The sequence below is a fragment of the Gastrolobium bilobum genome, unplaced genomic scaffold (assembly GCF_033153095.1).
Source record: "Gastrolobium bilobum isolate Gb01-03AN ecotype WA unplaced genomic scaffold, APGP_CSIRO_Gbil_v1 utg15403, whole genome shotgun sequence".
Classification (NCBI taxonomy): Eukaryota; Viridiplantae; Streptophyta; class Magnoliopsida; order Fabales; family Fabaceae; genus Gastrolobium; species Gastrolobium bilobum.
Genome location: NW_026898870.1, coordinates 122,589 through 183,883, shown reverse-complemented (window position 1 = coordinate 183,883; position 61,295 = coordinate 122,589). Strand labels below are relative to the sequence as shown.

Below are 61,295 nucleotides of genomic sequence, written 5' to 3'. Positions count from 1 at the left end.
AAAGCGATAGACAAACTTTTTTTACAGAAACTACAAAAAGTTAAACCCTAAAATAAATACTATTGTAAAGCGATCATTTAGCTGGCTAAAAACTTAACATGGAAGTCTTCGAGTCTTGCTTTACAACTAAACCAATGCTTTCCCGTAAGGTTACACCAAAATCCTATCTGTATATACTAAGATATGTCAATTGCAAACTCCCGTCTATTAAAGTTGTGGAGGAAAAAAAAAAAAAAAACACGGCATTCTTTTTCTTTATATAATAGTAGCCTTTACCCTTCAAGTACATGCATGTTTTGCCTTTTCTCCTTTTATCAGCACCATGTAAGAAATCTTTTATATATGTGTAATAAGTATACATTATTTAATAATTAAATAAAGGGTTAAATGATATACTTTTGAAAAGGAACTATTGTTTTTTAAAGGAGGAATTAATTTTGAATTATAAATATACAAGAAAATAAACTTCACCTTTGTTTTTTCATCAATCATGAAACGTTGGAGATTTTTCCGGTATTAAATTTTTCTACGGTCGGAGATAACTTTATTTCCTTCGATTCAAAATGAGATCGTTTTAAGATTTGAAAAAAAAAATGTAAAGTATTTTAGTAAAAGGGAGATGTTTCCCTTTTGTTACCGCAAAGAAAAACATCCGTCCAGCTGACACATTAAAAGTTACGCTTTATTTTATTTTGTTCTTTGATTTTTTATATTGGTGGAGCCCATCAATTCATGTGTCCGGAGGAAACTTAGACTTTTTCCTGTAATATAACGAACTTATTACCCTTAGTAAAATTCATATAAAAGAGGAATGTGAAATTTTTAGAATACATTGCATTTTTGTCCTCAACCGCAAAATGATATTATTTAGAGTTATTGGAAATAATTTTATCTTCTTTAAAGTTGTAGAAAATAATTTTATCCCTTGTAAATTGCAGAAAAAACATTTTATCCTTTTTTTTTTGGAAAAAATATTTCCGCAGTTAAAGCAGATAAGTTATCTGCATTATTTCCAAAATGACGTCGTTTTGGTATTGAAATATCAAAAAATTAATAAATTAAAATTACAAAAACACCATAATTTCCGTCTCAAAACGACGTCGTATTGACTTACTGCAAAAAAAAGCGAACCTTTTTTTTTTATAGAGAATTGAGCATAATAAATATAAAAGGGTGTTCTGGACCGACTTTATAAGCTCTAAACTCTAGCCTGAGCATTACAATCCGTTATAAATATCGACCTGCTTGTGTACCCTCAAAGTGAGATAAATATTCTATCATTACACTAGATCCATATCCTATGTACACATACAAATCAGGGCGTGTTATCTTATATAATGGGGTTTACAAGGGCAAAAACGATTAGGTTCAAGTATAACTCACACCAGGAGGTGTCCACCCCTATAAATACCTCTGTTCTATTAAAGAGACACATTTTCACAAATCACTTATAGCCCTTTTAGAGTCATTCTTCCCTCACGCACGCACCCGCACGCCTCCCTCTAATTTCTAGTGTTTGCCTGAGACCTACACATTGTGATATCCCTGTCCCAATTTGTCCTTACTGACTTACTCGAATAATTGTCGGTCAACGGTCAACAAGAAAAATATTGATATATAGTTTGAGAATAGGAAAAAATGATAAATTGATTTAAAATTGAGGATAAAAGGGTCAATTAACCCACCATTGCTTATTATCAATCTTAATTCCCTACATGAATAGATTAGTGAAGTGAGTATAAGAGGCTTATCAATTTTACAAGGCTCGTTTTTTTAAATTAATTAATCATTCATTATTAAATTAATGATAAGGAGTTTAAACAAAATAAAGAGTAGTAGTAGATAACTAATTTGATTGGAGTAAAAGAATGGTAATTAAAAAAATTAAAAAATTAAATAAGAGTGACAATATAAAAAAATAGTAAGAAATTTTGATGTAACATCATAAAGAAAAATGTAGAGAGAAAAATAATCTCATACAGACTCATTAATTTTTAGTTTTTTTTTAAAGAAATAATGAGACCGTAAAAAACATATACGTGTTTTCAGGAAACAAACCTTTTATCCTAGAGAAAAATAAGCCCCGAGAAAAATAGTTTAGAGAGAGAGAGAGAGAAAGAGTAAATGTTACAACGTGACAGACTACCTGATTGTTGATTAGACGGATATATTCCCGAAATTCTTTTATCAGTTTAAGGGGGCGTTTGGTACCGGAGAAATTTTTATTTGTCCGGGAATATCAATTTTTAAAAATATGATTTTTACATTCAGTTTACCATAATATCCAGAAATTTAAAATTTAGAAAAATTCAATTTCCCGGGAATCCGACCAAATGCCGTGTACCAAACGCCCAACCTGTCAAACCGTGGCTTGTTTTCTGAAACAAATTTCATGTACTGCCCCTGCTTTATCAGTTTATGAGGATCATAGGACAAGCGGGAAAAGAAAAGAAAAGAAAAAGAACTCGTTCAAAAAGGCATCGAGCACTGACTGGCAAAAGAAGAAAAAAGCAGAAGCCGCATCAAATGCTATTGATAGGTGTCCACTACAAAAACTTATTTCTTATTAAATTTAAAAAAACAAAACAAAAATTGAATGACTCGTATTCAAATACGTATTTCATGTTTTTCTCTCTCTCTTTTTACAAGATCCCTTCTTTTCATGAAAGCCTTAACTTTTTTCTTTCCTTTCCCTTTTAAATAATAAATTATTTATTAATGTCTTAAATCCTTTGATTCTCTGCTTTTAAAGCATTCCCATTAGTTTCAGAGTACCCTTCCTCCCTCTTCTCTTTCTCCAGAACAGACTCTGCTTCTTCGGTCTCTGAAGTTCAAATGGCCGCAACAGAATTAAAAGCGGAAGCTAAAGAAGTGGAAGAACATTTAGAACCTCTCATATGCAAGGTAAAGCATTGTTCCACCGTTTACACTCATTTATTTGTTTTAACAACTCTTGAGTACCCTCCAACAGGTTCTGAACTTCTCACGCTTATGTCTCCCAGACCATTCCGTTGAAAGTCTCCATTCACTGCGAGGGCTGCAAAAGGAAAGTAAAGAAAATTCTACAGAGCATAGACGGTAAAAATCTTCAAAATCAAATCCCCTTTTTTTTGTATTCAGTTTCATATGTATTTAAAATCCTCATTATTTTCTTATACCATACACGTTACAATTATTCTTATAAAATTTTATGAACTATTCAATAGGTTTTATATTTGTTTTCATTTGCATAAAACTCACGAGTATCATAGTTCTCCAGATCAGCTCAAACCAATTTCATGAAGGGTTCTTGATCTTGTGATTAACACTGTAATTAAACTCCTCTTAATCCAGGTGTTTATAACATAAACATTGATTTGAAGCAACAAAAAGTAGTGGTAACGGGGAACGTTGACGGCAATACTTTGATTAAGAAATTAACTAAGTCAGGGAAGCATGCAGAGTTATGGCCTGAAAAAGCAGATTCGAAAAAGAAAAAGCAGGTAAAATCAGAGAACAACGAGAAACAGAACGACCCAGCTGAGAGCAAGGAAGAAACAAACCAAAGCGGTGAAAACGATAAAGAAACTGTTAAAGTTGTCGGTCAAGATACATCCAAAAACGTCGAAGGTGGCAATAACGCCGTTAAAAACAGCGACGGATGTGGCGAGATTAACGTTAACAAAACCGGTGAAGGATGTTCAACGGGTAAAACCGGTACGGTACACTTTCAAGAACCAAATCAAGAGGTGAGGCAAACCGTAATGTTACCTGCCGGTAACCAGCCACCGGTGACGGAGAAAAAAGTCAGCATCGCAGTGCAAGTTCCTAACGAAAATGAAGCATTAGGGAATGAGAAAGGCGGCGGCGGCGGCGACGGCGGAGGAGGAGGTGGTGTTAGTGGAGGAAAAAAGAAGAAAAAGAAGAAAGGGAATAACAATAATAACGGCAACGAGGGTGCTACCGTTACTATTGCACACTCTGGTGCCCCTGGTCCCTCTGGTTCGGCTAACCAGGCACAAGGTCAAGGTCAAGGTCAAGGTCATGGTCTAGGACATCCAGGTTCAGTTCCAATTTCAAACCCAGCCAATGAGAGTCCTCCACGTCATCACATGTACCCACCGCATTACTATCCACCTCACCCTCCTCCTGTTTATAACGTGAGCTATCACACGGCATATCCAAGCAACTACGGTGCAGCGTATTATGCCTCACCACAACCGTATTCATACGCCCATGTGGTGCGTCCAGGTACCGAAGTAGAGCCTCCACCGTATATGTACGAATCGGAATCGTATACATCGCAGCCCTCTGACTCATTCGTGTTCTTTAGCGATGAAAATCCTAATGCATGCTCGGTCATGTGAATGTAAGACATGTTGCGCGCAATCATTCCATTCTAGTGCTTTTTTATACAATTTGTATGAGCATGGCCTGCATGGGGTAATTTTGTAATACTAGTAGACATAGGAGAATCATTAAAGGCTTAGGTTTTATAAAAAAAAAAAAAAAAAAAAAAGGTTGTGTAGAATAATAAATGGTGTCTGGTTTTTTTTTGTTCAGTGGTTGTTTTTCTTCTTATTGCTTTGTATCATAGTAGGATAATATGCTAGATTAGAAAATTATTGGGCTTCAGATGCTACCCCACATTCTCCATATCACTTTGCGGTTGTGGCTTTAACAAATATGGAGGGGCCATATGCATATGCTTCTTAGGCGTGAAGCAGTAGAAGTTTATTGGTTATAGGGGTCTGACGTGTGCCAAATGGAACAAATACTGAGATACGTGTTAAAAAATAAAAGGTTCAAAAAGGTGAAATGATAAGATTCAACCATATACACAGAAAAAATATATATTTAATTTAATTTTTAAACGTTTAAGTACGGCATAAAAAATAAGAGACATCATAGAATTATTAATTTTTGTTAAATTGGTAATAAAAATTTTAATCATTCCTTTCTGAGGTTTAATCATTCCTCCTCGTTGGTTGTATGGAGTTGGATGGCCATTAAAATCAACCTCCATAATAAGCTAAGTGTGCATTTGGATGAGTCTTTTTTCTTAGAGAAGTTTTTTTTTTTTTTTTTTAAAGTTACTTTAAAGAATTTATGTGTTTGGATAGCAATTTTTTTTTAAAAAGCAGAATTTAAAAAAAAAAAAGCTAAAATAATGTTTTGTTTTAGAAATCAAGATTCCTTACTAATAAAAAAAATGAAAGTTAAAAGTTTAATATTTTTTTAAAAATTTAATTTTACCCTAATCGCACTCCAACCACTTTACTCCATTGCCACCACATATCCAATAATTTTATATGTAAAAAGTACTTATTAATTTTAATATTTAAATAACTTTTTTATTTAAAAATACTTTTTATGTGATTCATCTAAACATAAAATAATTTTAACTTTTAAAAAAATTTATTCTAAAAAAAACGAGTCATAAAAAGTCTTTTTTTTTTAAATGAGGCCTAAATGTTTTGTTAGGAGAAATTCACATTTTTTTTTTTGTAAATAAAAAGGGACTAAGCCTCGGAAACAGAAAGAAATTACAAATCAGAAATTAACAAGCTAGACATATTTCTAGCATCAGCAACTATTAGTTTCATCAACTGAGGAAGAAGATCTTTAAAAATCTTGAAATGGAGATTATTAGTCTGCCCAGCTTTAGCTATCCAATGAGCACATTTGTTGTTTTCTCTCTTGGTATGAACAAGATGAATAGTCCAATCTGCTTTTAACCATAATCTCAATCTGCTAGTGACTTAAGAGTCCCTAGGATCTTCATGCTGCTCCTTTAATATCTGGATGACTTGGCGAGAATCACATTCTAGCTCTATTCTTTTTAATCATGTACCCCAAAGCAGTTCCAAACCTTTCAGTAATCCCATAATTCTGCATCAAGAGGATTACAGGAACCTAAATTACAATAGAAGCTTCCCAAAAAGGATCCATTGTGATCTCTTAATATACCACCACAACTAGCTTTTTTCATGCCACTAGAAGAAGCTCCATCACAATTCAACTTAATCCACCCTTGCTTGGGGGCTGTCCAAACGTTATCGTTGGAATCACCACGGCGCTGATAAATCCGGGCTTGCAGAATCTGTTGGACAAACATCCAAATTGAAGCCTGCGATTGCTCATCATGACAGAAATGATCTTCATGGATCTCCACATTTCTCCACTTCCACAAAAACCAACAAGTAGTAAAGAAAATATCCCTCCAGTCCTTCACTTTATTGGAGGACCACATGTTATCGATATTTAAAGTCAATCAATCTTGCAAATTCGAATTCATAAAGGAATTAGGTATCGAACCTGTAAACCAAGATTGCCAAATTTTCCTAGCATGTCTACAATCACGAAGAACATGAATAATAGTTTCCTCATGATTTGGACAACTGGGACAGACATTTGACGCTCCACTTACTGGTTCTGCTGCGCACTGAAAGTTTAGCAAGCAAAGTCATCCACATAAACACTTTCACCCGTTCTGGTCCATTCCATGACCAAACTTTTTTCCATAAGCTAGTGTGAACATCTGCTGGGAAGTTCATAAGATTACAGTAAGCGACCTTAACCAAAGAAGTTGAGTGATGATTATTGATCCAAACTAATCTATCATCCCCATTCCTTGGAATAAGCCTGAGATGATTTGTTACTGCATCAGCCAAATCTGACTCTAGAAATTGATGAACAGCTTCAAGACGGAAACCATCATCCACCATGTAATCTGCAATTGAATTCTGACTCTCCTCCCACGGCACCTGATTGCTCGACAACTGCTGCAAATTTTCCTCCCATCCCAACCAGTTATCAGTCCAAAGCTTTACTTCAGAACCATCTGCTATTTTGTTAGAATTGAATATCCAGACAGATGCAAGAGACAACCAGACTTGTGTATCTACAAAAAAAAATTTCTTTTCTATTCTTGCTTTCTTGCTCTTTCTCTTTTTCTCTTGATCTCTTGATCTACATTTCATACAAACTATCAAAGGCTATTTATAAGCTATAAAACTGACCAACATAACTCCACACATAACACCCTAATTACTTTATAACTGACATAACTGACTCATTAATATTCTAACTGACACAAGAAACTAAATAACCAAAACTGCTAAAAACGGACATTTAAAATTTATCCCAACAAAACTCCCCCATAAATTTTAAATTCTTCTTTCTGTCTTCGCGTTGCTTCTGCTTTTCTTCAACTTTCTGATCGCGCCTGTTTTCTTCAATCTTGATCACTGACAAAAAACATCTAACACCTTCCAACTTAATTACCTCAAAAAAAATATCTCCCCTGCAATTATTTTTCTGAACATATTTTATTTTATCCGGTGGCTTCTTCAATTTGATATTTTCAGTTTCATTAGCAGGACTTTCCTTGTTTCCGTTCGCTGTATCTTCTTCACCTGCAAGTTTCTCGTCACCCAAATTCTTCTCAGTTTCATTCGCCACTTCATCAGTTGTGATCACAATTTTATTTGCTCGTCCAATCCGAATTTCTGCATCATTGGTATTGTCAACAAAACCTATTTTTCTCTTCAAGACCACATCCTTTTCTTCAAATGCACCTTCCATTTTTTCGCTCTCAGTTTCTTCATTGCCGGGTTCTTCTTCATCGAGAACAGCTTCCACGCGCCTCATCAATGGAATCTCACACAACTGTCCTCCAAGGAAATGGTCTCTTTTCGGTGGTGTCGACATCTTCCACTTCCACCACGAATTCAATGCAGTCTCCGACTTCTGACTTCCAACCCGAACCGCGCCTATGTCGATCTCCGACATCAACCTCATCACGCTGAGGTCGAGCTCTTCTCCAAAACATGAACTCGGTGATTTAGCCAAGATCTCACCCAACCCGGTTATCAACACGGAACTCGGATTCACGGTCTCCTCCATGCCGGTCTCCATCAAGCACCTCGGCTTCTCAATCTCCTTTCCGATTTTTGACTCTGTCTCTAGACACTCAGGTTCCACGAAGTCTTCTACCTCGACAATGGACTCGTCATTCCCGTCCTTCTCTTCTTCGATCTCGGCTCCTTCGTTCTCCTCATCTTCTATCTCAGCTCCTTCGTTCTCCTCCTCTTCTATCTCGGCTCCTTCGGCCGTAGTCATCTCCATCGTCTTCTTCTCCGAGTCGTCTCTTACGCGTTCTGACACGTCAATCTCCTCCGCGGATGCGTTGCCGTTGGCAACCTCAGATTCCGCCATCTCAGTCTCTTCTTCATCCGCATCATTTTCCTCATCTTCATCATCATCATTGAAGATTTCATCTTCTTCATTAATCAGATCAAAACGTCCAGGCAAGTATTTTGTTACGAAGGCCATGAAAATCCTTCCACATATTATTAAAGTCGCGGCAGTTCCATGTACGGAACCATTTGATTGCGCTTCCTCTGAGTCTTCTCATGGCTACCTGCCATTTGTTCTCCGTCCAGATTTTTTCTTTCCGAAAATGTTCCTTCAAACATAGAAGCCAATCTAATGCTTCATTCTTATCTCCATGGAAGAGTGGCACTTTCATCTCGTTCTTTTCCTCCATAGCCCAAGCTCTGATACCAATTTGTTAGAATTGAATATCCAGACAGATGCAAGAGACAACCAGACTTGTGTATCTACAAAAAAAAAATTTCTTTTCTATTCTTGCTTTCTTGTTTCTTGCTCTTTCTCTTTTTCTCTTGATCTACATTTCATACAAACTATCAAAGGCTATTTATAAGCTATAAAACTGACCAACATAACTCCACACATAACACCCTCATTACTTTATAACTGACATAACTGACTCATTAATATTCTAACTGACACAAGAAACTAAATAACCAAAACTGCTAAAAAACAGACATTTAAAATTTATCCCAACATATTTCCCATCTAAGACCAGCAAGGAAATTACTCCAACATTTAGCAAGATCTCGTCGAAGTTTAGAGTCATATGATTTTGCCTTTATACCTCTCCTTTAAGTCTTCACCTCTAGCATACTTGGCTACTAAAATGAAAACTGTCTTGGTTTGTTGTATCTCAAAGGCTCAAGTCTCTGATTCAAAATATCGTTAAAAATAACCATTACCTTATTGGAAAGGTTTCGTTTTGAAATGAATTAGTAGTTGTTTTGCATGATGAATTTTTCCTTCCTTTGCTTCTGATCTGCCAGTTAGCAGTTTTCAGCTGCCCCTGAGCGAAGACTTTCTTGGTGTGTGAACACACATCTACATATTCTTTTAAAAGTTATTTTTGTATAATTGCTTCATTAACTTTCTATGTTCTCGTCTTGTTAAGAGGCAGCTAGACTCCACAGTTCACGTTGAAATTAAAAGCAACTCTTTCTTTAAAGGAAAAAAAAACTTGTTTTCATTGGGAGAGAATATCTTTAGTACTATGATCGCTGTATCTTTCACTCATATTATGACATTGTCTTATTTTATATTAAATTATTCTCTCTTCTAATTTTAAAATAAAATATTTATGAGAAAAATATTTCTGCAATTACTGCGGATAAGTTATCTGTATTTATTTTTAAAATGACATTGTTTTGATATTGAAAAATTAAAAAATTATAATTATAAAAACTATAATAATTCTGAAATAAATCAAAATTATAAAAACACCATGATTTTAACCCAAAAAGATGTCGTATTGAGTTTACTCTGCAGAAAAAACGAACTCATTATTTATTATTAATTTAACAAAAATAAAATATGTATCACTATGAAAAAGATGTACCAAATTTATAATGCATCTATAGCACCAAAGAAACTTCCGTGTTGGGGAGTTGCACTTTGCATTGGATTTCGTTTAGCTAGGCAGATGACATTTTTCTCTTTTTCTTGTCGGTTTGTTCAGGAAAGTTAAATTAAAAAATTGTAACAATGATGACATTGATCCAAAAGAGAAGGAGCTGTACTTCAATTTTTTATGCGTATTTTTCAATTGAGATTTGAGGTGTTATACATGTACAGTAACGTGGAATAATCTAGAAAATCGTATGGAATAACAGAAGAATAGTAACGTGGAAGCTTAATATAACATTTAATTTAATGGTAGTAGCTAGTACTCAATAAGGCTCCCATTTATATTTATCCTGGCCTACTTGTACATTCTCTGTTGTCATTATCAATTTATTTTCCTTAGAGGAACCTGATTCCTTTTATCCATGATCCAATCCACCTTCTTATATAAGCCTCACAGTTCCGTTCACCAGTGGAAACCTTATCAGAAGATAAATGGTTGATTTCAAGTATAAATGTCAGCTTACGCAAGGCGTTAAAAACTTAAAATGGGTTTTGGTCCGTAGAGAGGCCTCTTAAGTTTGTAACTTGGAGGGACTATGCTACTATTTCACAATAGTTTTTTTTTTTTGAAAAGCAAACAGGAAACATAAAAACAAAAAAAGAAACTAGGAACACCTCCTAGACCAAACTACTCCTACATAGTCCCTTTCAAGTTTGTCACGACAACCAGAAGGAGGCGAGTCAAACTCTTGTAAAGACCAATCAAAGGAGTAGGCAAAAGAGGCCATCCAATCGGCAACCCCATTCCCTTCCCTATGAATATGGGAAATTCTAACCCTCCAATTCCAATCCAGCATATTCCTTATGCGCAAGACCAAGTTAGAGGCTGGATGATGAGAGCTGCACCCTTCTCTTATGAAAAACTGGGCTACTAAGGAATCACCTTCAAGCCAGACAAAACGAAAACCTTTCCTCCATGCAATCTCAAGCCCAAGGAGACAACCCCAAAGTTCTGCTAACAAAACATTACCACAGCCAAGATTTTTACAAAAGCCAACAAGCCACCTTCCATTAGCATTCCTAAATACACCCCCACAAGCAGAAGCTTCTCCATTATTCATACTTGACCCATCCACATTGAGCTTAACCCAAGGGTCCGAAGGAAAAACCCAAGAAACTAATTTCTCTTTATTCGAGTTAGTCTCAAGACCAGCAACCCGAAGCGTGTTTTCTGACCAAGAAAAATCTTCACCATAGACCATAGCAGCTCTAAAAGTGCCATAAGCAGGAACAGAAGATCCCTGAAAAATTTTCTTATTCCTAGCTTGCCAAATGAAACAGGAAATGATACCAAACAAAAGAGGCCATGATGGCAAATTGGACCAATTACGATCCTCAGAGATATTGGACAACACCCATTGCTGAAGATTAAGAGAGAAAAAATCCTCCCAAGCCTCTCGTTTAACTGCAATCTCCCACACTTTTTTTGCTGCAATACAATCTCTAACCGCATGTAAGGAAGTTTCCGTAAAACAATTGCACAGATGACATATATCTGAACCCGCCATGTGCCGTTTGCAACGCCTTTCATTTGTCAAAATTTTATCTCCTAACAACAGCCAAAGGAACGTACGAATCCGTTCAGGTCCATGCCACTGCCAAACGTGATTCCAAGGTAAATTGGTAGATTCCTCGTTACCCCTGGATATAGCCATATAAGCGGACTTCAGCGAAAAACTCCCATCAGATGTCCTTGTCCACAAAATTCGGTCATGACCATTAACATCCGAAGGAGGAAGGATGTTATTAATACGAGCATTGACGTGATCGGGAAGACTATGCTGGAAAGCCCCCCACATCCAACTTCCGGAGGATGAGACAAGATCAGAGACCATTAGCTGATGATTTATCTGAGAGGGATCAGAAATAGCAGCATAGGATGAGAGTGCACCACAACCCGGAACCCACGGGTCATCCCAAAAATGAGTAGAATTTCCATTACCTAGCAAAATTCTGGAATGCTGTAATATCACAGGCCAAGACGAAACAATTGCTTTCCAAAGAGAGGAGCTATTCCGAGTAGCAGAAATATTAGGAACCAAATCAGACTGAACTTTATACTTGCTCTTTAAAACTCTAGCCCAAAGCGCGTTTGGATTAGAAAGGATCCTATAACCAATTTTCATAATAAAAGCCCTGTTAACTTCCTTCATTTTCCTCAGACCCAGCCCTCCATGATCTTTATCCATGCACAACTGATCCCACGCAACCAGATGAGGACGAGTAGATGCTCTATTAGAACCCCACAAAAACCTCCTAATATGTTTCTCAATATCATTGCAGATTCCGAGAGGAACAACAGAAACTTGCATTGTGTAGGCTGGAATAGCTGAGATAACAGCTTTCGAAAGTGTAATTCTTCCTGCTAGAGAAAGACTGGTGTGGTTCCAGGCATTAATCCTAGATTGAACTCGATCGAGGATATGACTGAAAGCCGCCCTCCCAACTCTGCGATGATGAAGAGGAATACCCAAATACTTTCCAAGATCCACCGTCCTTGAGAAGCCTAACTCACCACTAAGTTCCTCTGCCAAAATATGATTCACATTGTGGGAGAAGAGAATTTTTGTTTTTTCATGGTTAACCTTTTGCCCAGAAGAAAGACAAAAATCATCTAGCACCTTGGAAATGGTTTGGGCCTGATCAAAGGATGCATCCGCACAAAGAATAAGATCATCCGCAAAAAAGAGGTGAGAAATGGGAGGAGCATTTCTCCTCAACATGATCGGCTTCCAGCACTTTTGCCTAACTGCATGGGAAATGAGATGACCAAGTCGCTCCATACAAAGAATAAATAAATATGGGGACAAAGGGTCACCCTGTCTAAGCCCCCTGGATGGGAAAAACTCCTGAGTTGTAGAACCATTCCAAAGAACATTCATCGAACAAGAAGAAACACACCACATAACAAGATTAATGAGATTTGGGGGGAGTCCCACATCCTGAAGAGTATCTCGGAGAAGGTCCCAGCTAATTCTGTCATAAGCTTTCTCCAGATCCACCTTAATCATCATCCAACCTTTGGCGCCTTTCTTTGACCTCATAGAGTGAATAATTTCCTGAGCAATAATTACATTATATGTCCCTTGCCTTCCTTTGATGAAACTACACTGGTTAGGCATAACAATTTTATCCATCTGCAATTTCAAACGGTTAGCAATAAGCTTAGTAATAGTCTTATAAATAACATTACAAAGGCTAATAGGCCGGAAATCTTTAAGGGATTGAGGTGAAGTTATCTTCGGGATCAGGCAAATAAGAGTTTGATTAATATCCCGAACTTTTTGGGGATTATTAAACACATCTTTCACCAGATCACAAACAGAGCTTCCTACAGTATCCCATTGAGATTGGAAAAATAGACTATGAAGACCGTCCACCCCTGGAGCTTTGTGAGGTCCCATGGAAAAAACTGTACTCCTAATCTCCTCATTCGAAGGAATGCTACCAATATGAATGTTGTGCTCTTGCACAAGGTGAGGAAAATAGCCTCTAATTGGAAGCCCAGGTCTAGCAGTATTATCCTCTTTAAACAAATTACGATAATACTCCACCGCCATATTCATCAGAATAGAGGGATCACCAATCCAATCACCCGCATCATTTTTCAGAGCATCAATACGATTTCTCCTCCTCCTAGCAGCTGTAGTAGAATGGAAGAATTTCGTATTCCGGTCACCATATTTCAACCAGCTAGCCCTAGACCGCTGAAACCAAGTAAGATCCTCCCGAATATAAATGAGATTCAACTGACGCCAAAGATCTTTCTGCAGAATTTCTAGAGCATGGCAAGGATGGTGACTAAGACTACGGTCAATACCCCTTAGTCTCGCCTGAAGATTATTCTTAAGCTTGGCATCTTCCCTAAAGCACTCCCTATGCCAGTGAGAAGCATTCGATCGAAAAGTTTCACTAGCTGTGCCCCAACCTGTACTCCCATTCCAACACTCCTGCACTAGGCCAGGGAAATCCTCATGAGTGAGCCAGGCTGCCAGAAATCTAAATGGACGGCTCCCTCCAGGATGGTGAGGAGAAGGACCCTCCCAGAGAAGAAGAGGTCTATGATCCGAGCAGTAGCAGGGAAGATGAGTCACAACCCTGTCAGGAAAGGACAATTGCCACTGCTCATTCGCACAAACTCTATCAAGACGTTCCTTCAATCTGCCTCTATGCCAAGTGAAAGTAGGCCCCTGATGACCCAAGTCTTCCAGATTGCAGTTCATAATACAATTTTGGAAATCATAAATACTCCTCCAATCAGGCGGGCCACCTCCCTCCTTTTCTGCTGCATGCAAATAAGAATTGAAATCTCCCAAAATGCACCAAGCCTCCGAGGATTGCTGTTGTAACCTTCCTAGAGCATCCCACAGAGACACCCTCTCAAGACGCCGCGGACTGGCATAAACAAAAGTAACAGCTTCCTCCTTCCTCCTATTACGCCAAAAAAATTTTAAATGGATAAACTGACGATGAGACTCTAAAATCTGAATCTGAGCTTCATCATCATTCCATAACACCCACAGACCACCAGAAAAACCTTGAGGATGAGCCATAACATGCTTTTGAAAGCCAAAGCCTTTCACCACCTTCTGAGCACGGTCAGCTCCGATACGAGTTTCAAGCAAAGCCATAACTTGAATATTAAAACGACGAGACAAGTCCCTAATAAGGGGAGAAAAACCCTTTTTTCCAGCCCCCCTGCAATTCCAAACACACACACTCATCAAAAAACCACAAAAAATAATGAGAAAGGATGAAAAACACCCTGTCATTAGACTTTGGGGAGATCAAAACTATCCCGCATCACCGAGGGTACATCAGCAGGTCTCAAACTAGCATTCGAAGCCTCAACATCCTTCGAGCTGGAAAGAGTAACCGGACTCTTGTTGTCATGCGTTATTATGGAAATATCAACCCCATCCTCCCTTTTACCGGAATCTGAGGGAGTTACCACATGTGGAGGAGATGATGTAGAAGGGAGAACAAGAGGCTTTCTGCCATTAATGTCCATTGCTGAAATTTTTTTTGCCGAGCTCGAAGCAATGAACGGCTTAGCCCTTTGCTTAAAACTCTTTGGGACAATAGATAAGGCAACTACCTTTTTATTCCTGTTAATTTCATCACGTAACTCTTTCTTTTTTTTTCCATTTTGCGACAAAGTAGAAGACTTGGAAACAGTAGCCTCTTGTGGTCGAGACAAAATCCTTTCTTCTACCTGAGGAATAACAGTACCTTTTTGAACAACTGGCATAAGCTCAGGGCCACTTAGATTTTGATTTGGCATAGAGGGTCCTACCAAATTTGTAACTGTATTTGAGCTAGGGAGAATAGCTGCTGAAAGATGACGTTTATCACGAGGAAAATTCGAAATCTTATTATTTAAACCCTTTTTCAAATCAGCACTAGCGGTTACCTTAGAGGGGCCATGCTTATCATTAATGATTTGAATATTCTCATAATTAACATCATGATTATCATTAACTTCGTCAGAAATAACTGAAAATCTTGATCCAGCCGTTGAAGACGCCACCTTTGAAGCTCCAGAACCGTTATTTTTTGCATTAATCATTGTAGCCGATTTAATTCCCACATGATTATCGGGTTTCTGCTGCTTGATTTTAGCTGGACGTGAAACAAAATGATTTATTCCTTGAGCATTAATTCTCCTTTGGCCAGTTGTAACGGATGACCCCTGATTCCCGGCTGCATTGATTGCGGTAGCATTGATTGCGGCAGCATTGATTGCGGCAGTCTCCATGGTAGCTTTTGCCTTCCTTCCCCGTTGACTCCTTTGGACAATCATCCAAGAACCAAAAGCTTCACCTTCTGCCATCTCACGCCTGACACCATTGTTAACAACCTCTGCACGAACATCCTTTTGGTGAGAATGACTATCGGTTGACACCGAAACCGAAGAACAAGTGTCACGCCTATGCCCATACTTACCACATGCAAAGCAGATCATGTGAAGGCCTTCATACCCTACCGTATAAACCTTATTAATGAGATTGAATTTAGACAAGAAGCCTTTACTGAGATCTACTTCTACGCAAATACGCGCAAACTTGGCCCTTTCCGTAACAACCCCATCACCAGCATCACCTTTACGTATAGAGTTCCTATCAATCTTCAGTGTTTTCCCAAATAGATCACCTATGTTCCGCAAATGTTGGGAGGTATAGAACTCCATAGGTAACCCCGGAATACGGATCCAAACAGCTAATTTTTTAAGGTTGTCCTCGAAAGGATCAAATAATGGCCGCCACCGTTGAACAGAAACATAATGGTCTGCCACAATCCAAGGCCCTTCCTCCAAAACAAAGTTGTAGTCATTCAAATCCGCAAAACGAAACAAAAAGTAATCGTTCTCCATATCAATGAACTCATGTGTCCCCGACAGATTCCACATCTTCAAGAGTCTATTCAGCAGAAACTTTACACCAACCTTTTTTCCCAAGAGCTTGATAATCACAGCTTGCTTCCAAGGCCTGCAACTCTCCTTATATAGCTCTTTTGAAAATCTGTATGTAGGACAGAAAAGATCATCTTGGTCATTTGATTGAACATCCTCCTCCATACCATGAACATCCAACTCCTCAAACCAATCCCTTTCCTCGACGTCATCCGTAACTTTCAGCCCATTCAACTGTAAGAGTGTATCCTTATAAGATATCGGTTTCTTCCCTAACACTTCTTTAGCTTTGTCAGTACTACGCTTCAAGAGATCAACCTCCTCAGCGGATGGTTCACCAATCGCCGAGATCTCCATTAAACTTCTTCTTGTTCTTTTTAACCAACACGGATGCAGAGGGAGGAATTTGCGTTTGCGTTTTGAAAATACTTTTCACACTATATTCTCTCTCTTTTTGTCTAAGTGATAAGTTTAAAACCACGAGTAGTCAAATGATAAAGCACAAAATCACAATAGGTGAAAATGAAATTTTTTTTTTTAATTATCACTCATTAATCTAATAGGTTCCTTATGGATTAATTCGGAGTTCAGAGCAAGTTTAATATTAAGGTTTTAAAATTCTCTCAAAAATAATATTGGAAAAGATCGAACACACATGCTCTCACTCTTAACTATTCATCTCTCATATGTCAACTGAACTATTATCTTTTGGTACTCATATTTTTTTAAACTTGTGGGGATTATTATCTAGTATCTCTAATTTTGTTTTGAAAAAAAAAAAAATTTGTAATAGTAAACAAGTAAAAGTAATGAATTAAAATTACGATATACTTTAAATTAGATTAACAATATATATAATTGCATTTGGATACTTTAGAAGCAAAATATAAGATATTAAGATTGGTTTAGTGGTGATTAATTTAGGTAATTTGTATGAAATTATAGCTTAAAATCTCAGTCTCACCGTTGTATATATATATAAAAAAAAGCAAATTAATATTTGAAGAGGCTAACTGTTTTAAGATATTGATTAATGTTCCCTTGCATCGGATGACTGTCTAACAAGCCTCAATATACTTCAAACAAGGAAACAAACAAATGTGTGCTCGGAAGTTCTGTAAAAACCAAAAATGCCAACAGAAGCCTTCCCATGCTTTGAATTGCATAAGGCTGAAAAATTAAATGTACAAAACGTAGTTAGCATAAAACTAGTCATGATCTTACTCTGTCACGCGAGTATTTTATATTTTTAATTTCTCTAGAGATTTTTTTTGTTTAATTATTTATTAAAAATTACCCTTGCTTGAATGATCAATTAACTTGAAAAGGTAAAAGAAAAGTCATTAAAATTGGTGAAAATTTTGAATAATTTACATGAGATTGTAAGTTCGAACCCCATTGTCAAAGTAAATTAACCTTATTGATAAGTGTAGAATTTATGATACTCTTAGAGGTTTCACTAGGTTGAGTTAAATTGAAGGTGTGTAACCCAAGTGTGGTGGTTCAGTTGGTAGCATAAGGACTAAGTGGTGGTAGAGGATCTTGGTTCGAATCTCACCAATACCATCTGGGGAGGAGCATAAGTACCTTAATCTTTGGACTCGCACCCGAACTCTAGATTAGTCTCATAGGCAGCTCAAAGAGTCGAACCCGTAGGAATACCGGGGGTTCTGATTCGCCTCAAAAAGGTAATTAGGATAGTTAAAAAAAATAAAAATTGAAGGTGTGTAATTGGTTCTAAAGTGTAATTTGAAAAGTTCCCAATTGAAGGTTACTCGAGTATATTGAAACTTGTTACTCGATTGTCACTCTTATCTGATTTAGTTCTATCTGCTTTTGCGCTTACGGTTTGTTGTGTAAGGTTTTGACAATTGAGTAAATTACCCCGAATAATATCTAGTGGATTTTGAAATAGATTTGTTGTTATATAGCTATTGATACTAAACTGTAAACTGTATTGTGAAGCATAAATATGTTGCATTCTGTTTAGCTTATATGTTCATTATAAATCTATTTCATCTCTAGATTTTAAATCTCCTTATTGAATTGTTGTGTCCGAAATTGAACATATATTGTGAGTAAAGTCTATTGTGATATTACCCCATGTGCATAACTCAGTTAACAATATAGACTAAATATGTGAGGGAAAAATCAAAAGCTTTAAATGTGACTAACCTTTGACTCGGGATCACTTTCTTAAATGGTTTAAAGAATTGAAATTTATAAAAATACTCAAAAGATCGACTCATCTCAAAAAAAGTAATTAAGATCGATATCCTAAACAAATCTATTGTTATATTTGTTGTTACACTGAACATTTTATCACACCTTGTATCTCAAAGTTAGCCATATAATATAGTCACCATCTTGTCATTTTGATTGCTGCTGTACAAATTGTGAAGTCTTGACTTTGCCGATTGAATTGAATACCGCTATACATATAGCTTGTGCATACAGCATTTGAATTTTGTTTTGAATTACGCTACTGGTTGACAATCACTTACCCAAGTAAAACTCAAGGAATTACTCGAATAAACTATGTATTGGCACAGTCACTGGTGGATCCAAGAAATTAATGAAGGATGGATACTCAATAAATTCAACTACATATAGATCTGGGTCTGGTCTGGAACGCGACTTGCGAGCAGGTGCCGGCTGGCTGGGTCTGGTTTAGATCTAGCTTTGGACAGATTGCGACTCAATTGGACCAATGATGAAGGAAGAAACAAATGTTCCAACTTCTAATAACAAAGATTGAGGTTTGAGAGGAGATGAATCAGTATGTAGATGCAAACGATGGATCTAGAATAGAGTTCTCTGCTGTTAGGTTTGGATAATGAAAGTGAAGGAGAAAATAAAATCAGGAGAAAATAAAATAGGAGAGAAATTAAAGGGATAGGATATCATAACAATCAACTAGGGTTACCACCAATGTTACTACCAATCAATTTCACCGTTAGATCGTTTATGTTGATCCAACGATTATATATATTTTCATCTTGTATGATTATGATCTCCATATTTAATGTAAAATCATTAAATATGGGAAATGATAATCATACAAAGGTGAAAATAAATATAAAGTATTAAATATGGAGAATCATAACCATACAAAGATGGAAATAAATATAACCGTTGGATCATCATAATCAATCTCACGGTGAAATTGATTGGTAGTAATATTGGTAGTAACCCTAGTTGTTGTTATAATATCCTACCCCAAAATTAAATTGGAAAAATTTGAATTTTAAGAGAAGAATATTTTCATATTTTTGCATCATATTTTAAGGGTGGGCACTTGCCTCCCTTCTCTAACACTTGGATCCGCCCCTGGGCATAGTAGTTATGGACTTCAAGTCTATGTTTAATTGTATATGCCGGTGTTTTAAAACTTGGCTTCGTCATTGACTTAGTTGAGGTACTGGGTCATTGGTTCAACTAGTTTATTAAATTATATAATAATTGGAAAAAGATATTGTAACAACCAAGTTGTATTACTACCATGTTATTACCAATCATAGGCTGCGTTCGATTCTCAACCACTGACAAAATTGAATATTTTGTGATAGTCTAGTGGTAATACTATTCAATTGAGGATAACCTAACGGTAAGTGATAACACTACTCACTCATAGGGGTAATAAACGAGCCAGGAGCCTTTGGCTCGGCTCGTGAAGGCTGAGGCTTACATGCCTAATATTGGTTATTGGAACCAGGCTTGAACTTGTATAAAAGCTCGTTTAGTAAAAAGGCCTCAGGCTCCAATTCAAAAGCTCGGCCTTAGAGCCTCTCAGGCTGGCCCTAGTATATTAATTTTTATTTTTATTTATATTTTTTATACTATTTATAATAGCCTTCTCTCTCCTCTCAATCCATTTCACCCCTATTTTATTAGTTAAACAGACTTTTTGAATGATTTTGTTCTATATTATGTTGTTTCGATATACATTGAATTTATGAATATTTATGGAATTACTAGTGTTGTTGATTGTATATTCTGTTAGAATAAATTTTTATTGTCTTATTTTTTTCTAACAGGCTAACAGGCCCAATCAGGCTTTTATTTTTTGTAAATAAGGCACCACAGGTCAATAATTATATTCGTAACAGGTAACAGGCTTGGTAAGGCCGACATAATAAATCACAGGCTTAGCCTTTTAAGACCAAAGCTCGGCTCGGCTCGACCTGTTAACACCCCTAGTCACTCACATAAGCTGAGTTCGATTCTCAGTATTGCCTATTAAATTGTCGTGTATTGCATAAACTTGATATATATATATAAACTCATAGTTGTTATTCGAGTTTTACTAACAATCTAATTTGACCTGTTTTGAAATTGTTTTCAAAACCTGTATAACACATTAACACTGCTATGTTCGAATTTTAGTACTTCCTTTGCTTGCTATAAATTGATATCTCCCTCGTAATTTTGTACACATTTGCACATCTATTATAAAATTGGGTTTCCGAGTGTTGTTCTCATATCAAAAGTCTACTGCCTGTAACGCACAAACACAAATCACTACCTCACATCTCTATTCATCATATAAATTCCAATATTTAATAAGGGCATAAGATAATTTTATTTCTTAGAAAAGCTAATCCCTTCTTTGTAATATGGTTTTTATTATTTATTAAGTTTTATTTAAATTTTATTGAATAAAAAACAAATCAAAAATATTTGATAAAATATACAGCTGTTAATTCATGTGCATAGCATAGTATAAGCATGTTTGGGCCAATCCTGGATTAGCAATAACGTCATTCCTTGATAACAATAGAAGAGAGGGTGCCAGCTACCTAAATGTTCAAGATTTAAGCTTTTGGGCCCATGTGGTCCACGACAACAGTGAAGCCTAACTGATCCTACTGCCATTGTCTGCGTTTGCTTCAAAACAAATTTGTATTACCATCCAAAAGGAAAAACAAAATGGGTTTTCATGTCTTTCTTTTTTAATTTATCCAAATTTTGCAAACCTGAAACCTTATCATGCTTTGACCAACAATGCATCCCTCTCCCGAGGAAAATTTCATGGTACAGCCTTCTTTTGTCCATTAATGTTGTCTTATAGTGTTTCACTGGCTAAATGTCACGCGAATTCATAAAAACAAAAAACAATATAACATAATAAAGTGATATAACCTGCAACTTTTACCCTAAGTCCGTCCTTAATATTTCACGAAATTAGTGCCAAATATAATGATATCATCTTTTTGTGATGAAAGGTATCATTAGCTTAAGATAAGTGCAATCTGTCCCTTGATTAAAAAGAAGCAAGCCAGAATAGAAAAGGAAGAAACATGGGCTCGATTAATTTCTGTTCTCCAGAACAGTTTTTAAATTTTAAAAATAATAAAATAAAAAATTTTGTTTGAAAAAAGTGTTTTCATGCTATTTGTTTTAAAAATAGTGTCTGTTTTTTTTGTTTAAAAAACTGAAAAAGCAAAATAATAGCAGGATATTTTTCAAAGCTGTTTTCTCGTTTTCTTGTTTTTGCGGTGACATTCTTATAAATATGGAGATTCATTAATGGCATTTTCATAATTAAATTGATTTTTATTTTTATTTTAAATTATTTTGTGATAGCAATCTTGTAAATATGATGATTTATTAATGATATTTTTGTAAATAACTACAACTTCTTCATAACTTTAAAATTAACTATATTCAAACAAGTTTTTTTTATTTTTTTATTCTCAAAATCAATTTTTAAAATTTATCCTCAAAACAATTTTTAAAAACAACACTCATTCTTGTTGTATATTACGCTAGTCATCAACAAGATCCCTTTGTCATAAAGGATGAATCAATTCATACTGGGACAAATCCAGAATGTCACGTACTAATTAATTCCCTTTTGACTATTTTTTCTTTTCCACCGAGGCATCAGAGGTTATGCAAATGAGTATACATGATCACAACTTTTGTGGCAATGGCATTATAATAATAATAATAATAATAAAAGATATGATAGACAACCATAAATAAGAATCTGGACAAAAGGTTCAATAACCCACTCTTACTTTTCTTTCTTTTAGTTGTCCATAAGTCTCTTTAACTCTTATCATTCCACTTCCACTGTCATTTTTAATTATTCCTTTTAAAGGAAGAGTTGTTTTACTGTGATGAACCCTTTTTCTTTTCAAAATGTATGCTTGTAATTTATACATGTATGGGTTTTAGATATTCAAACCCAACACATATATAAGCATATCAAATATGCAAATGGCAATTTTTGCTCACAATTATAGGCTAAGGAGACCATTTAGTCTAGTTTGAGTTGCAACTTTCCCTGGATGGGTCAGAGCAAGACATCACGAGATAGATATATGCAATAAAATAATGCTTAATTAGTGTTTTACATTTTAGTACTCGTTATCTCTTATCAGAATGAGGTGATAAATTCTCAAACGGGAGGTATGTTGAAATTTAAATAAGTGGTAATAACATAATAAAACAAATAAATATGAAGTGATGTGTTAGAGTATATGAGCAATATATATATCCGGCCAAGGAGTCACTTACACGTAACGCATTGGATGCTTCGAACCATGACATGGTCAATTCTTTCTTTTTGTTTTTATATTTCGTTTAATAAAGAGAGTATGTATCAATGATGTTCTGTAAATGTATGTATAATATATATATATTCCCCTTCGCTTTTACTCATGCTTCCCCATGTTTGTTCCGATGATTGCGTTCCGTCGTTCCAATTATGGTGCATTATCTAATTTAGGATAACATTTTTTTGTTAACGGTACTGTTTTGCCAAGCAACAATTTTCTTAGCTAGTTACCTTTTCCCTAATCATACGAAACGAAACGTACACGCGAACATGGTAAAGGGCAAGTCGTGTACCCTATGAAGATGTGAAGAGGAGGAATTGGTCTTTTTGGTGTTCCCCATGAAGATACGGGGATGTGAAGATATGAATTGGTGTTTCTGGTGATGGTAATTGGGAGACTGTTGTACACAGTGAATTTTTTATTTTTAAGAAAACATTTTTCATAGTACTTGAAATAGTTGAGCTTATGATAGTAAATCATATATCTGAAACTGTTACCTTTTAATTTAGACAACATTATGATAGGGTTACCTTATGATATCAAATAAAAATAAAAAAATAATAATGTGGAAGGCAGGAATTGTTTACTACTAAAAAAATATAAGAGAATTGAGACATAATTTTCACAAACTCTCGAAGGATACCAACATCCCATTGCGATGTATGAATAAATCCGGAGTTAAAATTTCATATAATTTGATTATGTAAAAAATTTATATTTATCTCTCTCTTCACATGTATTAAATATATGATCTATTTTAACATTAGATGATATAATTCCCAGATAAATCTTCTTGAGTACATGGGCTGTCATCCGTCATCCCTTCCCGGATCCAAAAATTTGACACTTCATTTACATACATGTGTGTCATGTGTGATTGTATATTGTAATTGTTCCCCTTTGTTAATAAAAGAGAAAAAAAAAAAACCAAATTGTTGTATAAAGGATGTCCAATAAAAAATTAATAAGTTTATATAGCATCAATATGCTATCAGATATTTATGGGAGAGATATTTTAGATAATTGCATATTATTGAGCACTATAATAAATGACATAACTAGAAAGTAGAGGTGTGTGCAAATGGCTTAGTCTTTTATTTATAGATAATTATTTGATAGGAGTGAAATTTTAGGTTTCTTAAAAATATTAAGGATCTAATACTTGATCTACTGTTAATACGATAAGATTAGTATCTTATTGGGTAAATTATTTTCATATCTCTCTTAGGAGAGCATTTTCTGTACAATGTCACTACTAGAAAATTGCCTTTTTGCGACGGGCATTTTTCGTCACAAAACTGGCAATTTCGGTCACAAACACCATTTGCGACGGAATTTGCGACTGAAAAAAGCCATCGTGAAAAACCTCCTCGCAAACAAAGTTTGCGACGGAATTTTCTTGTTATGGATTCCGTCACAAATTGCGACCGAATAAATCCGTCCCAAAATACTTATTTTTCATCACAAAATGCAGACATGAATACTGACAACACCGTCACACAATGCAACGGAATTTCCATCGCAAATTATCCGTCACAAAGTAAATGGGAAAGAACCTATCGCAAAGTTTGCGATGGAAATATAGTACAACACCGTCACAAATTTTCGATGGAATTTTTAAAAATCCCATCACAAATCTAGATGTAATGCCGTCGTAAAAAATTCGGTCCATAGTCTAATACAAAAGTCGTCCCAAATTTGCGATGGAATAATGAAAAATACCATCGCAAACTTTGCTATGGAATGTGAATACCGTCACAATAATCTGCAGATTTGCGATGGAATATCAATAAGATGAGAAAGAAGATGGCTGATGGTGTTTTATGTTTTTAGTGATCTACTGTTCATGCTTTGTCCACTTAAGCTTAGTTAACAAAAGTCAACAACTCAATAAATGACTAGTTACTCATTTCTCCCAAAAGTAACTTTATGGTGTTCCCAACTCAGGAATGTCGTTCCCACCATAAGAGCATCGTTCCCACCATGGGAACCACTTATCGAACGTCGTTCCCACACCGGGAATGACTGTTATTCATCAAATCAAATCTAATTTTATTTTTATGAACTCATTTACATTTACTTTTATTCCATAAGGAATAGTTTTAGCAATTCACAGTTGGGTTTCTGCACCTTTTTTTTTTAAGTACACTGTGAATCACTAATTGTGCACTGTTCGCATGCAAATCCGTAAAACTTCTAAACTTATTACTTTTGGTCTGAACATGACTTGTTTCGCATACATTGGACTCTCATGTACTTATCACTTAATTTATTTATTTTTGGACTCTACCAGTTGCTTAAACAGTAATACAAAATACCCGACAGAAAACACTATTTACGATATTTTTGCAAAAATTGTCAGACTAAACAAAATCACATTCTAAACACATGTTTGGCATCTAAATCCTCAAATTAAATATCTATAATAAAAAATTACTTGTGAGGGTCATTGTAGATTTAGGGTCATTAAATATTCTCAAATTTTACTGCATACTCGAAAACCATCACAAAACTCGTCGCAATTTGCGATGGAAACGGATTCCATCGAAAAAATGGAGCCATTTTTAAATTTTTTTAATGTTGAAAAACACAAAGTTTTACTGCATAACTAAAAAACATCGCAAAACCCATAGCAGTTTGCGATGGAAAAGAATTCCATCGCAAAAAATAGAGCCATTTTTAAAGTTGGAAAAACGCAAAATTTTACTGCATACCCGAAAGCCATCGCAAAACCCGTCACAGTTTGCGATGGAAAAGTATTCCATCACAAAAGAAGAGCCATTTTTAATTTTTTTAAGGGAATAACATCTGTCATTTTAAAGGATATAACCTTATATCATTTTAGATCCCCACCATTGATTTCCGTCCAACAATAGTTATAATTTATTGGATCAGAATTATTAATTAATAATAAATTTGGCCCATTAATTTTGACCCACTAGATTATACTCGTTGATGACGGAAATCAACGGTTAGTATCTAAAATAATATAAAGTTATATCTTTTAAAAGGATAGATGTTTTTCCCTTCTTTTAATATTGAAAAAAGCAAAATTTTACTGTATACCAAAAAGTCATCACAAAAGTCGTCGCAGTTTGCAATGGAAAAAGATTCCATCGCAAAAAATGAAACCATTTTTAATGTTGAAAAAATGCAAAATTTAACGGCATGGCCGAAAGCCATCGCAAAAACCGTCGCAGTTTGTGATGGAATCCTATTCCATCGCATAACGGTAGGTCATCGGAAAATCCGTCGTAGTTGGCGATGGAAAAGGATTCCATCTCAAAACCCGTCGCAGTTTTGCGAGGGCTTTTGTGATGACTTTCAGTTATGAAGTAAAATTTCGCGTGAATGCATATCGGAAGGCCATCGCAAAACCCGTCACAATAAGCCGTCACAATCTATTCATAATTGTGACGGAATAATTGACCATCCCTATTTGGGATGGTTTTTGTGACGGACATGCGACGATATTTGCAACTACTCTTCCGCGACGATAATTCAGCTCTATTTCCGTCGCAATATGATTTTCGTTGCAAATTCTGTTACAATTTGTGACGGAAAATTTACCATCCCAATCCCCGTCACCAATTGCGATGGAATATTTCCCATCGCAAATTTCCGTCACTGTTTATGAATTTTCTAGCAGTGGATATACATACAACTTCCATTTGAAAATTTACACATGAATTTCTTTGTTCCTTTTCTTCCTATTTCGTATATATATTACGAGAAATGGAACATTTTTATTGGAGCGTCGCATCAGTTAATGATGCCGCAGTAGTATTGAAAATATTCCGCTCTCTTAGATGCTTATATGTGGTGGGACATCAAGGTGTGGGGCCCATAAATTAGTCCCATGACACGAATATTATATTTGTAAGATTTTGATAGATAATATTAACATTGAATATTAACATATTCATCTATATTGATATATCTACATGTACTAGACATGTTTTTCGAGAAAACAACCGTTGTAAATTGGCTTGCAGACTACGGTCATCCATTCGGATTACATGTGTATCATGATCCCCCGCGAGGATGCCGTACTATCCTCCCCCAACATGTGTTGTGGGCATAGGGCTTTGCATTCTTGTTCAACTAATATATAAATAAATAAATGTTTCCTTTTTATTAGTTATAATACAAATTTTCTTACTTTTAATGTCCGTTAGATTTAAATTTTTTCTAATGATTGTTATATATCATATAAATATATTTTAGGATTCAAATCAGTGAAGATGTGTCTATCCACAAGTCATATAAAGAGACTATTTTTCATTAAAATAATATTGTTCTTCTCTTTTTTTTCGATAAACAATATAATATTGTTCTACTCTATGTATGTGTTTGGATAAGTATTGGGATAAAAATTAGACAAAGTTCCCCTTATGCTTATAACGTTGTTATCTAATAAAAATATGATAACTTGTGGATAACTAAAAAAAAATGTTTCTATAGGAAAACAATATCATAAGTACACAAAAACTATTTAGATCTTTAAACGTGTGTTTAAACTATCTCATTTTATTTTTCAAATAATATATAGTCCAAATCTTACTGAATAAAACTTTTCAAAAAAGTAACTTTTTCATAATAATTAAAAAAATATAAACATGTTGTAAGTATTATATATTAATATATTATAGTACTTTGAATAATCTCATTTTGTATCATTTAAAAATATTAAAAGTCAAATGTCATTACTGGTTAAATGCCGAAACTATTTTATACATTGTCTTTACTAGGGTGTTAACGGGCCGAGCCGAGCTTTGATTTTAACGGGCCAAGCCTGTATTTAAACGTGTCAAACTGACCTTAGCCTGTTACCTGTTACGAATATAATATTAGCCTATGGCTTGGTTCGTTTACAAAAAATAAAAACATGTCTCAAGCCTGTGGCCTGTTTATTTATTAAAAATAAAAATCTTACCTTCCAATTTGTAGCAGTATTTAGCCCATTAATCATGCACTGATATGTATTTTTTTGTAAGAAAATAATAGTTGTTTCTTTTATAATAAAAAAACATTAATATTAAAAAATCAAAATAACAACAACACATTTACTTTATTTTACATTGCTTTTCCTTATTTTTCTTCCACATTCTAGATTTTTTACATTAAATTTTCTTCCACATTCCTTAATATTCTAGATTTTTTACACTAGATTTGAACCCCACCAATAAATTTTCTTTCACATTTTACATTAAATTTTCTTCCACGGTCGCCGCCATAAGCATCATTATAAGCCGTGGAATCCGCATGGCTTATAAAAATAGATGATGAACATGACTTCATTTACCTGTTGGTGGGACGATGACTTAGATCGGAGAGAAGAGATAGAGCAGAGACAGAAAACTGAGAAAAGGATGTTGGAATGATTAATATAAAAATATAAAAAAAAAAAGATTAATGTATACGGGCCAGCCTCCAAGACTTCAAGGCCGAGCTTGGCTATGGAAGCCTGAGGCCTTTTAAATAAAAAAGTTTTTGCATGAGTATAAGTCTAGGCTTAATAATAAAAAAAACGAGCCAAGCTAAGGCCTCTGACCTTATTATCACCCCTAGTCTTTACCCATTATTGTTGTTATGCCCTTTTATTTTTTTTCAATTGCACTTTGCTAATGCTAGCATTCTATTATAATCAGCACATCAAAGTTTTAAATGATTTTTTTTATTGGTAAATAAAAGTTTATTTTATTTTATTTGGTAAGTTAAAGTTTTAAATATATTTCCTTTTTTCATTGGTGTGGTAAAATAATGCGTGCCATATCCTTTTTCAATGCCCTGATAATGAAAGCACCTTCAGCTTACATTGAGTTAGATGGGATATAAAACTCAATCCGTTTCCGCCTATTTTGCCGGCCCTAATGTAACCAATAAAACTAAGAAGGGACAACAACACGTGAACACCACGTCTTAGCTGCTGAATCCAGTAACAATTAACAAAAGAGAAATCCCAATCATAATTAATAATTTCTCTTGTCATTTTATATTTCTTGGCTCTTCTTCCACACGCCTTAGTGGCGCGTGTTAATACGCCAGCAACTTCTATAGCTGTTTTTTTTTTTTTTAATTCATAAAGCTGCTTTTATGCAAGCCTCTTTTTTTCCTCCTCATATATAATAGCTATATCATATGACATGAATACATGACAATCTTTTTCCACGTGCACATATACACATGGAAAATATCTTATATGTGTTGGGCACATATACGATTTCTTGTAAAGTATCTATTTTTTTGTAATTGCACATTAAACACTATTTCACTTGCCATGGGAAAAAATGTGCGAAGTTAAAGAATATCAAATGTATCATATGCTGTTATGCTCCAAGAGTTTGGCCTCAGGGTCAACAAGGACATTATCTATAAACTGGAAAAAGAAAAGAAGGCAAAGAAAAAAAAAATTAAATACTTTGGTAAGTTGTGTTATTTTTTTTTTGGTTTAGTATAGGACACACAACTAAGATGGGTCATGAGGCAAGCTCAGGAGCGTTAATTGGGCGGTCATGGAGTCAGTGGCGGACTCAGAAAAATTTCTTTATGTTCGCACATTTAATTGCGGGGTTCGAGCGCCCTCGAAAATTTTTTTTTAAATTTTTTTTAAATTAACGCTTGAACCCGCTCATAATCTAGTTGTTTCCCTAACAAGGTGCAGTCAATAGTTTGACCAATCATTTTCTCTCTAAATTTTATCAATCCTCCCAAACAAATATGAGAATATATTCCAATACATCCATATATCATCATTCTATTTTATAGTGGTGAATAAAAAAGTTAACACTACCTGTACACAAGGCAAACAAAATCACAGTGAAGACCTCGTCTCTAGATATTAACTTATTTGAGAATGTCGGACTTGCAATCAATCCTCTTTTTTTATAAAAATGAAAAAGAAAACAAAGGATGACGAGAGCATGTGAATGAGTATGTGACAGGGGAAGAAAAATAAGTTTTCTCTCTAATCAATTTGCGTTGCTACGTTATTTTAATCATCTCCGTACGTTGCTAACTATTATAAGAATAAATATCTTTTTTGGTCCCTAACAAAAAATTTGGTCCCCACTTTAGTCCATTATAAATAAAACATTAGTCACCCGGTCCCTATGAAATTCAAAGTAGACTCATTTTGATCTTTTTAGGGACTAATGTAGGTCTTTTTGAATTTGTGAGGGACCATGATTTTACCTAAATTGATTCACTTTGAATTTTTTAAGGATCTCGAGACTAATTTTTTTTGTAAAAGACTAAAATAGAGATCATGTTTTTTGTTAGGCACTTAAAAAAATATTTACTCCTAATATAAATATTGAATCAAGAGAAAAATAAGTACCTGCAAAAAAAAAAAAAAAAACTACTAAGTTCAAAAGTTTTATGTCCGCCAGTGCCTGGAGTAGCTGCTCCTTTAGTTAAATAAGAGGGGTAAAATGAAAAAATAAATAAAAAAGCAGGGATAAAATGGAAAAATTATGTGAGAGGAAGCACAAAAATATTATATGATTCGGGACGATATTAAAATTTTCCCAAGCCTAGACATTGTTTGACGCAGGTTTATTGTTTCTTTACAAAGTATAACATTATTTTTTATTATCCCAAAATGATATTATTTTAGGTTGAAAAAAAAATTATCATGACAAAAATTAATATAACTCTTAAATAAATTAAAATTAAAAAATTTGTTTTCCTCCAGCTCCGAAAGATGTCATTTTAGGGTTACAAAAACCAATCCCTGTGAAAGAAGAACAATAAATCCTTGATACATATAACTTTATAACAAAAAGTTTTACGAATCATTATTAACTAATTCAGGGAAAGATGATATGTATGAGTGCAAGGAGGGGGGAAAATGTAATTCTATTATTTCAAAATAATTATCACTGAAGATTTCGTCAATTAAATAATCTTAAATTTAGATAAATATTAGTATATTCAAGTAAATTAGTCTTTTACCCATTAGTCTTTTCTCATTTTACTCACTGATATTGATAAAATAGTTTAAAAAAATAATTGATGCATTTTTGGTTTTACAAAATAATAATTAATTTGAAACAAACTAAAATTTATAAAGTAACATAAAATGACAACTCATATAAATAAGGGGATATGATGTTATATCTTTTGTTTTTTTATATTTACTTTAACTACTTCTCTTTCCTTTTTTCTATATTCTTCCATTGTTATAAGTGGAAACTATGATCTAAAATTGTTAGAGAGAAGTAGTAAAGTAGAAATGAAAAAAGTACAAAGAAATATATTGTTTTTGGTAAATTAAAAAGTACTTTTTATTATGAGTTTTATTAGTTTCATTTAACATAAGATAATTATCTTATGTTGTAGAGAGAAAATAGATGAATCCCACCATTACAAGAAAAAAAGAAAAAAAATGAGAAACGAAAATCGAAGTGAGAGAAAATGAGAATTGATATCTCATGTGAAAGGTGAGTAATATTTTCCTTTTATTATAACAACATCTAAAAATTTATCCATATAATGATATATAGACATCTAAGAATTTGATTATGCAAATAAAAGAGCTTGCCAAATATCTTGTCCAACTTTTTTTTTTTAGGGTTTTAACTGGTAATTTGAAATTATGTTGAGAAGAATTTAAAATATTTTACTAACTATTATAGAGAGAGAATTGTAAAATGCTCTGAAGTAATAATAAATCTAAAAACCACTAATATTAATATAAAACACGAAAAGGTTTATATATTTAAAATTATATGACATAATACAACTAAAATATAACATATAGAATTAATAATACTAATACAAAAGTAAAAACTAAATTAAAAAAATTTATAATTCAACTTTAATAATTATAAAAAATCATATTGGTTGAATAATTATAAAAAATCATACCAATATGTTTATTGATTTAAATGTTAAAAAGCTAGATTGTCTTTGAATAAAATCTTCGAATATCATCAATAAAAAAAATAGACGCTATAGGAGTTTCAATGTTGTATAGAATCCAAGCCAAGCTATGAAATTCACTTATCTTGTGTTATAAACTTTTTTTTATTAAGATTAGAAATAAAAGGACAACATTAAAACTAAATAAGTGAATAATAAATTAAGTTAGTGACTCATATTTTCTTAATTTTAATAGACATATCTCTGACTATCGGAAATTTATCAGTTTACTTTGCCTGTGATTGTTTTATAGGAGTTATCAATAATTTATTTTTTTTTGTTATAGACAATTTCTTGATTTAACGAGTAATAACAATTTAAATATTTCTATTGTTTATCAAACAAAATTAATATTTATACCATTTTAATAATAAAGGATATAATTTTTGTAGGGAAAAGTGTTTGTCATTTTAAATGACATAAACTTATGTCATTTTAATAGAGAGATAAACACAAAAAAATATTTGTCATTTAAAATTTAAATTAAAAAAAACCACTCACTTTCTCCCCCATGATTTTCATTCTTTGTGTCTATCTCTTTTCTAAAATGACATAACTTATGTCATTTAAAATGACAAACACCAAACCTTTTTTTTGTATTAACTATTGCTATATATATATATATATATATATATATATATATATATATATATATATGGGAAGGACCTGTTTATAAACTTTTTTTTTCAAATTTTTGCAAATTGCACTATGTTCTACCGGGAGAAGATAGTGTAGTTTGTAAGAGTTTATAAACAAAAAAGTTTGTAAATATAATCTGCCCCATATATATATATATATATGGTAAAATTATTTCTGCAGCCGCTTTACGCACAACAACGACAATTGTATGGTTATGATTTCCCACATTTAATGCTTTCATCCTTTGTATGGTTATGATTCCCCGCATTTAATATTGTCAAGTATATATATGGCCAGTATTTAATTATTGCACGTATAACAGCTGCAGAAATGTAAACCCCTATATATATATGTATATATATATGTATGTGTGTGTGAGGTAAGATCCTTTGATACAAGTGTCAAATTTTAAATTTGACATCTCATCTGAGAGTCATTAGATCAAAAAAGATCAACGACTCTTATTTGTAACCATGTGACACCATTGATCTTTTTTGATCTAATAGCTCTCAGATGAGATGTCAAACTTCAAATTTGACACTGGTGTCCAAAGATCCCACATCTCTATATATATATGGAAAAACACTTCTGTTGTTATTGCCTATGATGCACCGACACTAATACGGGACACGACACTAATACGGGACACGACACAACAGTTAATTCTAAAAAATGTCATATTTTGACACGTTGGGATACGTTTTGATATTAAATAAATTTTTTGATATACATAATATAATTTATACTTAACACATATAACAGTCCATAATAAGTCATATAACCAATCAAATTTTCAAACTTTATAATATAAATATAAACAAAAATAATTTTTCGTACTTTGTTAATTTTTCATGTCAAATTTCATAACAGAAAAAATTTGATTTATAAATTACTTTTTTATATTTAGTTAATAAAATAAAATTAAGACTAAAAAAAAAGGTGTTGGATACATGTCGGAGCGTTGACCGCGTGTCAGAAAAACGTGTCGGAGAGTTGATCGTGTGACCCAAAATGTTGACCGCGTGTCGGAACTTGTCGGTTTTCGACACGCAAATTTTTTAAAAAATCCCGTGTCCGTGCTTCTGAGGTTATTGCAGAAGTGTTCCCCTCGCATGATATACTCACTGGATTTGGATCATCTCATGTGAAAAAATGGTCATGTGACTATGTTGTTTGATCACAATTCACAACCATTCATTGGTGATGAGATAAGAGATAGAAAAGTGTATGCTTTTTTTTATATTCATTGGTTTGATTTTATTCATTTTAAATGACATAAGTTATGTCATTTTAGAAGAGAGATAGACACAAGAAACGAAAATCATGTGAGAGAAAGTGAGTGGTTTTTTTTAATTTAAATTTTAAATAAAAAATATTATTTTGTGTCTATTTCACTCTTAAAATGATATAACTTTATGTCATTTAAAATGACAAACACTTTTCTCTTTATTTATTTTAAAAAACCATGGTGGGCCTTACCATCTTTTTGGGTCTGCGGGAGAAGAGAAAGCTGTGCAAAAGAGATACAAACCCTATATATATATTTTCACAATCAAACTCATTAATTAATTATTATTTCGCAATAAATGATAATTGTTGATTGACAAAAATCAACGATTAAGACATAGTAGTGATATGGGTAGTAACATTATTTGATAGTAACAATATCCTATCCCATATATATGGGGAAGGATATTGTGGCAACCAAGTTGTGTTACTACCAAGTGACTACCAATCAATCTCACTGTTAGATCGATTATGTTGATCCAACGGTTATATTTATTTCTATCTTTGTATGGTTATGATTCCCCATACTTAAAGTAAAAGCATTAAATATGGGAAATCATAACCATACAAGGGTGAAAATAAATATAAAGTATTAAATTTGTGGAATCATGACCATACAAAGATGGAAATAAATATTACTGTTGGATCAATATAATCTAACGGTAAGATTGATTGGTAGTCACTTGGTAGTAACACAACTTGGTTGTCACAATATCCTTCCCCTATATATATATATATATATATAGAGGCAGGATCCTTTGACACCGGTGTCAAGTTTAAAATTTGACACCTCATCTGAGAGCCATTGGATCAAAAAAGATCAACGACTCGGATTTGTAAGCATGTGATATCATTGATCTTTTTTGATCCAACGGCTCTCAGAGGAGGTGTCAAACTTTAAATTTGTCACTGGTGTCAAAGGATCCTACCTCATATATATATATATATATATATATATATATATATATATATATAGGCATGATCTTTTGATACCGGTGTCAAACTTTGAAATTTGATACAAAATTCTAACCGTTGATTTTTGTCAATCAACAATTATTATTTCTGCCAATCAAACTCATTAATTAATTATTAATTTCAATAAATGATAACCGTTAGTTGGCGAAAATCAATATATATATATGGGGTTTACATTTTTGCAGCTGCTGTACGTGCAACAATCAAATACTTGCTATATATATACTTGAAAGCATTAAATGCGGGGAATCATAATCATACAAAGAATAAAAGCATTAAATGTGGGGAATCATAACCATACACATGTTGTTGTTGTACGTAAAACGACTGCAGAAATGATTTTACCTTATATACAAAGGAAGAGAGAGAAAAAATGAATCATAATCATTCAAAGGTGAATCAATTAATATAAATAAATAAATAAATAAATAAAATGACGTAATTTTAGGATAGCTAGAGATAAACTTATCTTAGTCTACTTGAGAAATATTTTTCCTATATATATATATATATATATATATATATATATATATATATATATATATATATATGACTTATCGTTTCTCAAGTTGCCGGAGATAACTTTATCTCCGGCTACTAAATCATAACCATACAAAGATTGATCAATGGTGATAAAAGAAGAGAGAAAAAAGAATCATAACCATTCAAAGGTGAATCAATTAATATAAGGAAATAAATAAATAAAACGACGTAGTTTTGGAGTGACCGTAGATAAACTTATCTCAAGCTGTTTGAGAAATATTTTTCTCATATATATACGTATATGCGCTTTTTATCCTCTTTAATCTTTAATCTTTTTTTGATTTTATTTTTCTACTATCCAAACCAAAAGAGTCGCAATTGATTTTTTTGAAATATCTATTACTTACGTGAAATTAGGCGATAAAAGTAAGTTAAAAAAACCATTTTCGGAAACAACGATGGAGAAAATGTTAAAATAATTTCAGAAAAAAAAGGTTGTGTCTGAATACTATTATTATTAGAAAAAATATGTGTCATGTGGATAGTCATTTTAGTTAAAAATAAAATGACTATTTTTATTTAATATTTAATATTTAAATTAAAAAAAATCTCACTTTCTCTAATCATGATTTTTTGTATCTCTTTCTTTCAACATAAAATATTCTAGTTTTAATTAAAATGACATAATTTTATATTTTTTAAAAGAATAAATATTTTTTTTATAATAATAATAATTATTATTATTATTACGTGTGAGGTATGTTACGCATGGATGGAAGCATATTTGTGAGAACGTGCTTGCATTAACACGAGCTTGTGGGTTCCACTTCCGAGGAACCGTTTCTGAATTCTCTGACGATCACTCATTCCCTTTTAAAAAACATGGCAAAGAAAAATGGAGTTTTCTTGCATTGATTGATCATTTGATTTTACATTTACTCATAAATATTTATTTGAATTTTCCATGATCAACAACGCTACTTGAGAGAAATGAGAAGCTCCTCTCTTGTTTGTTCAAGTGTTCTTGTCAGGTAAAAACAAGTTCACATAACAGAGGGGAAATAAAAAAAGATGCTTTTGTTTTCTCTCTAGCTTTAATCAGTGTAGAGTAACCCTCACAAATCAGCCTTCCAGCAAAATCCAGTTGCCATTTTCTTCCACATTGTCCCCTTCTTTTTCTTTTTCCCTTTTCCCTTTTCCCTTACCCCCCTTCTCTTTCCTCGACCTCCCTTGTTTTGTTTGGGCTGTCACCATCTCATTTTAACTCTTTTCACTCATAAATCATAGACATATAATAGAGTTTTAGACACCCAATTTGGAGATTTGTTAGGAGTGCAGTGGCATTGACAGTGAAACAAGACTGCTTTTTTTGTCTGCTTCTCTCTGACCCATTTTTACTCCTTACATTCCGCTCTTCTCTTAATAAAGTTAGATAGATAGGTTCATGGATTCTAATCTTAACACCCCATCTTCATAACAAATCATACCATCTCTTCAACCATGTCTGAGATTTCTTGTATTTCAATCTCTGATCCATGTGTTGTTTCTTTGTTCTGAGAGAGTACTTTTGTTCTGCCTGCAAAACTGAGCAAGCACCATCTGTTTTTTTTTTTTTTTCTTTTCTGAAAAAGGTCGGAAATTGAATTGAGTTGAAGTTGGTGTTTGGAAAATGAAGGACTTCCCTTCCTGTTTTGGAGAAAATGCAGTTCAGGTTGCAGATTCTTCATCTTCACACGCCAGTAAAACTGCACAGAATCTGGTTATTTGCGTTTACCAATGCCGGATAAGAGGTAGGTCCTGCTTGATTACCATCACGTGGAGTAAGGGTTTGATGGGGCAAGGGCTTAGCGTTGGGATCGATGATTCTTCAAATCAGTGTCTGTGTAAGGTAGATATCAAACCATGGGTGTTCTCCAAGAGAAGGGGTTGTAAGAGTTTAGAGGCTTATTCTTGTAAGATTGATGTGTACTGGGACCTTTCTTCTGCTAGATTTGGTGTTGGGCCTGAACCATTGGAGGGGTTTTATGTAGGAGTAGTTGTAGATCGACAAATGGTTCTCCTACTTGGAGATTTGAGGAAAGAGGCTTTCAAGAAGTCCAATGCTGTCCCATTACACTCTAATAATGCAGTGTTTGTTGCCAAGAAAGAACATGTTTTTGGTAAGAAGTTGTTTGGTAACAAGGCCGTGTTTTGTGACAATGGTCAAGTTCACGATCTTGTCATTGAATGTGACACTTCCAATGTGAGTGATCCATGCCTTATAATTCGCATAGACAGCAAAACTGTGATGCAGGTGAAGAGGCTGAAGTGGAAGTTCAGGGGAAATCATACCATCCTGGTGGATGGCCTTGCAGTGGAAGTTTTCTGGGATGTCTATAATTGGCTCTTTGGTACATCTCTTGGAAATGTTGTCTTTATGTTCAGAACATGCCTCTCTGAAGAAAAATTGTGGGCTGATCAACCCCTTTCTGATGCAAATGCATTGCAGTGGTCTTTCTCTCAGAGGTTTTCTGACACCAAATTCCATGGTCTTGGTTTCTCGCACATTTTGTATGCTTGGAAGAACGAGTAGAGTTGCGAAAATCCATCATCATCGGTTGAATACTAACAGAAGAGACCTTTTAGTGAGTTTTGATTTATCAAGGATGTGATTGAATTACCCTTGATTAAAGATTAGACCTTTTGTTTGTATCGTTTCCTCCATTATTCATACCCTGAATATATCTGTGCATTTGATCAGATCGAAGACAATTTTTCTTTTTTCAAATTGGCTGTATATCTATCAAGTGTTAATTTTATGATCCATGTTATAAAAACTATATGGTCTACAGTTTGTTTTATGTGTTATTCAAGAGCATCTTCATTGAAGATTTTTGTCAGTAGTATATACCCGTTATTCACAGTTTCTGGTTGTTATATATTTTTATCTTTTTGCATTGAGAATTCATTTTATTAAATATGTAAGGCAGGAATTGCAAACTAGTAATGTCCAATAACTAAGATCCAGTAAACACTCTTAACCAAAAGTGTGATAATAACAGGGGAGAGATGGGGTTGAAGAGGAAGATTGTGCAGGGGAGAGAAAGAGATCAATGAATTAGAATGAATTCCAATTTGCTTTCCTTTTTAAAAATCATTTTGTTTCAGGGATCTAAGATAATGAAACTATCGTCAGGCTGAGGGATCAATACTTGTTTTGTACACCCTGCATAGGGCATGGATATGACAATTCTTTCCCTTAGTAGAATCACTCAATCACCTACTCCGATGCCTATAATTAACAGACTGGGCATGAGATTTGTGCTCAGAGGCTAGATATCATTTTAGTTTACCATATGAAGATGAATGCCATGGTTTGTGAATGATGTCTCTACAAAAATCATCTGCTAATTAACCTGATGAGATATTGTCAGCTCATTATGACCTCTGATTCATGACTCCCCTATGTGAAGCTCTGCTGTTCTATGATATTACCTGTAGACCTCTTATTCTCTCTCTCAGCCAAATCCAAGAATTTATGTCTTTCTAATACTGCAGCCTGTTTGTTGAATGATTCTGTCATGCATATTGTGCACCAGGAATAAACTTAATTGACGATGGTAATTTCTTGTAAGACATGCAGCTCTAATTTCAGTTGCTAATCCCATATGTAAAATATCTTCGATATGCAAACACAATAGAAAAATGTACTGCTGCCATTAAGTTATTTGTTTATACTGTATCATTCTTTTCATACCATTTGTGTGACTAAATAATAGCATTGTGATAGTAATGTTATAATATCTGCTTGCAGCACACATGCTAGCCCATAAAATGATTTTTCTGCAATATTAGTCTTCTAACATGATGTGTGACCAAAAATTTTCATGAATGCTTTGTTTAATTTTTCTTTCTCGTGTAAAGGAAAGAAGGAAATCCATGTATAAAAGATGTGTAAGAGATGCTGTTCGCCTGTCCCCACTTCATACTTCATAGTTACTTGTGCTGTTCTTACTCCTTTCTTAGTTTTCTTTTGCATACATGTCTCACTTTTGAGTTTGATAGATCATGGTTATGCACTTTGGAGATTATATATTGTGATTTCCCTTCATTGAAGAAGGGAAACTCTGTCAAAGTTAATGTGATAGATGACGATGCATCCCTTTTAATCCTTTTGCTATTTTGCTATATCATTCTATCTTCAACTATTGATAATTTGACATGAATTATTTACAGTGAGGGGGTGGGGTGGAGGATGTAGATGAAAACAGATTATTTGCAATCTGCAAAACCTTATAGACTCCATGTGGATTTGAAGTACTATGATTTTGGTGAAAAAGTAGCTAGTATTTGATGAAATTCAGTATTTTATACTTGTGGCTAATTAGTTAGGTGAAATAACTGCACTTCTGGATTTTCTCGGCTTTTACTGTTGTTTTGTGTGTCCAACACAAGCGGTAATACTCTTGCAGGCCTTTGTTGATACTTAGATAAATTCTTTGCATATTTCTCTATTATTTTTGCTCTGCAGAGAGTTTTTTTAAAATGTTATTAATCTTATATGCATTTTAGGCATTATCTTTGTGACTGCCTTGATCCCTTAAATCATGAATGAACTCTTACTCACGCACTCATGCTTGTAAGATATATCATCCATATTTATCTGGGGCTATTGCCAAATTTAGACACAGGTTGCAAAGTTTTAAATACTTGCTCATAGCTGAGAATACCCTTTTATAATAGTTATCAATCATCCAACCACGCAGGTATTTCCTGTTAACTTCCACACTCTTTATGTTCTTCAAAGTTAGATTCTTGTTATCTTGGAATTTAATTTTCATGTCTTTAATGTTCTTCATGAACTACCACTGATTTCAGTGAGGATGGCTGCAAGGTAATAAGATGGAACAATATGGTAAACAGTCTACCTCATGTTAGTCTGGGGAAAAAAATTAGTGACTGCATTGAGAAATTTGTCACACGTGTTCAGATATGTGAAACTGGATTTTGGTAATTAACACAATATATATATATCATTGCATTTTTGTTTTTAACTTTCCTATGCTGCCTGTTGCCAGGGCACATATCCAATATTTTATGAGCAAATGGGATTCATTTACTAGAAATTCTGCGGTAATCACCAATGACTTTTAAGATTATTGCAAGTCAGTGTTTCTCCTGTTGGGTGGTAAGTAAGTTAAAAACGTTGTTTGCTTCCATCAGACACCAAATGTTAAATGGTATGAACGTGTTTTTTTGTGATACCTTGTGTTTTGGATACTTACCTTAGGCCCACCAGTTGGATTCAATCTCTTAAAGCCCACATCTAAAGCCTTCTAGAAGGCACCCATGGCAAGCTATAGAGGCTCATCACTCGGACATTTCTCTTCCCTGCGCTGTTATCCCTGTACACTGACAATGGGCAACATGCCTTGTCTCAGGACAAAACATGGCTTGATGAGACAGTTCATGGAACTGACCAACGGTCTCTCCCATGTTGGAGAGGGTTCTCCTCTCTAAATATCCCCCTCACACATGGAGGGGGAAGGATCTTCTCCACTCTTTACCTATGCTGTCACTCTGCTCCTCTGCAGAGGCATCTTTGCCATACATCCCCCCTTATGCACACCATTGGAAGCCTCTACAGTGCTTTGGTCTCTACCATTGCCACTATGAGCATCCCTATATTAACATACTTCACCTTCCATGGGACACAGTCTATGTACTCCCGCGGTACACCTTGTTTGTCCATTAGTCAAGTTATACAAAAAAAGTCTTTAAATGATTTTATATGGATAAATTACATCAATTGCGTACACTAATGGTTGTTAGATCGTTGTCATGTGCTTCGATTGTGATTTGAAGATTTCTTACGAGAATAGAGAGAAGATGGGATTAGAGCAAGGGAAAAAGAGAGGGAATTTGTTATTCTATATTCAGAGTGAAGATGTTTACCGGAGGAACAATCCTCTTACAAGGGATAATTCCCTTATTCCACTAAGCAAGTCTCAGTTCCGTTTATATAGTTACCTAACCTTCTAACCATCAATTGGACCCCCTCTAACTAACCAACTATCTTGCTGTTTTAGTTCTCCTGATTTAGACTTTCCATGTTCTCTAACTAACAAAGAGTCATTTACGGCCTCAAGAAAATTAACAAATAAGTTTTTGTACTATTGAAGCACTTATGCATATTGCTGACTTAATAAAGTATTTTCTAGTAGTTTGTTAACAAGATGTAGTTCTTCTGTGAGCTGAAGATATTGGAATGGAAATGAGCACATTCTTTGATATCTTAGAGGATTTTAACGAGACATGGAGGATTGTTATGAAAAGTGAATGTCCAATTATTATTTATCATGACTTGGATTTGCACTTATCATTTGGATTAAGATGAGATTATAAGAGTCTTGTATTTTATAAGTATGGATTTGTTTAGTTTTAAATTCCTCACTCTTGGATTATAAATATCCCTTTAGGTGTATTTTCTTATTGACATTTAGATTAATAAATTACCTCTTTTACTCAATTTCTTTCATATCTCGAACTCTTTATAAAAAGATCACCAACACTTGTTTGATTGCGTTAGTTAAGCCATAATGAATTGCATTTTAAGTAGATAGTTTTAAAGCCACGTCCTATATATCTCATTACGGTTTTTTTAACCGTAATGAGTTAGCATAGGCTAAGCCTATCCCCGTCGATCATGGTTCAATCTTCAGTCTTCATTTTGATTTTGTGAGCATTTTATTCCAATATTCATTCACCCAAGAAGAAAAGAGAGTTTGCCAAGTAAAAAGAGCAATATAAATACTAATGCGTCTTACGCAGATTAGAATAAAACAAAATTTCTTTCAGTCATTGAGTTACTATTTAACAGTAATTTTTATTTTTTTATTTTGGAAATAACAGTACTCTAATTTGAAACCTGGCATATTCTTAGAAGTTTTTTAAATATGTTCTTATAATTTAGAATTTATATTTGAGCTATTAAATTTTTTAATTTGTTTTATCATCAAAGATTTATAAAAATATAATTAAAAAGATTAGAACTATCCAGATTTAATTATAAATTTAAAATTACAAAGATCTATTTTTTGAACTTTTTAAAAAGTACATAGTAACACAATTTGGTCCAGATTCAAGCCCAACAACTAAGTCTGGCCCAAAGAATACTTCGGAAAGCAAAACTGCATCTCAATCAAATTTTCCCAAAGCCACGTCAGATGGAGTCTTTATTCAACCAACTAATTACAACATATTAACAGAAGGAAATTAGTTTGTTAGATGAATTGGTTATTCTGATAGTTTTTCTGTTAGACTCGTTTCAGGAAGTGTATCCTTTTATGTTAAATAAAATATATTAAATAAAACATGATATGATTATATAAAAAAAAATCATAATCATTTAAAGGTAGATTTATAATGATAAAAAAAGAGGAAAAAAAATATTGAAAAAAATAATTGTAAAAATATTACCGTTAATTTAACTTTGAATAATTACAATTTTTTTATACGATCATATCATGTTTTATTTGAATCAATTTCCATGGTTTTATCTCTTTCAGCTTCATGTATTAGATTCCTTTGTTATTTGGTCGTAACTTGTAAGAATCTTTTTATCGCGTTCCTTGAGCTCCAATACATAGGGCTGACCTGGAAGAATAATCAAACCTTGATAAAAATAGAATTAAATATGAATTATTACGAGTGGTGTTGAAAAGAAATTGACAAGAGTACAAATGACAAAAAGTAAATGGCTTTTTTTTTTTTTAGGTAAAAAAGGAATGTCCTGTACCCAACACAAACAGCGTCTGGTCTGGGCGCATGCCGCTACGAAAGCTGCAATTTGTACGGCAACACCGATCGACATCATCAACACCAACGATGCCTAATTTTTAGCGGGCTTTCTCGTTTCGAATCTGAATGGTTTCTAATTCTCGCGGACGCTTTCAACATAAAACTTCGGAAATGGATTATTATTTAACGTAATCACATTATATGAAAAGGATCTTAATAGTTAATAATCAAATAACGGTCATAATTTCGTAATTTTTTATCTTTATATTTTTTTCTGTATGAGCCATTATCATCATTAATTTATTCATTTATAATTAAAAAAATTTCACATGACATAATTATTTTAATTAACAAATGAGAAAATCAATTTCTTAAAACTTCGTGCCCCATTGTATTAACATTAATGCCCCTTTCCGACAAATTCACCATGTTCTCGCTTGGCCTCTGAACAATGGTTAAACACGAGTCTTGTTTTTTATGTCATTAATAATTCCTCAACTATGCATCATTACAAGGAAGATCCTTATTCATAGTTTTGTTTCTTGCTCTATTAATATTCTTCATTTGCATTTGCAAATAGGGATCCTCGATTCATATAGTTGAACATGGAAGCTAAAGAAAATGTAACGAAGCGATATTAAAATTAAATAATATTAGTAGCATAAGAATGCTTTATGGTGTGAATTGTGGGGTTAACATGCTTATATGCCACTAAAGTTTATGGGTATTTTTGTTCGCTCATCCCATGCCTACCTGCAAGTTAGGTTTTTTTTAAGCTAAATATGTTTGTGGGATGTGATCATATGAGGCCGTGATCACCGGGTAAAGAAAAGCCGTGTTCAGCTCCTTTCCAGATAACAGCCAATCAATCAACATGCATGTCTCAGCGAGGTTCAGGAGAGTGAAAACCTAGGCAATTAATTCATCATAATGCACAATTTTTTTATTTTTATTTTTTTTGGTGTGGTCATAAATCATAATGCACAATATTAATTGCTTTTCTATTAAATTCTTTATCCAGTCTCGCCTTTCAATCAGGAGTGATGGTTGGACATTAATTTCATAATATTATATTCAACCGATATTCTTTCCTAAAGTTTTTATGTAACTAATCATGGAATTAAACTTTTTATTGCTACGAAAAACCTCAGCTTTAGGAATCCTTTGTTAAAGAGAACTTTTTTTTTTAGTGAATTCTTTTTTAACAAATAATTTATACACCAAACTAACAACACATTATCATTTGAATAGCAGTGAGAAGAGCCACGAAAAATAAGAATTAATAAAATGTTCTTATAAAGTATATTTGGTTGGATTATTATTGTCATTAAATCATTCCTCAAACTTAATCAGAATAAAATCTTATAATATATATAAATACCAAAAAAATATGTTACTTAAGTGGGGCTAGCAGAGGGCTGTGATGAGCTGGCGTCAGATCAATTGTCAGTGGAGAGGGCTTCTTTTATAATAAAATTCCAGGTGGCCTACAGCTGTATAATGTTACCCAAGCGAAATTACGAGAAAGCCCATCGGTTTTACATTTCATTTATACTCTCAGACTCAGTCACAGTCACATGTGCGCCGCTAAAGTTATCACTGTTCTGTCTTTGAAAATTGAAACCCATTCCATGCCAGCACAGCAACATGCTTGCACCTTTTAGAGCCACAGCAACCAAATCCTTAGACAGAAATCGCATACGATAATATTATTCTTATTACATCATCATATATTATTTAAAAAAAAAAAAATCATAGTAGAATCTTGTATGAATTACAATGTATAAATGTAAGGTTTTATTAGTCTCATTTAACATAAGATAGTTATCTTATGTTATAAAGAGAAAATAGGCAAGTCTCACTATTACAACAAAAAAAAAAAAAGTGAAGTAAGAAAATAGAAGTGAAAAAAAATGAGAGATGATATCTCACGTAAAAGATGAATAATATTTCTCATAAAAGTATAATTCTAAATGGCCTTTTAGCCCTTTCCAACGGTCACTGACTCGCCGACAAACACTGTAAAATCTTGTCCTCTGATAACTTTTTACTATTAACTTGAGGTCACTCGTGTGGTTCCTTTAAAAAATGGAGGTTGTGCCCGTAATTTGACACCAGAAAATAGGAACAGGAAGAGTAAGAAGTAAGAAGAGAAGAGCATCGTTGTGAATATCAGTTTTAAGGAGTGTGTTGTTGTTGTTGTTGTGTTGGGTGCACATTGAATGTAATAGAGCGTAGTCATGGGCGAGTCAAGCGACTCTGTCTCCATTGACATTGATTTGATTCCTTTAGGAGGAAAGGTAATGGCACTTAACACATGTGAAGCGAGAAGAGAAACTCTTCTCCAAGTTCAGCTTGTGTTTTTGTTATAATATAATGGAACTGTTGTGGAATTCGTGTCAAAATTAACATAGCTTATGCTTTTTGGTGCTTCGCAGGAATGCACGGTGAAGACAAGTAAAGGTTCTGTCACTGTGCTTGTTTGCGGGGATCAAGAAAAGCCTGCTCTAATAACCTATCCAGATGTGGCTCTCAATTGTATCGTTCTTACTTATATTGCTTTGTTTTTGTAAATTCAACATCAGTATGAATGAATGTTGTCAAATGTTTAGAATTAGAAGCAAAGCAGCTTTGGTTTTTGCAATATAGGACTCCTATAATAATATGAACAACTTGGTTTTTGCAGATGTGTCTTGTTTCCAGGGCCTGTTGTTCTGCCCAGATGCAGCTTCTTTGCTGCTTCATAACTTCTGCATTTATCACATTGATGCTCCCGGGCATGAGGTCGGTATCAGCATTCTTCCTAGTAGCAATCCACTTCCTTCCAAGTCATTACTGTTGTGACATATAAATGGGCTCATCATTTTAGCTACTAGCAAATGAGGAGCTTTAACTTTATTGATTTCACATCCATGTTTTACATGGGGAAGGGTTAGGGAGTTAGTTAATAAAATGAGTGTTGCTTTTTGAGTTCAACCCCATGAAGAGGATTGAATTGAAGTATGTGTGCAAACATGTCTACCACTTCAATCCTGTGTCCCTTTTCATTCTGAAGTCTGAACATTACTCTACGTTGAGGAATTTTAACTTCAATGATATATTTATGATTAAGCTGTGAAATAGCTCGGAGTTTAATTGCATATAAATTTTCATGGGAATTCTCCTCTCCTAGAGTATAATCGACTCTTTTCTCATTTGTTTTAAGAGTTATTGCAGTTGGGAGCTGATGTGATTTCTTCAGATGAACCATTGCTTTGTGTGGATGACCTTGCTGACCAGGTTGCAGAAGTGCTTGATTTCTTTGGGTACGTAGAGCATCAGCTATTCACCTTTTCTCTTAAAGTAAAGGCTGAGTTTCTGGCAGTGGACTGTTAGAATATATTCCCCTGTTGTTTTCGCAGGAACAATGTGATAACTATTGATGCCATGCACTATAGTAACAAGTAAATAGATTCTTTCTGCATCAACATCAACAACACATTTATACCAAACTAGTTGGGGTTGATGGCAGATGAACCCAAATGAAAAGTACTAAAAGATTGAGAAAAAAAGATAAAAAATAAATTTTTTAAAAAAATATATAAAAATAGATTGTCTCTGCATAGCTGGATAAATTAAACTAAGGGAAGTGAGTACATATTTAGTATCTCTATGTAAGGGAACTTGAGTATTTGTCTATTGAATACATTTTTGGATTAATAAAACAAGCCTCTTTGATATTTTTACTTGGATTAGGATTTTAATCTTTGTCCAAAACTCTCTTAAATCAGGCTAAGGGAGGTTCTGTGCTTAGGTGTAACAGCAGGTGCTTACATCCTGACACTATTTGCTGTAAGTTAGCAACTTTGTGTTTTAACTTTATCTATTACAACAATCTAGTATAGTAAATCATCATGCTTTTTCTCATTTGGCAGATGAAATACAAAGAACGAGTTCTTGGATTGATTCTTGTTTCACCTATTTGCAAAGCACCTTCATGGACTGAATGGCTTTACAACAAGGTTCTAATCTGTCAGCATGGCTTTTACCAAATGTCATCTATTGAAGTATCTGCAACTAGATTAAGGAATTTAGTAACTCCATCAGTTTGCATGTGTGCTGCCATATCAATATAAGTTCATGGTAGCATCATTATATTGATATAAGTTCATTTCACTCATAAGTAGGTCTACCTAAGGTTTTCTATATCTATTCATGCAGGTCTTAATGAATTTATTATACTTCTATGGTATGTGCGGTTTACTGAAGGAATGCCTTCTGCAGCGTTACTTCAGTAAGGTATTCTTCCCATTCTTTATCCCCTCATTATGAAGATGGAATCATTTCTGTATGTGAAATTATCTGTGCATTTCTTATAGGAACTTAGGTGCAGTGTTCAGGGAGCAGAATCGGACATAATACTAACTTGCCGAAGGGTACAGACAAGCTCAATTTTAGTAACAACTACTTCATATAGACATTTTGCCTTAAGTGCATGCATAGTTACCTGGAAATTAGGACAATTTTGTATGTGTACAATTCTAACATGTAGTTGCTCTTTTCTTATCTATAATTACAGCTTCTGGATGAAAGACAAAGTTTGAATGTAATGCGTTTTCTTCAAGCAACTAATGCGTAAGTTATAATGTTTTTGACAAACATGTGATTGTTTTCTATTGCTTTATCTTGGTCCCTCCATTTTGCCCTCTGGGTCTTCAATCCATCTGAACCATTGTATTCAACTATATAACTGCTGATTCCTGTTATTGTTGATGATATATTTAATATTCTTGAGATGAAATGGTAACTTGCATACTTTTAATGTGACTCTATGTAATGCGAGCAAGTTGTTAGAAAATTGTTTTCTACAATTAGAATTTGCATTGTAATATTTACTATTCCATACAGTTGATTTTTTTTAGGTGAACCAAATTCTAGGCTGTGGCTATGACTTGATGGATTTAGGGTGGACTAATGCGGCATGTGAAACGAAAAAAGATAACAAAAGATTGCTATTTATTATATGATATTGTCCTATGACATTATCTTCCACATAGGATAATTTCAATAAAATGCTGGAAATTTAAAAACCTTAGCAAATTATAACCAAAATGGTTAACTGCTTGCAGAAGACACGACCTCACTGAGGGTCTGAAGAACTTGCAATGCAAGACACTTATATTTGCTGGTGAGAGTAGTCCATTCCATGCTGAATCTGTCTACATGAGTGCAAAAATGGGCAACAAAATCTGTGCACTTGTTGAGGTAGGTAGTCCTTTCATTATATGAAACAATATAAAGTACTAAACAGCATCCTCTTCTAATCTAGTTGGGAAAGAGACAGACAGAAATAACATGATCATTTTATAACACTTGCTCAGGTTCAGGCTTGTGGCTCATTAGTAACAGAAGAGCACCCAAATTCTATGATAATACCAATTGAGTGCTTCTTAATGGGTTTTGGTTACCACAGACAGTCACATTTTGCTTCCTCGTCAAGCAATGGCTCAAATCCAGCAAGCCCCTCTAGACATTCATGCATATCACCAGAACTTCTCTCTCCAGAGAGTTTAGGAATTAAGCTCAAGCCCATCAGAACCCGTGTTGATGTTGAAATCTAACTTAGTCCAGTTCAAAGCTTGACAACCCCAACGCAGCAGTGGAGTAAGCTCTTCAGCATTGCACATAATAATATAATATGTAGTTATTGTTGAATGTACAACAACGCTAGTATAGGATACATTCTTTGATTATGTTTGCAAAATGGCTGTTTTTCCTGTCACTGTAAAAAGGTAGCAGGTAAGTTATAGTTTGACGATAGGATTATTCTTTTGCGAAGGTGGGTTTTGATCGATCTATCGACAGAGTCTATTCTGGAACAAGCTATGTAAACCTTACTGCTTTCAGGTTTGTAAGTGACTAGGAGACAAGGACAGTTTGTTGCTGTTGCTGATTTTTTTGAAGTGCGTATATATGTATCAAAATTATTGTTAACTTTGTCATTCTCCTTTTTAATGGGTCAATTCTTTGTCATTCTTTCACTACTACCAGAGGCTGGTTGATATTCTGCATCTACGAAGCACCGACACTTCAAAAACCCTGACGTGTCGTGTCCGACACTCTTCGACACTCCAATACACATTACAGAAATTCAAAAAAAGTTCAAAGGTTGCTTACGTTGAGTTTTTAGTTTTAACTATTAGATTCGTTGGATTATGTTTACCATTTTATTGAGTTTAATATAAGAGAAAAAGAATTCTCATGTTGCATGAGAAGTCTCCTCTCTTATCACTCTCACTTCGATATCCGTACCAATCACTTTTCTATTTTTTATTTTTTTCTTTAAGGTGGGTCCCACCTTTTTCTCTATCTGTAGGAAAACTTGAATTTCTCATGCAACATGAGAAATTGCAAGCCCTTAATATAAATATTTGGGATATCTTATGTTTCTTTGCAAAATTGATGAATATTATAAGTTTAGTTTCATTTTTTTGTTAAATGAATGAATATTAAATATTATATACACTACATAAATTAAAAATATTATTTAATATCAAAACGTGTCCTAACGTGTCGAAATTTAACATTTTTTAGAATTTACGTGTCGGAGTGTCGTATCGTGTCACGTGTCCCGTGTCAGTATCGGTGCTACATAGTTCTGCATTAACAAATGCATTTAGGTTGCTTGGCACGTACTGTTAAGCATTGAACTTTTTATAGATCAATAAAGCAATCACTTGTCTCCCTTGTCTAGTATAATTAATCATGACACGTGAAAAAGAAAATCATTAGTACCTGGCTTAAATTGATAATGACCACAAAGAATTACCCTGTCAATAGGTAACCTTATTTTTGGTCTATTGAAGTATTGATGAAAGGTAATTTTCTCCCCTCCATCTATGGTGAGGCAGGATTCCTTCTCAAGCGGTAAAAAATCTTAACCAATTGAGACTTTTATCATGTTTGTCTGAAGGCTCTGCCATTTAAAAGGTTTATACTGAAAATTTGGAACTATGAACCCACAAGACTCTTCTTGACCCGTTTCAAGTCATTCCATAATGGACAGCGCGTTTTCAGGTCGTAAATTCTAGCTCATTTTTTTAGTAAATAGGAGGGGCTAAGCCCAGAAAATATTTTTAAAAAAAAAAAAAAAAAAAACTTATAAAGCAGAAACACCAACTAACTCAGACCTGTTATACTGCCCAGCTGATGTCTTGTTTTCTGTCAAACGCATAAGTGCATGACTAGGGCCCGTTTGGTACGTAGATATATCTTTTTTCCCAGGAAAGTAATAGTGGCATTTTTTGTTTACTATATTTGGTACACAGGCATGCAAAATTATGGTCGACAACTTTTTTTCCTAGTATTTGATAGAACACATAAGAATCTGGATGGAGAATCAATCGAAAATGTGGAATTTGAGGAATCCTACTTGGTTGGAAAATGAAACGTGAAAAAGTGGAAAAATTTCAGACAAATCTGCCCTTCATCATATCGTGCCCTAGGTTGCGTCCATTGATGAAACATATCCATTTGTTGGACATGAAGCAAAAGCTTATCCTGTGATACAGAAAGGGAGTTGCCTGAAACTTGGCTACCGGAGTTGGTCCTAGACATTCGCCGATGTGTTTAACGCAGATTGTAGTACTCTTCCTCAGGTCCCCTCACTGGTATGAGCTGAAGGTTAATTTTCCTTCCACTGTTTGTCCTCTCTTCACTTATCCTCTCTCTTTCACGATAATCTTTGGTAGCAAAATTGATTATCCCTACGTTTTCTTTTTCAGAACAAGAAGACATTTTTTGCGTTCGAATAGTAACAAGGTGCGTCTGTTATTTTTCTCTGTAGTTTTTTTTCCCATTTATTGGTTGAATAAGTAATACATTCTACCTTTTGTATTATTCATAGTTGTTTTAACTGCTTTTGCTTTTTCCTTTTCCCCTTCTGTCAATGACACCGACAATGTCTTGCTTCTTATTCAAATTTTTCCTCTGGTTACTACTAGTAGGCAAGCTTACACCAACCCCTTGCTTGAACTCGAATTTGTTATTGTCATTATCCTGCTTCTCTGTAATTTGACAAGTCCATTTTGCCTGTGTGTTCAAGGAACAGTGAGATAGATGCAGCGTTTAGTGTTCTTTTACCAATGGCCCAATTTTTATTAGGGTAATACTTCTCTTATGTTGTATAAGAGAAGTAATATCTCATGCTCAAACAAAAAGTAGGAAAGAGAAAAAAGTCAAAGGTGAGAGAGAAAAAATCTTGTGGGATCCATTTGAGAAATGTGAGTGTAGGAGATAATATTTTGTTTATGTAACATGAGAAAAGTAATTCCCTTTTTATTAATATCCTGCATTATGTGATGACTCTCTTCATATGTTGTTCATTTGGTTGTGTGTTTAGTTGTATTGCTAGGTTGGATCTGTAACTGCCCACAACATGTTTGATATAAGGTCTGAAGTGTGGAAAACTTGTGTCTTGTGTGGAGAACGTTTCAACGGAAGCTGTGGGTGTATTATGGGCTGATGGGGTTGATGATTTATCAAAGTTTGGGTATTCTTCTGTATGCCCATGTTTTATTTGATGAAATATCAGTCCCTAATCACACACACACTCACACACATGTATGCTGCTTAAAGCGGATTTGTGTATACTTGCATTCTGATTAGATTAGTACAAATCATTACCAAACGTGTTATATATATATAGTCTTAAGTCTTAACTCATTACCAACATCATTGGAGATATAAAAAATAATAATAAACAATTGGAGTTGGCTTAGAGATCAAGAGCTAGGAGAATAGAAGTGGAATGTGATTCATTAGAAGCTATCAATTGTATCCAAAATTTGGATCTAAATCCAAGAGACTCTCAGGGTAGTTGAGCGTATTAAGAGATGGCTACTACAAGATTGGGTTGTCAAATACAAGTACACAAGCAGGGAGAATAATGTTTGTGTTCATTGGATTGCCACTAATCCTCATGAAGGAGATAGGAATTTCTTTGTTTTCTCCTATCCTCCTCCTCATCTTAGGGATCTCCTTTTAAAGGATTCATCTAATTGTAGGGCCTTGCCCTCTGTTCTGTAACTTTTTGGGTGTTTTGGGGTTTTTGCAAAAAAAAAAAAAACCTAAAACTTATATAACAAATAAGTTAACAGGAACAATGTTTCTAACTTATTTTAAAGGAGTTAGTTAAATCAACCATACTCCCTTACCAAAGTAAAAAAAATCAACCATACTCCGGTTTCCAAACAAAGTTTGTTAAAGAATTTTATTTATAAATTTGAAAAGACAAAATGTAGGCAAATCCACACGCCCATTCCATAGCAACAGACTAAAGGAGAAAAGTTCTACTAAACAAACTTAGAATTGTAACTTATTGTAAGTGCTGTCATTTTTTGTTTAATTTTAGTGATATTTTAGTAATTTTATGTTTTTCATTTTAATTTTATTTTCAAATTCATTACCAGCAAATAAAAAAGATGTTTAGAGAATTATTTAATATTTTATTATTTCAATAATCAAAATTAAGAACAAAGTTTTTTTTTTTTTTTTTTTATAATCTCTCCGGGGCATTTGGCATCACCAATTAACCATAAAACTTTAGATTAACAAGATGATATGCACAAAGATTTAGCTCTATGAAGTAATGGCAACCAAAGAATGTATCTCCATAATCAGTTTAGCAAAACCTTGGTCTATAGCAACCTCCAAACCCATTCAAAACCCAAATTACAATCGTGATCACTATTATTTTCTGAAAAGTGAAAAACCCTTCTTCACACACAGCTTGCAGAGAAAAGTGTTTGATTAACCCATCAACATTCAGTTTAATTGATAAATAAAATTTCCAACTCCAAATTAACTTAACCTTTGATCCTTTCAACGAATACGTTGAGAGCAGAAACAACAGGACAACAAAAACATTTAATTCATGCCATGAATCTAGTACATGAATTTATATTAGCAACAAGCCAACAACTAAAAGTAACAACAGAAAAAAAATTCCCATTCATATTAACCTAATTGTTTGTTATATCGGAACATATCTTTTCAAAGCTTGCTTCCCGGAAACTGCCACCGCCGCCGCAATTCCGCCGATGGCACCTGCAATAGCAGCAGATCGCGGCCCCGCCGCCGCCCTGTAGAGCGCTCCGGTGCCAAGTCCGGCGACAGCGCTGTTGACCAAGTCATCCCTGCCCCTGAAGTAGATCATCCCGGTCTCGAGGCCCGAAAAGATCAACCCTAGCACGCCGAGCGAGTTCGCAAGCTTGCGACCACTCTGACCCCCCGAGTTCAGAACTCGGTTGATCCGGAGCTTCGCCGAGTCGCCAGACTCAGCATCCCTGAGACCTTGGAAGGTCCCCTTGGCGCCGCCGATGATGGCGCCGGAGAGGTAGCCACAGCCAGTGTAGTACTGGAGGTTCTCGCCCCAGGAGCGGTGGGTCCTGGCGGCTTCTTCCGGGAAGAGGTGCTCCGGCGCGGTGGGCAGGTTGTAGAGCTTCTGGATCGGAACGTTGAGATCTTGGTAAGGATGGTATACCCGCGTCTTCTGCTCCTTTGAGTTGCTTGAAGAATCCGCCATTGCCGTCTCAGAAAAATTTGCAGAAACCACACAGAAGAGAATGTTCCAATTCTATGAGGGCATAAGGTTTAACGGCGCTGAAGGGTTTTAGAAAATAAACGTAACGAAGGAAAATAAATTAATACTTATATTATTAGGAATAAATTATTTTACTTACTCTTTTCTATATCTATTTTGCCTATCAAATTTTAATACCGTTGAATTAGAATCTTAATTAACTTTTATAATTTTTCTGTTCTCTTGAAATTAGTGTTTAAAAACCCTGCCCGGCTATCGACCCGGCCGAGGTCAGGGATCACGGGGTCATGGGTTCAACCGGGGGTCACCGGGTTACTACGCTGATCCGGTTTTATATATTAAAAAAGAGTTTATCATCTATCATTTATCATGACTATAAAAAATTTCCTACACTCACAACATTTTGTGGGGCCTGCAGCAAAAACAAACAAACTTCGATACACAAAACGAATCTCTATAACATAACACAATTATTTTTCCTACAACATAACTCTTATAAAACCCTTAAAAAAATATAAATATATATATCCTATATGAAAATATTAAAAAACAAATTATCAATCATTAAAGATTCAAAACATATTTAATATAATTCATCAATTATAACCACAAGTCAATATTACACAACCTAATTAAAATATCAAGATACCAAAGTATAAAATTCATATTCTAATGATACCAAAGTATCAAGATACCACAAGTCTAGGTCGTTGGGAGAGAAGAGAACGATTAGATTTAGGTTTGCAAGCATTTTTTTTTAATAAAATGACATTGTTTCATGGAATTTTCTTAAAAAAAAAAAAAATACAGTGACCCCCTCTGACCTATCTGACCCGAGAGTCACTGAAATCCGGTGGGGTTTTGGGAGTCGGAGAGGTCGATGTGCATATAGGGTCCAACTTGTGACCTCAACCCTCAAAGGGGAGGGGTCAGGGTTGACCCGGATCAACCGGGAATGGGGTGAGATTTTTAAACATGGCTTGAAATTTTGATATAACAATGTTAAAAATTAATAGACAAAATAGGCATAAAAAAAATAAAATAATCTATCACATGTCATAAATATGGGGAAAAGATCAATTCTATCCTTTTAAAGACATCGCCAAATACAACATATCGAAATCTACTAGATACTCTACTTATTTGAATCAGATAGTATCATTTATAAACTTTTTTATTTAATAAATAAATGTTTAATGTATAATTGTATATTTAAATTATTTTAACTATGGGAAAAGTGTTTATCTTTTTAAACGATACAACTTATATTATTTCACTCTCTCCTCCTTTATCTATCTCTTTCTCTCTTACAATGACACAAATTTATATCCTTTAAAATGACACATACATTTTTCTTTAACTATATTTAGTTAAAAGCTTCTTTTATAATATAAATCAATCTAAATATACTTGTGATTTTATGAAGGGAAAAAATATCTAATATTACTTTAGATAATTTTGTCTAATATTCACCGAAACGATGTCATTTTGAAATTAAAAAATTAGAATAATAAAGACTATTATTATCCTGAAATAAATTAAAATTACAAATATACCATAATTTCTGCTCAAAACGATATCGTTTCGATGAATATTAAACAAAATAACTTTAAAAAAAATGAACGCTTATCAAATTTAGAATTTATTGACTACGTGAATCAATTTTCTTTAATTTATTTGTAATAAAGATGCAAGTTTTTAATTTTGTATCATGATTAAATAATATGTATTTTGACACATTAAATAATTATTCAAAATATGAAATATATTTATAATTACTATTCTCTATTTATTTATTTATTTTAAAATAATTTTCTAACTCAAATTTGATTGCATTTCAATATTTTTTAAAATATCATGTGCTAAGCAAAATCTTTATTTCTATTATAATCTGATATATTTATTAAAATAAATAAATAAATAAAAAATATATTAACAATAAAATTATAATATGCTCACTTTTTAAAAAAAAAAATGAATCATCTAATATGCTAACTTCGAAAAAATAGCTCATGGAAAAGAAGAACAGAAAAAATAACAAAAAGTATTTTAAATTTTGAATTCACATATTTTACTATATGCCCCACAATTCTATTAACCTAGTCATTTCATGGTAACCTATTTTTTTGTTCTTTTGGTGAATAGATGGTAACCTATTTTAATATTCTTATTAGGAGAATGTTACGTTTAAAAAAAATTATTTACAAATATATAGAGAAATACAAATATTTGATTGTGTATTCTTTGAAAGTGAGTTTGTAAATAGAAAAATTTATTAATATAACATTGCTTTTCTTATTATCACAAGATTCATAATTAAAAAATATAAATATGAAATTTTGTACTTTTAAGATATTTTTCTATATATTTTTATGATAAAATATGTATCAATTTTTTGGTTCATTAAACTTTAATTTTTAGTTTATTTTAAAAACAAAAATTGAAAGGTTAATAAAAATGAAAGTTGTGAAATAAGAAAATGAAAGTCAATAATAAAAAAAATTAAAATTAATAAGAGATAAAAATAATAATGAACAATAATAATAGTAAAAAAAATACTTATACTATATTATAAGATAATGGATAAATAAATAAATGCCTACACGATATTCTAATTATTATTTTATCTCTCTTTATTTTTTAGCAAATAAATTTCGTTTAATTAGAAAGAAAAGTAGACCAAAAATATATCCCATTGAAGATTGAAGAAATTCCATGTGGGTTGAAGAAAAATAAATGTTAAAAGGAGTTTTCAACAATTTGCTTATGTTTTTCTTTATTAATAGTATACCATTCCAGGTAAATTACTGTCAACACTTGACGAGCGTGATTTTGTAGCCAATCTTTTTTCGTTGTCAAGTCATTGAAAAAAGAAATTGTGAATTGGAATAAATTAAAACAAAAGGGGAATTGTCTTCGGGCTTAGGCCCTTTTGTCTACCAAAACAAAAACAAAAGGGAAAAAAATATACCCGTGGCCCCGTGGGAGGCTGGGAGCCCTTGCGCTCCCCGAAAAAGGGGAATCTCTAAAATGGAAACGGAGGATATTCCAAACCCATTTCCTACTTTTGTTAAAAACCGTATAGGATTGTTACCAAAAAAAAAATAGTATAGGATGACAAATCAAAGGGTTGGCAAATGCTCCTTAGTTCTCAGGTGATTGATGTTTTGTCCTTAATTAAAACTAATATTATTACTTTGTTTCTGTTTTTCAACTATTTAAAAATCTAAACCTTTTATTAAAAACATTATAGGATTGTTAAAAAGAAAAAGAAAAACAGTATAGGATGACCAAATCAAAGGGTTGGCAAATGCTTGATTGATATTTTGTACTTAATTAAACTAAATATTATTATTTTGTTTCTGTTTTTAAATTATTTAAAAATCTAAACCTTTTATCAAAATATAAGTTCAAATTTGTTCAATTCAATAGTCTAACAATGTCAAAGCCCTTAGTCATAAAGAAAGGTGAATACAACGACTTCAGCTTACAAATGTCTCTGCTCGTAAACTTTGACATAAATCAAGTTTGCTCCGTGGGACCATTATTGAAAAAGTATCCACATGGCATGTCTAGAGGGTCAGCCTCAACTGTCCTCGAAGAAGAAGACCCATCGTGGCGGTTCTTGGACCGTCTTTCAGTCTCGGGTCTCTTTGAGGGTCGTCTATCAACCATGTGTAATAACATAAATCTACAAAAACACATGAAAATTAATCAACAACACAAACATAATTAAAAAAACAAAAAAAGTAGTTCTGAATCACAGAAAAAGAAAATTCAAAACCTAAACAACTACAAACTCTAAACTATATACAACCATCAAAACCTAAACAAAAAAACCCAAAATTCAAAAAATCAAAGAAAAAAATAAAGCAACATGGAAATCATTTCAGGTTAGGGTTCAATTTTTTTTGCTTAAACACATACCTAAATCGAAATTCAATCAGATGGACAAGGAGAGATTAATGATGACCAAAGAACCCACACACGATATTTGGTTCACATGGATGAGAGAGTACTCAGGTATCATGTTTCTGTTTTACCTTTTTTTGGCTGATTAAGGGTTTTTTTTTTAAAAAAAAAAAATACTCTCATGTCATGAGCAACTCAAATACAAGGGTTAGTTACTCGAGTAACTAATATTTGTACTCGGGTAACTTACGCAGGTAGGTCGACGGGTAAACACAAGTAGATTGATGTACAGTTTTGGAACGGAAGCAAAGTTGAATTTTTATTTTTATTTTAATTAGGAGCAAAATGGTCAATCATCCTTAGTTCTTAAATATATTTTAAAGAATGATACTTTTTTTTAAGTTGTAATAGATAGTTTTATATCTTATAATAGGAAAAATCTTTTTCCATTATTTTAACAAAAAAATGTTTATCCTTTTAAATGACACAACTTGTGTCGTTTCACTCTCACAAAGAGGTGGGACCCACACCTTTTTTTTTGTCCATTCTCTCTCTTTCTCTCACTTAAAATGACACGACTTTATATCCTTTAAAATGACAAATACTTTTCTCTAATTTTAATATATAAATAAATATATATTATATATATTGTAATAGGAAAATATAAGAATCATGTTGCAGGAATAACACTGTTCATTCCTGCAACAAGGATCCGGCAACGTATCTTGAAGATACGGCGCCGTATCCTGATTTTGGTTTGACTTTTTTTTTAAGTGTGGGACCCACACTTAATTTGTGTGTGCAGGAAAATAGTCTTGTCATGTGACATGACAAAAAGTGAACTCATTGTAATAATGTATTGATGAAAAAATATCTTGGAAAGTATATTAATCTGTATTTAAAATATGAAAATCTGTTTTTGTCACATAAGCAATGTTATTCAAACTAATCTAGACCAGCTAGTTTGACCAAATCAACTGAAATCGGATAACTAATTGGTTTGGTCCAATAAATTAATCGATCCATTATACAAGCTTGTAAATTTTATCACTAGACCAATATCACGTGCATTTTACCATACTTCTGTTGTTATAATTATTTCATATTCTTATATAAATTCAGTTTAAATTGATGGGACATTGGTTGAATAAATAATCTATTGACTTGGTATCCGATTAAGTTAATAAACATTCTGAGATTAATAACTTTGTAGTTGTAGTCAACATCTGTCATTACAGAAATCTTTCAAATACTAAGATTAAATTTCTTTATTTATATTTTAATATAATGATAGATTAAAATTTGAGTCAATAAATTCATGTAAACTGTTATGCTTGGCCCAATTGCCTAGACCAATACAACAGACTCAAGCCACCTTATAACCCTACAACCACTGCAACACCAACCCTGTTGTCCCGACATTGCCTTCCCTGCTGGCATGCAACAGCTATTCCAATGTTATACACTAAAATGTCTTACTTGAGATACTCCCACATCCCTTTTTGTATTGACAGACATTCAAATTGTCTCCCCCTCATACTTTCTCTGCACAACAGCTGCTGCAAAGCTCTTTGCCTCAGCAAGGCCAGGCTGAAATGGCTATTTCCCATAGTAGTTGACTTGAAACCCCCCCCCCCCTCTCTCTCAATAAGGACTCAACTCTAACTATATATACCCCCTCTTCGGCACCACAGATGGGAGATCACTAACTTATAAGTCGTTACTTTGTCACTTTAGAGAGCCATTGCAGCCACCTAACACCACACTTTATTGTTACACACAGCACTTGGGACCTTCTTGCCTAGCCTTGGTCTGTACCATTGCTTCCAGGGACACCTCTATAGTAACCACAACACCCTTCTAAGTTACATATTGAGCTCTCTTGCTTCCTGAACGGTTCATAAACTATCCAAATCTCTACCATTAACTCGTTCGTATTGGCTTAGATTTAAGTCACCATTTGTGAATATGTATTAATAAAGGAATTTGTTTTTCCATTGGCTTCAACAAAAAATATGATATAAGGAATGCTTTAAAGTCATAAAAGTGTTATAAAAAAAGTGTAAATTAAATCTAATGGGTATAGTGTAGCTCAATTTTCAACACAAATTGAATAGAGTGGAAAGAGAATCTGAATTTGATGCCCATCCAATATATTTCTGGGGATCGACTTACCTCAAAGAGATAATTATAGTTGGTTTAAAAAAAATGAAATTTTTTTTTGTTAAAAATTTATATAATTTTTTTGTCACTTCGGACATCCTTTTGAAAGAATCGTAGCATAAGAATACAATGTTAAATTCAAGTTCGCCAACAATGGCAGAGCCATATATAAGCTGGCGGGGTGTCTTGGTCTAGGCAAAATTTTAACAAAATTTACTTATTATATATAATTATGTAATTAATTATAATCTAATCCGAGCTAAAATTGTAATTTGACCCTATCTTAAAATTAAAATATATCTGGTGAGGGATTTATGTAGGTTGTATTAGGTTATATATTCAATTCTCACTTGTATTAAAAAATTTAAAATATATTTAATTAAATTAAAAACAGTTAATAAAATTATAACTCTCTGACTCTCTCGATTTAGGTTTATTCTTCCCTTCTTGCCCTATTTTAAGGCCAGGCTCTCTCTCATCATGTATTTGACTTTTCTCTTTCTTCCCATTTTTAGCTTTTTTTCTCTTCCAACTTTTTTTTTATTTCAATGTGATTGAAGATAAATAGACCAATAGAGGGTTCACGTTCATACTGATTTTTAGCTTCATTGAATCTAAAAGTCCTTTTTATTTTTTAATTTGGTGGAAGGTTTTGAATTTTGATCTTATCGGACTTAGAAGCTAATTAACTTTATCAACCCATATGATGCTTCATCTCAGATGAATTACTTCGTTGTTCCCGAGTCTATTGGGTTTGGGCAAGGATTATTGTGCATTTATGCGCTCTTTGCCTCTTCACATGTCATTGGGGCATTTTTTTTGTAACAGTTCCTCTTACTTGTTATCATGTGATGTTGTAACATGTAAGTACAATTTTTTACTACAACAAAGTGAACAATGTGCTGCCCAAATTATGTTAAGTGCATTCTTTGATGATATTTTTTCCCTTTACAGATTCTGGTATCCCCTGTCCTATAATTGTGCTAAAGTTAAATTTTTTTTTTTTTTTTTTTTTGGTTTAGGGGTGGCTAAAGTGTAGGTAACACACCTCAGAGCGATTCAAGTATGTCCCCCTAGGATCTTGGTGCGAATTGAGCTAAGACTCCTAACTTTAACCCAATAAGTTTTTAGGAATTTTGGTTCTTTCGAATTTTTCCCCCCAACAAAGTTTCAAGCCTGGATCTACTTTGTTTTGGGCATAAAGCGAGGGAAGAACATAGTATAGGATAATAGTTGAAGGCTTGAATCTTAGATGCATTCATTTAGATAAAAAGTAGTTGATTTAAAGAAATTTTGAGTCACTATATGGAGTACTCTCCATTTGTTTATATCGTTATTCATAATTTATAGAAAGTTATCTGCAAACAAATTTCATTTGAGAATGTAGCCCAATCCAACTTTATTTTCCTGTATTGCCATAGAATTTATATTAAAGCTATTGCAAACTTTTCAAAATATAGCAGCTATTTGTGTTGATCGTCAATTTTATTTCAGCATAGAGATTTAGAACATAATGAATATAGAGAATAGTGTCAGCAATCCACTTTAATTTTTTTTTTATCCTCTTTTATTCCCATCAGAATCTGGATATTTTGGTTGAAACTGCATTCTCTCAAATAATACATTTTCTTTTTTCTTCTTTTAATATGTTGAACTATTTATGTAGAGAAGTTACATGGAATTGTATAAACTCTCTGTTTAGCTTATTTGTACCTTTTAATATGAACTTGTTTTATTTTCTAGTTAGTTAATTATTGTTCAATTTCAATGATTCAGGTATGTGAAAAGGAAG

At 33.6% G+C, this 61,295-nt stretch overlaps 4 protein-coding genes and 1 long non-coding RNA gene across 5 annotated transcripts; 4 read left to right on the top strand and 1 right to left on the bottom strand.

The window, feature by feature from the left end:
- Positions 1-2,660: 2,660 nt before the first annotated feature.
- On the top strand, positions 2,661-4,516 carry LOC133284923 (heavy metal-associated isoprenylated plant protein 36-like). Its single transcript, XM_061482057.1, has 3 exons — positions 2,661-2,904; positions 3,003-3,078; positions 3,334-4,516. The coding sequence occupies exons 1-3, from the start codon at positions 2,836-2,838 to the stop codon at positions 4,344-4,346; spliced, it is 1,158 nt and encodes a 385-aa protein (XP_061338041.1). The 5' UTR covers positions 2,661-2,835; the 3' UTR covers positions 4,347-4,516.
- Positions 4,517-36,736: 32,220 nt separating this feature from the next.
- Positions 36,737-37,639, top strand: LOC133284938 (uncharacterized). The gene has a single exon (XM_061482075.1). The coding sequence runs from the start codon at positions 36,737-36,739 to the stop codon at positions 37,637-37,639; it is 903 nt and encodes a 300-aa protein (XP_061338059.1).
- A 7,447-nt stretch (positions 37,640-45,086) lies between these two features.
- Positions 45,087-48,469, top strand: LOC133284927 (protein NDL1-like). Its single transcript, XM_061482063.1, has 11 exons — positions 45,087-45,146; positions 45,285-45,384; positions 45,533-45,630; positions 46,063-46,151; positions 46,617-46,677; positions 46,761-46,847; positions 47,047-47,124; positions 47,205-47,261; positions 47,405-47,460; positions 47,955-48,090; positions 48,207-48,469. Exons 1-11 carry the CDS (start codon positions 45,087-45,089, stop codon positions 48,444-48,446), a joined length of 1,062 nt encoding a protein of 353 aa, XP_061338047.1. The 3' UTR covers positions 48,447-48,469.
- A 1,751-nt stretch (positions 48,470-50,220) lies between these two features.
- On the top strand, positions 50,221-51,372 carry LOC133284881 (uncharacterized). The gene is made up of 3 exons (XR_009747944.1): positions 50,221-50,495; positions 50,610-50,646; positions 51,227-51,372. It is a non-coding gene; the product is annotated as an uncharacterized LOC133284881 (long non-coding RNA).
- Positions 51,373-52,700: 1,328 nt separating this feature from the next.
- On the bottom strand, positions 52,701-53,477 carry LOC133284935 (mitochondrial import inner membrane translocase subunit TIM23-1-like). The gene has a single exon (XM_061482072.1). It carries the CDS (start codon positions 53,408-53,410, stop codon positions 52,859-52,861), a length of 552 nt encoding a protein of 183 aa, XP_061338056.1. The 5' UTR covers positions 53,411-53,477; the 3' UTR covers positions 52,701-52,858.
- Positions 53,478-61,295: the final 7,818 nt, after the last annotated feature.

What these genes read in the sequence shown, in the direction of transcription:
- LOC133284923 (XM_061482057.1), top strand. Translation starts at nt 2,836, where the DNA reads ATGGCCGCAACAGAATTAAAAGCGGAAGCTAAAGAAGTGGAAGAACAT. An exon ending in TAGAACCTCTCATATGCAAG is followed by an intron (nt 2,905 to 3,002) that starts GTAAAGCATTGT and finishes TATGTCTCCCAG; the next exon opens with ACCATTCCGTTGAAAGTCTC. An exon ending in AATTCTACAGAGCATAGACG is followed by an intron (nt 3,079 to 3,333) that starts GTAAAAATCTTC and finishes CTCTTAATCCAG; the next exon opens with GTGTTTATAACATAAACATT.
- LOC133284927 (XM_061482063.1), top strand. Translation starts at nt 45,087, where the DNA reads ATGGGCGAGTCAAGCGACTCTGTCTCCATTGACATTGATTTGATTCCT. An exon ending in TTTCTTCAAGCAACTAATGC is followed by an intron (nt 47,461 to 47,954) that starts GTAAGTTATAAT and finishes AACTGCTTGCAG; the next exon opens with AAGACACGACCTCACTGAGG. An exon ending in AAATCTGTGCACTTGTTGAG is followed by an intron (nt 48,091 to 48,206) that starts GTAGGTAGTCCT and finishes ACACTTGCTCAG; the next exon opens with GTTCAGGCTTGTGGCTCATT.
- LOC133284938 (XM_061482075.1), top strand. Translation starts at nt 36,737, where the DNA reads ATGAAGGACTTCCCTTCCTGTTTTGGAGAAAATGCAGTTCAGGTTGCA.
- LOC133284935 (XM_061482072.1), bottom strand. Translation starts at nt 53,410, where the DNA reads ATGGCGGATTCTTCAAGCAACTCAAAGGAGCAGAAGACGCGGGTATAC.